The sequence below is a fragment of the Sphaerodactylus townsendi genome, linkage group LG15, assembly GCF_021028975.2.
Source record: "Sphaerodactylus townsendi isolate TG3544 linkage group LG15, MPM_Stown_v2.3, whole genome shotgun sequence".
Lineage (NCBI taxonomy): Eukaryota > Metazoa > Chordata > Lepidosauria > Squamata > Sphaerodactylidae > Sphaerodactylus > Sphaerodactylus townsendi.
The window spans coordinates 35,653,291-35,718,236 of NC_059439.1; the positions used below are offsets into that span (position 1 = coordinate 35,653,291).

A 64,946-nucleotide genomic window follows, 5' to 3' on the forward strand; every position below is an offset into this window, starting at 1 on the left:
TTATCGAATGAAATTCAGGATAACTGTAATATTAATAAGGGCTTCCACCGTGACTCCATCCCATCACCAATCATTTTTCTTGACCAGCTACCACCAGTCTGTTGACTATTTAAACCAACCAAATCAAGGCAAAGCTACAGTATTCTACCCCATAAAAAAATCAAGTTCACTACATCATTCTGTGCGTGTGTATAAACATACATGCATCAGATATATAATGTAAGATAGGAAAACAGGCTCCTGGTATGCCTGAACTCAACTGAATTCACAATATGGGTGCACAATTTAAGACATTAAAATAAGTCACTGATGTCATATGCACATATCTGCCATGGGACAAATGCAGAACAGGCCGACATAATTGCTCAGGGAAATACCTAAAGCATAAGCATAAGCATTTTATTGTCATTGTGCACGCACAACGAAATTTACAGCAGCATTCCTCGATGCACACAATTTCAGACTCATACCCCATCCTCACTTTCCCCTTCCTCCACCCATCCCTACACAGCCCCAAACACATCAACACGAAGCCGCGGAGTTTAGCATAGCCACAGCTCTAGAGTAGAAGCTGCTCTAAGCCTCTTTGTCCTAGCTTTGATAGACCCATATCATCTGCCGGATGGTAACAGTTCAAAAAGAGAGTGTGCTGGATGAGATGGGTCTCTCAGAATATTTTGGGCTTTCTTTAGGCTTCAGGAATTATAGAGTTCTTCCAAGGAGGGGAGAGGGCAGCCGATAATCCTTTGCGCAGTAGTGATCACCCTTTGGAGCGCCTTCCTATCTGCCACTGTGCAACTGGAGAACCATACACAGATGCAGTAGGTTAAGACACTCTCTATAGCACCGCGGTAAAAGGACACTGGGAGTTTTCCATCCAGTTGTTGTTTCCTTAGAAGTCTCAGATAGTACAGTCTTTGCTGGGCCTTCTTAGCCACCGCGGCAGTCTGTACGCCCCAGGCCAAGTCCTCTTTAATCATAACGCCCAGAAATTTAAAACTCGCCACCCGCTCTACTTGATCTCCATTTATAGTCAAGGGCTGAATTTCTGAGCTATTCCTTCTATAGTCCACTATAAGCTCCTTTGTCTTGTTAGCATTAAGAACCAGGTTATTTTCCCTGCACCATGAGAGCAATCGGTCCACCTCACTCCGATACATTACATAAATACATTAATGGCACACATTCAGAAATAAATAATAGCCCAACATTGTTAAATAGCTTTGCCTAATTAACATCAATACATACATACGTGCAAAACATCCTATCAGTACTAGTAAAATGGGGGGAACTCCCTCTTTCCGTATTTTCATTTTCCACAAAACCCCTAAATGTTGCTCTTTAAATTATAATGTGTGACATCAATCAACAGACCTTCCAGGGTAATGCTGCCAACTGACCACAGTAGGTTTTTACAGTCATCTTATAGATGACTTTAAACAGAGAATAAGATAAGTAGGTCTATAATCCAGTCCAATCCAAAAACCTTTATTAGGCATAAAAGGTCTATCACAGATAACTACACACAGCCATGATGTTCAGGTCCAATACCACATAATCCATTGGTGACGGACAAAAAAGACTAGGGAATGCGGTGTAGCCATGTCCTGATCATATTGTTCACAGAAAAATCTGGAGGACATTAGCATATAGTTGCTGCTATAGTTTTAAGGTTTTGTATTTTAACTGGGGTTATTCGATTTGTTTTATTATGTTTGTTGTTGTTTGCTGTACACCACTGGGGGGGTGGGGGGGGGGGGGGGTGGGGGGGGGGGGGGGTGGGGGGGGGGGGGGGTGGGGGGGGGGGGGGGTGGGGGGGGGGGGGGGTGGGGGGGGGGGGGGGTGGGGGGGGGGGGGGGTGGGGGGGGGGGGGGGTGGGGGGGGGGGGGGGTGGGGGGGGGGGGGGGTGGGGGGGGGGGGGGGTGGGGGGGGGGGGGGGTGGGGGGGGGGGGGGGTGGGGGGGGGGGGGGGTGGGGGGGGGGGGGGGTGGGGGGGGGGGGGGGTGGGGGGGGGGGGGGGTGGGGGGGGGGGGGGGTGGGGGGGGGGGGGGGTGGGGGGGGGGGGGGGTGGGGGGGGGGGGGGGTGGGGGGGGGGGGGGGTGGGGGGGGGGGGGGGTGGGGGGGGGGGGGGGTGGGGGGGGGGGGGGGTGGGGGGGGGGGGGGGTGGGGGGGGGGGGGGGTGGGGGGGGGGGGGGGTGGGGGGGGGGGGGGGTGGGGGGGGGGGGGGGTGGGGGGGGGGGGGGGTGGGGGGGGGGGGGGGTGGGGGGGGGGGGGGGTGGGGGGGGGGGGGGGTGGGGGGGGGGGGGGGTGGGGGGGGGGGGGGGTGGGGGGGGGGGGGGGTGGGGGGGGGGGGGGGTGGGGGGGGGGGGGGGTGGGGGGGGGGGGGGGTGGGGGGGGGGGGGGGTGGGGGGGGGGGGGGGTGGGGGGGGGGGGGGGTGGGGGGGGGGGGGGGTGGGGGGGGGGGGGGGTGGGGGGGGGGGGGGGTGGGGGGGGGGGGGGGTGGGGGGGGGGGGGGGTGGGGGGGGGGGGGGGTGGGGGGGGGGGGGGGTGGGGGGGGGGGGGGGTGGGGGGGGGGGGGGGTGGGGGGGGGGGGGGGTGGGGGGGGGGGGGGGTGGGGGGGGGGGGGGGTGGGGGGGGGGGGGGGTGGGGGGGGGGGGGGGTGGGGGGGGGGGGGGGTGGGGGGGGGGGGGGGTGGGGGGGGGGGGGGGTGGGGGGGGGGGGGGGTGGGGGGGGGGGGGGGTGGGGGGGGGGGGGGGTGGGGGGGGGGGGGGGTGGGGGGGGGGGGGGGTGGGGGGGGGGGGGGGTGGGGGGGGGGGGGGGTGGGGGGGGGGGGGGGTGGGGGGGGGGGGGGGTGGGGGGGGGGGGGGGTGGGGGGGGGGGGGGGTGGGGGGGGGGGGGGGTGGGGGGGGGGGGGGGTGGGGGGGGGGGGGGGTGGGGGGGGGGGGGGGTGGGGGGGGGGGGGGGTGGGGGGGGGGGGGGGTGGGGGGGGGGGGGGGTGGGGGGGGGGGGGGGTGGGGGGGGGGGGGGGTGGGGGGGGGGGGGGGTGGGGGGGGGGGGGGGTGGGGGGGGGGGGGGGTGGGGGGGGGGGGGGGTGGGGGGGGGGGGGGGTGGGGGGGGGGGGGGGTGGGGGGGGGGGGGGGTGGGGGGGGGGGGGGGTGGGGGGGGGGGGGGGTGGGGGGGGGGGGGGGTGGGGGGGGGGGGGGGTGGGGGGGGGGGGGGGTGGGGGGGGGGGGGGGTGGGGGGGGGGGGGGGTGGGGGGGGGGGGGGGTGGGGGGGGGGGGGGGTGGGGGGGGGGGGGGGTGGGGGGGGGGGGGGGTGGGGGGGGGGGGGGGTGGGGGGGGGGGGGGGTGGGGGGGGGGGGGGGTGGGGGGGGGGGGGGGTGGGGGGGGGGGGGGGTGGGGGGGGGGGGGGGTGGGGGGGGGGGGGGGTGGGGGGGGGGGGGGGTGGGGGGGGGGGGGGGTGGGGGGGGGGGGGGGTGGGGGGGGGGGGGGGTGGGGGGGGGGGGGGGTGGGGGGGGGGGGGGGTGGGGGGGGGGGGGGGTGGGGGGGGGGGGGGGTGGGGGGGGGGGGGGGTGGGGGGGGGGGGGGGTGGGGGGGGGGGGGGGTGGGGGGGGGGGGGGGTGGGGGGGGGGGGGGGTGGGGGGGGGGGGGGGTGGGGGGGGGGGGGGGTGGGGGGGGGGGGGGGTGGGGGGGGGGGGGGGTGGGGGGGGGGGGGGGTGGGGGGGGGGGGGGGTGGGGGGGGGGGGGGGTGGGGGGGGGGGGGGGTGGGGGGGGGGGGGGGTGGGGGGGGGGGGGGGTGGGGGGGGGGGGGGGTGGGGGGGGGGGGGGGTGGGGGGGGGGGGGGGTGGGGGGGGGGGGGGGTGGGGGGGGGGGGGGGTGGGGGGGGGGGGGGGTGGGGGGGGGGGGGGGTGGGGGGGGGGGGGGGTGGGGGGGGGGGGGGGTGGGGGGGGGGGGGGGTGGGGGGGGGGGGGGGTGGGGGGGGGGGGGGGTGGGGGGGGGGGGGGGTGGGGGGGGGGGGGGGTGGGGGGGGGGGGGGGTGGGGGGGGGGGGGGGTGGGGGGGGGGGGGGGTGGGGGGGGGGGGGGGTGGGGGGGGGGGGGGGTGGGGGGGGGGGGGGGTGGGGGGGGGGGGGGGTGGGGGGGGGGGGGGGTGGGGGGGGGGGGGGGTGGGGGGGGGGGGGGGTGGGGGGGGGGGGGGGTGGGGGGGGGGGGGGGTGGGGGGGGGGGGGGGTGGGGGGGGGGGGGGGTGGGGGGGGGGGGGGGTGGGGGGGGGGGGGGGTGGGGGGGGGGGGGGGTGGGGGGGGGGGGGGGTGGGGGGGGGGGGGGGTGGGGGGGGGGGGGGGTGGGGGGGGGGGGGGGTGGGGGGGGGGGGGGGTGGGGGGGGGGGGGGGTGGGGGGGGGGGGGGGTGGGGGGGGGGGGGGGTGGGGGGGGGGGGGGGTGGGGGGGGGGGGGGGTGGGGGGGGGGGGGGGTGGGGGGGGGGGGGGGTGGGGGGGGGGGGGGGTGGGGGGGGGGGGGGGTGGGGGGGGGGGGGGGTGGGGGGGGGGGGGGGTGGGGGGGGGGGGGGGTGGGGGGGGGGGGGGGTGGGGGGGGGGGGGGGTGGGGGGGGGGGGGGGTGGGGGGGGGGGGGGGTGGGGGGGGGGGGGGGTGGGGGGGGGGGGGGGTGGGGGGGGGGGGGGGTGGGGGGGGGGGGGGGTGGGGGGGGGGGGGGGTGGGGGGGGGGGGGGGTGGGGGGGGGGGGGGGTGGGGGGGGGGGGGGGTGGGGGGGGGGGGGGGTGGGGGGGGGGGGGGGTGGGGGGGGGGGGGGGTGGGGGGGGGGGGGGGTGGGGGGGGGGGGGGGTGGGGGGGGGGGGGGGTGGGGGGGGGGGGGGGTGGGGGGGGGGGGGGGTGGGGGGGGGGGGGGGTGGGGGGGGGGGGGGGTGGGGGGGGGGGGGGGTGGGGGGGGGGGGGGGTGGGGGGGGGGGGGGGTGGGGGGGGGGGGGGGTGGGGGGGGGGGGGGGTGGGGGGGGGGGGGGGTGGGGGGGGGGGGGGGTGGGGGGGGGGGGGGGTGGGGGGGGGGGGGGGTGGGGGGGGGGGGGGGTGGGGGGGGGGGGGGGTGGGGGGGGGGGGGGGTGGGGGGGGGGGGGGGTGGGGGGGGGGGGGGGTGGGGGGGGGGGGGGGTGGGGGGGGGGGGGGGTGGGGGGGGGGGGGGGTGGGGGGGGGGGGGGGTGGGGGGGGGGGGGGGTGGGGGGGGGGGGGGGTGGGGGGGGGGGGGGGTGGGGGGGGGGGGGGGTGGGGGGGGGGGGGGGTGGGGGGGGGGGGGGGTGGGGGGGGGGGGGGGTGGGGGGGGGGGGGGGTGGGGGGGGGGGGGGGTGGGGGGGGGGGGGGGTGGGGGGGGGGGGGGGTGGGGGGGGGGGGGGGTGGGGGGGGGGGGGGGTGGGGGGGGGGGGGGGTGGGGGGGGGGGGGGGTGGGGGGGGGGGGGGGTGGGGGGGGGGGGGGGTGGGGGGGGGGGGGGGTGGGGGGGGGGGGGGGTGGGGGGGGGGGGGGGTGGGGGGGGGGGGGGGTGGGGGGGGGGGGGGGTGGGGGGGGGGGGGGGTGGGGGGGGGGGGGGGTGGGGGGGGGGGGGGGTGGGGGGGGGGGGGGGTGGGGGGGGGGGGGGGTGGGGGGGGGGGGGGGTGGGGGGGGGGGGGGGTGGGGGGGGGGGGGGGTGGGGGGGGGGGGGGGTGGGGGGGGGGGGGGGTGGGGGGGGGGGGGGGTGGGGGGGGGGGGGGGTGGGGGGGGGGGGGGGTGGGGGGGGGGGGGGGTGGGGGGGGGGGGGGGTGGGGGGGGGGGGGGGTGGGGGGGGGGGGGGGTGGGGGGGGGGGGGGGTGGGGGGGGGGGGGGGTGGGGGGGGGGGGGGGTGGGGGGGGGGGGGGGTGGGGGGGGGGGGGGGTGGGGGGGGGGGGGGGTGGGGGGGGGGGGGGGTGGGGGGGGGGGGGGGTGGGGGGGGGGGGGGGTGGGGGGGGGGGGGGGTGGGGGGGGGGGGGGGTGGGGGGGGGGGGGGGTGGGGGGGGGGGGGGGTGGGGGGGGGGGGGGGTGGGGGGGGGGGGGGGTGGGGGGGGGGGGGGGTGGGGGGGGGGGGGGGTGGGGGGGGGGGGGGGTGGGGGGGGGGGGGGGTGGGGGGGGGGGGGGGTGGGGGGGGGGGGGGGTGGGGGGGGGGGGGGGTGGGGGGGGGGGGGGGTGGGGGGGGGGGGGGGTGGGGGGGGGGGGGGGTGGGGGGGGGGGGGGGTGGGGGGGGGGGGGGGTGGGGGGGGGGGGGGGTGGGGGGGGGGGGGGGTGGGGGGGGGGGGGGGTGGGGGGGGGGGGGGGTGGGGGGGGGGGGGGGTGGGGGGGGGGGGGGGTGGGGGGGGGGGGGGGTGGGGGGGGGGGGGGGTGGGGGGGGGGGGGGGTGGGGGGGGGGGGGGGTGGGGGGGGGGGGGGGTGGGGGGGGGGGGGGGTGGGGGGGGGGGGGGGTGGGGGGGGGGGGGGGTGGGGGGGGGGGGGGGTGGGGGGGGGGGGGGGTGGGGGGGGGGGGGGGTGGGGGGGGGGGGGGGTGGGGGGGGGGGGGGGTGGGGGGGGGGGGGGGTGGGGGGGGGGGGGGGTGGGGGGGGGGGGGGGTGGGGGGGGGGGGGGGTGGGGGGGGGGGGGGGTGGGGGGGGGGGGGGGTGGGGGGGGGGGGGGGTGGGGGGGGGGGGGGGTGGGGGGGGGGGGGGGTGGGGGGGGGGGGGGGTGGGGGGGGGGGGGGGTGGGGGGGGGGGGGGGTGGGGGGGGGGGGGGGTGGGGGGGGGGGGGGGTGGGGGGGGGGGGGGGTGGGGGGGGGGGGGGGTGGGGGGGGGGGGGGGTGGGGGGGGGGGGGGGTGGGGGGGGGGGGGGGTGGGGGGGGGGGGGGGTGGGGGGGGGGGGGGGTGGGGGGGGGGGGGGGTGGGGGGGGGGGGGGGTGGGGGGGGGGGGGGGTGGGGGGGGGGGGGGGTGGGGGGGGGGGGGGGTGGGGGGGGGGGGGGGTGGGGGGGGGGGGGGGTGGGGGGGGGGGGGGGTGGGGGGGGGGGGGGGTGGGGGGGGGGGGGGGTGGGGGGGGGGGGGGGTGGGGGGGGGGGGGGGTGGGGGGGGGGGGGGGTGGGGGGGGGGGGGGGTGGGGGGGGGGGGGGGTGGGGGGGGGGGGGGGTGGGGGGGGGGGGGGGTGGGGGGGGGGGGGGGTGGGGGGGGGGGGGGGTGGGGGGGGGGGGGGGTGGGGGGGGGGGGGGGTGGGGGGGGGGGGGGGTGGGGGGGGGGGGGGGTGGGGGGGGGGGGGGGTGGGGGGGGGGGGGGGTGGGGGGGGGGGGGGGTGGGGGGGGGGGGGGGTGGGGGGGGGGGGGGGTGGGGGGGGGGGGGGGTGGGGGGGGGGGGGGGTGGGGGGGGGGGGGGGTGGGGGGGGGGGGGGGTGGGGGGGGGGGGGGGTGGGGGGGGGGGGGGGTGGGGGGGGGGGGGGGTGGGGGGGGGGGGGGGTGGGGGGGGGGGGGGGTGGGGGGGGGGGGGGGTGGGGGGGGGGGGGGGTGGGGGGGGGGGGGGGTGGGGGGGGGGGGGGGTGGGGGGGGGGGGGGGTGGGGGGGGGGGGGGGTGGGGGGGGGGGGGGGTGGGGGGGGGGGGGGGTGGGGGGGGGGGGGGGTGGGGGGGGGGGGGGGTGGGGGGGGGGGGGGGTGGGGGGGGGGGGGGGTGGGGGGGGGGGGGGGTGGGGGGGGGGGGGGGTGGGGGGGGGGGGGGGTGGGGGGGGGGGGGGGTGGGGGGGGGGGGGGGTGGGGGGGGGGGGGGGTGGGGGGGGGGGGGGGTGGGGGGGGGGGGGGGTGGGGGGGGGGGGGGGTGGGGGGGGGGGGGGGTGGGGGGGGGGGGGGGTGGGGGGGGGGGGGGGTGGGGGGGGGGGGGGGTGGGGGGGGGGGGGGGTGGGGGGGGGGGGGGGTGGGGGGGGGGGGGGGTGGGGGGGGGGGGGGGTGGGGGGGGGGGGGGGTGGGGGGGGGGGGGGGTGGGGGGGGGGGGGGGTGGGGGGGGGGGGGGGTGGGGGGGGGGGGGGGTGGGGGGGGGGGGGGGTGGGGGGGGGGGGGGGTGGGGGGGGGGGGGGGTGGGGGGGGGGGGGGGTGGGGGGGGGGGGGGGTGGGGGGGGGGGGGGGTGGGGGGGGGGGGGGGTGGGGGGGGGGGGGGGTGGGGGGGGGGGGGGGTGGGGGGGGGGGGGGGTGGGGGGGGGGGGGGGTGGGGGGGGGGGGGGGTGGGGGGGGGGGGGGGTGGGGGGGGGGGGGGGTGGGGGGGGGGGGGGGTGGGGGGGGGGGGGGGTGGGGGGGGGGGGGGGTGGGGGGGGGGGGGGGTGGGGGGGGGGGGGGGTGGGGGGGGGGGGGGGTGGGGGGGGGGGGGGGTGGGGGGGGGGGGGGGTGGGGGGGGGGGGGGGTGGGGGGGGGGGGGGGTGGGGGGGGGGGGGGGTGGGGGGGGGGGGGGGTGGGGGGGGGGGGGGGTGGGGGGGGGGGGGGGTGGGGGGGGGGGGGGGTGGGGGGGGGGGGGGGTGGGGGGGGGGGGGGGTGGGGGGGGGGGGGGGTGGGGGGGGGGGGGGGTGGGGGGGGGGGGGGGTGGGGGGGGGGGGGGGTGGGGGGGGGGGGGGGTGGGGGGGGGGGGGGGTGGGGGGGGGGGGGGGTGGGGGGGGGGGGGGGTGGGGGGGGGGGGGGGTGGGGGGGGGGGGGGGTGGGGGGGGGGGGGGGTGGGGGGGGGGGGGGGTGGGGGGGGGGGGGGGTGGGGGGGGGGGGGGGTGGGGGGGGGGGGGGGTGGGGGGGGGGGGGGGTGGGGGGGGGGGGGGGTGGGGGGGGGGGGGGGTGGGGGGGGGGGGGGGTGGGGGGGGGGGGGGGTGGGGGGGGGGGGGGGTGGGGGGGGGGGGGGGTGGGGGGGGGGGGGGGTGGGGGGGGGGGGGGGTGGGGGGGGGGGGGGGTGGGGGGGGGGGGGGGTGGGGGGGGGGGGGGGTGGGGGGGGGGGGGGGTGGGGGGGGGGGGGGGTGGGGGGGGGGGGGGGTGGGGGGGGGGGGGGGTGGGGGGGGGGGGGGGTGGGGGGGGGGGGGGGTGGGGGGGGGGGGGGGTGGGGGGGGGGGGGGGTGGGGGGGGGGGGGGGTGGGGGGGGGGGGGGGTGGGGGGGGGGGGGGGTGGGGGGGGGGGGGGGTGGGGGGGGGGGGGGGTGGGGGGGGGGGGGGGTGGGGGGGGGGGGGGGTGGGGGGGGGGGGGGGTGGGGGGGGGGGGGGGTGGGGGGGGGGGGGGGTGGGGGGGGGGGGGGGTGGGGGGGGGGGGGGGTGGGGGGGGGGGGGGGTGGGGGGGGGGGGGGGTGGGGGGGGGGGGGGGTGGGGGGGGGGGGGGGTGGGGGGGGGGGGGGGTGGGGGGGGGGGGGGGTGGGGGGGGGGGGGGGTGGGGGGGGGGGGGGGTGGGGGGGGGGGGGGGTGGGGGGGGGGGGGGGTGGGGGGGGGGGGGGGTGGGGGGGGGGGGGGGTGGGGGGGGGGGGGGGTGGGGGGGGGGGGGGGTGGGGGGGGGGGGGGGTGGGGGGGGGGGGGGGTGGGGGGGGGGGGGGGTGGGGGGGGGGGGGGGTGGGGGGGGGGGGGGGTGGGGGGGGGGGGGGGTGGGGGGGGGGGGGGGTGGGGGGGGGGGGGGGTGGGGGGGGGGGGGGGTGGGGGGGGGGGGGGGTGGGGGGGGGGGGGGGTGGGGGGGGGGGGGGGTGGGGGGGGGGGGGGGTGGGGGGGGGGGGGGGTGGGGGGGGGGGGGGGTGGGGGGGGGGGGGGGTGGGGGGGGGGGGGGGTGGGGGGGGGGGGGGGTGGGGGGGGGGGGGGGTGGGGGGGGGGGGGGGTGGGGGGGGGGGGGGGTGGGGGGGGGGGGGGGTGGGGGGGGGGGGGGGTGGGGGGGGGGGGGGGTGGGGGGGGGGGGGGGTGGGGGGGGGGGGGGGTGGGGGGGGGGGGGGGTGGGGGGGGGGGGGGGTGGGGGGGGGGGGGGGTGGGGGGGGGGGGGGGTGGGGGGGGGGGGGGGTGGGGGGGGGGGGGGGTGGGGGGGGGGGGGGGTGGGGGGGGGGGGGGGTGGGGGGGGGGGGGGGTGGGGGGGGGGGGGGGTGGGGGGGGGGGGGGGTGGGGGGGGGGGGGGGTGGGGGGGGGGGGGGGTGGGGGGGGGGGGGGGTGGGGGGGGGGGGGGGTGGGGGGGGGGGGGGGTGGGGGGGGGGGGGGGTGGGGGGGGGGGGGGGTGGGGGGGGGGGGGGGTGGGGGGGGGGGGGGGTGGGGGGGGGGGGGGGTGGGGGGGGGGGGGGGTGGGGGGGGGGGGGGGTGGGGGGGGGGGGGGGTGGGGGGGGGGGGGGGTGGGGGGGGGGGGGGGTGGGGGGGGGGGGGGGTGGGGGGGGGGGGGGGTGGGGGGGGGGGGGGGTGGGGGGGGGGGGGGGTGGGGGGGGGGGGGGGTGGGGGGGGGGGGGGGTGGGGGGGGGGGGGGGTGGGGGGGGGGGGGGGTGGGGGGGGGGGGGGGTGGGGGGGGGGGGGGGTGGGGGGGGGGGGGGGTGGGGGGGGGGGGGGGTGGGGGGGGGGGGGGGTGGGGGGGGGGGGGGGTGGGGGGGGGGGGGGGTGGGGGGGGGGGGGGGTGGGGGGGGGGGGGGGTGGGGGGGGGGGGGGGTGGGGGGGGGGGGGGGTGGGGGGGGGGGGGGGTGGGGGGGGGGGGGGGTGGGGGGGGGGGGGGGTGGGGGGGGGGGGGGGTGGGGGGGGGGGGGGGTGGGGGGGGGGGGGGGTGGGGGGGGGGGGGGGTGGGGGGGGGGGGGGGTGGGGGGGGGGGGGGGTGGGGGGGGGGGGGGGTGGGGGGGGGGGGGGGTGGGGGGGGGGGGGGGTGGGGGGGGGGGGGGGTGGGGGGGGGGGGGGGTGGGGGGGGGGGGGGGTGGGGGGGGGGGGGGGTGGGGGGGGGGGGGGGTGGGGGGGGGGGGGGGTGGGGGGGGGGGGGGGTGGGGGGGGGGGGGGGTGGGGGGGGGGGGGGGTGGGGGGGGGGGGGGGTGGGGGGGGGGGGGGGTGGGGGGGGGGGGGGGTGGGGGGGGGGGGGGGTGGGGGGGGGGGGGGGTGGGGGGGGGGGGGGGTGGGGGGGGGGGGGGGTGGGGGGGGGGGGGGGTGGGGGGGGGGGGGGGTGGGGGGGGGGGGGGGTGGGGGGGGGGGGGGGTGGGGGGGGGGGGGGGTGGGGGGGGGGGGGGGTGGGGGGGGGGGGGGGTGGGGGGGGGGGGGGGTGGGGGGGGGGGGGGGTGGGGGGGGGGGGGGGTGGGGGGGGGGGGGGGTGGGGGGGGGGGGGGGTGGGGGGGGGGGGGGGTGGGGGGGGGGGGGGGTGGGGGGGGGGGGGGGTGGGGGGGGGGGGGGGTGGGGGGGGGGGGGGGTGGGGGGGGGGGGGGGTGGGGGGGGGGGGGGGTGGGGGGGGGGGGGGGTGGGGGGGGGGGGGGGTGGGGGGGGGGGGGGGTGGGGGGGGGGGGGGGTGGGGGGGGGGGGGGGTGGGGGGGGGGGGGGGTGGGGGGGGGGGGGGGTGGGGGGGGGGGGGGGTGGGGGGGGGGGGGGGTGGGGGGGGGGGGGGGTGGGGGGGGGGGGGGGTGGGGGGGGGGGGGGGTGGGGGGGGGGGGGGGTGGGGGGGGGGGGGGGTGGGGGGGGGGGGGGGTGGGGGGGGGGGGGGGTGGGGGGGGGGGGGGGTGGGGGGGGGGGGGGGTGGGGGGGGGGGGGGGTGGGGGGGGGGGGGGGTGGGGGGGGGGGGGGGTGGGGGGGGGGGGGGGTGGGGGGGGGGGGGGGTGGGGGGGGGGGGGGGTGGGGGGGGGGGGGGGTGGGGGGGGGGGGGGGTGGGGGGGGGGGGGGGTGGGGGGGGGGGGGGGTGGGGGGGGGGGGGGGTGGGGGGGGGGGGGGGTGGGGGGGGGGGGGGGTGGGGGGGGGGGGGGGTGGGGGGGGGGGGGGGTGGGGGGGGGGGGGGGTGGGGGGGGGGGGGGGTGGGGGGGGGGGGGGGTGGGGGGGGGGGGGGGTGGGGGGGGGGGGGGGTGGGGGGGGGGGGGGGTGGGGGGGGGGGGGGGTGGGGGGGGGGGGGGGTGGGGGGGGGGGGGGGTGGGGGGGGGGGGGGGTGGGGGGGGGGGGGGGTGGGGGGGGGGGGGGGTGGGGGGGGGGGGGGGTGGGGGGGGGGGGGGGTGGGGGGGGGGGGGGGTGGGGGGGGGGGGGGGTGGGGGGGGGGGGGGGTGGGGGGGGGGGGGGGTGGGGGGGGGGGGGGGTGGGGGGGGGGGGGGGTGGGGGGGGGGGGGGGTGGGGGGGGGGGGGGGTGGGGGGGGGGGGGGGTGGGGGGGGGGGGGGGTGGGGGGGGGGGGGGGTGGGGGGGGGGGGGGGTGGGGGGGGGGGGGGGTGGGGGGGGGGGGGGGTGGGGGGGGGGGGGGGTGGGGGGGGGGGGGGGTGGGGGGGGGGGGGGGTGGGGGGGGGGGGGGGTGGGGGGGGGGGGGGGTGGGGGGGGGGGGGGGTGGGGGGGGGGGGGGGTGGGGGGGGGGGGGGGTGGGGGGGGGGGGGGGTGGGGGGGGGGGGGGGTGGGGGGGGGGGGGGGTGGGGGGGGGGGGGGGTGGGGGGGGGGGGGGGTGGGGGGGGGGGGGGGTGGGGGGGGGGGGGGGTGGGGGGGGGGGGGGGTGGGGGGGGGGGGGGGTGGGGGGGGGGGGGGGTGGGGGGGGGGGGGGGTGGGGGGGGGGGGGGGTGGGGGGGGGGGGGGGTGGGGGGGGGGGGGGGTGGGGGGGGGGGGGGGTGGGGGGGGGGGGGGGTGGGGGGGGGGGGGGGTGGGGGGGGGGGGGGGTGGGGGGGGGGGGGGGTGGGGGGGGGGGGGGGTGGGGGGGGGGGGGGGTGGGGGGGGGGGGGGGTGGGGGGGGGGGGGGGTGGGGGGGGGGGGGGGTGGGGGGGGGGGGGGGTGGGGGGGGGGGGGGGTGGGGGGGGGGGGGGGTGGGGGGGGGGGGGGGTGGGGGGGGGGGGGGGTGGGGGGGGGGGGGGGTGGGGGGGGGGGGGGGTGGGGGGGGGGGGGGGTGGGGGGGGGGGGGGGTGGGGGGGGGGGGGGGTGGGGGGGGGGGGGGGTGGGGGGGGGGGGGGGTGGGGGGGGGGGGGGGTGGGGGGGGGGGGGGGTGGGGGGGGGGGGGGGTGGGGGGGGGGGGGGGTGGGGGGGGGGGGGGGTGGGGGGGGGGGGGGGTGGGGGGGGGGGGGGGTGGGGGGGGGGGGGGGTGGGGGGGGGGGGGGGTGGGGGGGGGGGGGGGTGGGGGGGGGGGGGGGTGGGGGGGGGGGGGGGTGGGGGGGGGGGGGGGTGGGGGGGGGGGGGGGTGGGGGGGGGGGGGGGTGGGGGGGGGGGGGGGTGGGGGGGGGGGGGGGTGGGGGGGGGGGGGGGTGGGGGGGGGGGGGGGTGGGGGGGGGGGGGGGTGGGGGGGGGGGGGGGTGGGGGGGGGGGGGGGTGGGGGGGGGGGGGGGTGGGGGGGGGGGGGGGTGGGGGGGGGGGGGGGTGGGGGGGGGGGGGGGTGGGGGGGGGGGGGGGTGGGGGGGGGGGGGGGTGGGGGGGGGGGGGGGTGGGGGGGGGGGGGGGTGGGGGGGGGGGGGGGTGGGGGGGGGGGGGGGTGGGGGGGGGGGGGGGTGGGGGGGGGGGGGGGTGGGGGGGGGGGGGGGTGGGGGGGGGGGGGGGTGGGGGGGGGGGGGGGTGGGGGGGGGGGGGGGTGGGGGGGGGGGGGGGTGGGGGGGGGGGGGGGTGGGGGGGGGGGGGGGTGGGGGGGGGGGGGGGTGGGGGGGGGGGGGGGTGGGGGGGGGGGGGGGTGGGGGGGGGGGGGGGTGGGGGGGGGGGGGGGTGGGGGGGGGGGGGGGTGGGGGGGGGGGGGGGTGGGGGGGGGGGGGGGTGGGGGGGGGGGGGGGTGGGGGGGGGGGGGGGTGGGGGGGGGGGGGGGTGGGGGGGGGGGGGGGTGGGGGGGGGGGGGGGTGGGGGGGGGGGGGGGTGGGGGGGGGGGGGGGTGGGGGGGGGGGGGGGTGGGGGGGGGGGGGGGTGGGGGGGGGGGGGGGTGGGGGGGGGGGGGGGTGGGGGGGGGGGGGGGTGGGGGGGGGGGGGGGTGGGGGGGGGGGGGGGTGGGGGGGGGGGGGGGTGGGGGGGGGGGGGGGTGGGGGGGGGGGGGGGTGGGGGGGGGGGGGGGTGGGGGGGGGGGGGGGTGGGGGGGGGGGGGGGTGGGGGGGGGGGGGGGTGGGGGGGGGGGGGGGTGGGGGGGGGGGGGGGTGGGGGGGGGGGGGGGTGGGGGGGGGGGGGGGTGGGGGGGGGGGGGGGTGGGGGGGGGGGGGGGTGGGGGGGGGGGGGGGTGGGGGGGGGGGGGGGTGGGGGGGGGGGGGGGTGGGGGGGGGGGGGGGTGGGGGGGGGGGGGGGTGGGGGGGGGGGGGGGTGGGGGGGGGGGGGGGTGGGGGGGGGGGGGGGTGGGGGGGGGGGGGGGTGGGGGGGGGGGGGGGTGGGGGGGGGGGGGGGTGGGGGGGGGGGGGGGTGGGGGGGGGGGGGGGTGGGGGGGGGGGGGGGTGGGGGGGGGGGGGGGTGGGGGGGGGGGGGGGTGGGGGGGGGGGGGGGTGGGGGGGGGGGGGGGTGGGGGGGGGGGGGGGTGGGGGGGGGGGGGGGTGGGGGGGGGGGGGGGTGGGGGGGGGGGGGGGTGGGGGGGGGGGGGGGTGGGGGGGGGGGGGGGTGGGGGGGGGGGGGGGTGGGGGGGGGGGGGGGTGGGGGGGGGGGGGGGTGGGGGGGGGGGGGGGTGGGGGGGGGGGGGGGTGGGGGGGGGGGGGGGTGGGGGGGGGGGGGGGTGGGGGGGGGGGGGGGTGGGGGGGGGGGGGGGTGGGGGGGGGGGGGGGTGGGGGGGGGGGGGGGTGGGGGGGGGGGGGGGTGGGGGGGGGGGGGGGTGGGGGGGGGGGGGGGTGGGGGGGGGGGGGGGTGGGGGGGGGGGGGGGTGGGGGGGGGGGGGGGTGGGGGGGGGGGGGGGTGGGGGGGGGGGGGGGTGGGGGGGGGGGGGGGTGGGGGGGGGGGGGGGTGGGGGGGGGGGGGGGTGGGGGGGGGGGGGGGTGGGGGGGGGGGGGGGTGGGGGGGGGGGGGGGTGGGGGGGGGGGGGGGTGGGGGGGGGGGGGGGTGGGGGGGGGGGGGGGTGGGGGGGGGGGGGGGTGGGGGGGGGGGGGGGTGGGGGGGGGGGGGGGTGGGGGGGGGGGGGGGTGGGGGGGGGGGGGGGTGGGGGGGGGGGGGGGTGGGGGGGGGGGGGGGTGGGGGGGGGGGGGGGTGGGGGGGGGGGGGGGTGGGGGGGGGGGGGGGTGGGGGGGGGGGGGGGTGGGGGGGGGGGGGGGTGGGGGGGGGGGGGGGTGGGGGGGGGGGGGGGTGGGGGGGGGGGGGGGTGGGGGGGGGGGGGGGTGGGGGGGGGGGGGGGTGGGGGGGGGGGGGGGTGGGGGGGGGGGGGGGTGGGGGGGGGGGGGGGTGGGGGGGGGGGGGGGTGGGGGGGGGGGGGGGTGGGGGGGGGGGGGGGTGGGGGGGGGGGGGGGTGGGGGGGGGGGGGGGTGGGGGGGGGGGGGGGTGGGGGGGGGGGGGGGTGGGGGGGGGGGGGGGTGGGGGGGGGGGGGGGTGGGGGGGGGGGGGGGTGGGGGGGGGGGGGGGTGGGGGGGGGGGGGGGTGGGGGGGGGGGGGGGTGGGGGGGGGGGGGGGTGGGGGGGGGGGGGGGTGGGGGGGGGGGGGGGTGGGGGGGGGGGGGGGTGGGGGGGGGGGGGGGTGGGGGGGGGGGGGGGTGGGGGGGGGGGGGGGTGGGGGGGGGGGGGGGTGGGGGGGGGGGGGGGTGGGGGGGGGGGGGGGTGGGGGGGGGGGGGGGTGGGGGGGGGGGGGGGTGGGGGGGGGGGGGGGTGGGGGGGGGGGGGGGTGGGGGGGGGGGGGGGTGGGGGGGGGGGGGGGTGGGGGGGGGGGGGGGTGGGGGGGGGGGGGGGTGGGGGGGGGGGGGGGTGGGGGGGGGGGGGGGTGGGGGGGGGGGGGGGTGGGGGGGGGGGGGGGTGGGGGGGGGGGGGGGTGGGGGGGGGGGGGGGTGGGGGGGGGGGGGGGTGGGGGGGGGGGGGGGTGGGGGGGGGGGGGGGTGGGGGGGGGGGGGGGTGGGGGGGGGGGGGGGTGGGGGGGGGGGGGGGTGGGGGGGGGGGGGGGTGGGGGGGGGGGGGGGTGGGGGGGGGGGGGGGTGGGGGGGGGGGGGGGTGGGGGGGGGGGGGGGTGGGGGGGGGGGGGGGTGGGGGGGGGGGGGGGTGGGGGGGGGGGGGGGTGGGGGGGGGGGGGGGTGGGGGGGGGGGGGGGTGGGGGGGGGGGGGGGTGGGGGGGGGGGGGGGTGGGGGGGGGGGGGGGTGGGGGGGGGGGGGGGTGGGGGGGGGGGGGGGTGGGGGGGGGGGGGGGTGGGGGGGGGGGGGGGTGGGGGGGGGGGGGGGTGGGGGGGGGGGGGGGTGGGGGGGGGGGGGGGTGGGGGGGGGGGGGGGTGGGGGGGGGGGGGGGTGGGGGGGGGGGGGGGTGGGGGGGGGGGGGGGTGGGGGGGGGGGGGGGTGGGGGGGGGGGGGGGTGGGGGGGGGGGGGGGTGGGGGGGGGGGGGGGTGGGGGGGGGGGGGGGTGGGGGGGGGGGGGGGTGGGGGGGGGGGGGGGTGGGGGGGGGGGGGGGTGGGGGGGGGGGGGGGTGGGGGGGGGGGGGGGTGGGGGGGGGGGGGGGTGGGGGGGGGGGGGGGTGGGGGGGGGGGGGGGTGGGGGGGGGGGGGGGTGGGGGGGGGGGGGGGTGGGGGGGGGGGGGGGTGGGGGGGGGGGGGGGTGGGGGGGGGGGGGGGTGGGGGGGGGGGGGGGTGGGGGGGGGGGGGGGTGGGGGGGGGGGGGGGTGGGGGGGGGGGGGGGTGGGGGGGGGGGGGGGTGGGGGGGGGGGGGGGTGGGGGGGGGGGGGGGTGGGGGGGGGGGGGGGTGGGGGGGGGGGGGGGTGGGGGGGGGGGGGGGTGGGGGGGGGGGGGGGTGGGGGGGGGGGGGGGTGGGGGGGGGGGGGGGTGGGGGGGGGGGGGGGTGGGGGGGGGGGGGGGTGGGGGGGGGGGGGGGTGGGGGGGGGGGGGGGTGGGGGGGGGGGGGGGTGGGGGGGGGGGGGGGTGGGGGGGGGGGGGGGTGGGGGGGGGGGGGGGTGGGGGGGGGGGGGGGTGGGGGGGGGGGGGGGTGGGGGGGGGGGGGGGTGGGGGGGGGGGGGGGTGGGGGGGGGGGGGGGTGGGGGGGGGGGGGGGTGGGGGGGGGGGGGGGTGGGGGGGGGGGGGGGTGGGGGGGGGGGGGGGTGGGGGGGGGGGGGGGTGGGGGGGGGGGGGGGTGGGGGGGGGGGGGGGTGGGGGGGGGGGGGGGTGGGGGGGGGGGGGGGTGGGGGGGGGGGGGGGTGGGGGGGGGGGGGGGTGGGGGGGGGGGGGGGTGGGGGGGGGGGGGGGTGGGGGGGGGGGGGGGTGGGGGGGGGGGGGGGTGGGGGGGGGGGGGGGTGGGGGGGGGGGGGGGTGGGGGGGGGGGGGGGTGGGGGGGGGGGGGGGTGGGGGGGGGGGGGGGTGGGGGGGGGGGGGGGTGGGGGGGGGGGGGGGTGGGGGGGGGGGGGGGTGGGGGGGGGGGGGGGTGGGGGGGGGGGGGGGTGGGGGGGGGGGGGGGTGGGGGGGGGGGGGGGTGGGGGGGGGGGGGGGTGGGGGGGGGGGGGGGTGGGGGGGGGGGGGGGTGGGGGGGGGGGGGGGTGGGGGGGGGGGGGGGTGGGGGGGGGGGGGGGTGGGGGGGGGGGGGGGTGGGGGGGGGGGGGGGTGGGGGGGGGGGGGGGTGGGGGGGGGGGGGGGTGGGGGGGGGGGGGGGTGGGGGGGGGGGGGGGTGGGGGGGGGGGGGGGTGGGGGGGGGGGGGGGTGGGGGGGGGGGGGGGTGGGGGGGGGGGGGGGTGGGGGGGGGGGGGGGTGGGGGGGGGGGGGGGTGGGGGGGGGGGGGGGTGGGGGGGGGGGGGGGTGGGGGGGGGGGGGGGTGGGGGGGGGGGGGGGTGGGGGGGGGGGGGGGTGGGGGGGGGGGGGGGTGGGGGGGGGGGGGGGTGGGGGGGGGGGGGGGTGGGGGGGGGGGGGGGTGGGGGGGGGGGGGGGTGGGGGGGGGGGGGGGTGGGGGGGGGGGGGGGTGGGGGGGGGGGGGGGTGGGGGGGGGGGGGGGTGGGGGGGGGGGGGGGTGGGGGGGGGGGGGGGTGGGGGGGGGGGGGGGTGGGGGGGGGGGGGGGTGGGGGGGGGGGGGGGTGGGGGGGGGGGGGGGTGGGGGGGGGGGGGGGTGGGGGGGGGGGGGGGTGGGGGGGGGGGGGGGTGGGGGGGGGGGGGGGTGGGGGGGGGGGGGGGTGGGGGGGGGGGGGGGTGGGGGGGGGGGGGGGTGGGGGGGGGGGGGGGTGGGGGGGGGGGGGGGTGGGGGGGGGGGGGGGTGGGGGGGGGGGGGGGTGGGGGGGGGGGGGGGTGGGGGGGGGGGGGGGTGGGGGGGGGGGGGGGTGGGGGGGGGGGGGGGTGGGGGGGGGGGGGGGTGGGGGGGGGGGGGGGTGGGGGGGGGGGGGGGTGGGGGGGGGGGGGGGTGGGGGGGGGGGGGGGTGGGGGGGGGGGGGGGTGGGGGGGGGGGGGGGTGGGGGGGGGGGGGGGTGGGGGGGGGGGGGGGTGGGGGGGGGGGGGGGTGGGGGGGGGGGGGGGTGGGGGGGGGGGGGGGTGGGGGGGGGGGGGGGTGGGGGGGGGGGGGGGTGGGGGGGGGGGGGGGTGGGGGGGGGGGGGGGTGGGGGGGGGGGGGGGTGGGGGGGGGGGGGGGTGGGGGGGGGGGGGGGTGGGGGGGGGGGGGGGTGGGGGGGGGGGGGGGTGGGGGGGGGGGGGGGTGGGGGGGGGGGGGGGTGGGGGGGGGGGGGGGTGGGGGGGGGGGGGGGTGGGGGGGGGGGGGGGTGGGGGGGGGGGGGGGTGGGGGGGGGGGGGGGTGGGGGGGGGGGGGGGTGGGGGGGGGGGGGGGTGGGGGGGGGGGGGGGTGGGGGGGGGGGGGGGTGGGGGGGGGGGGGGGTGGGGGGGGGGGGGGGTGGGGGGGGGGGGGGGTGGGGGGGGGGGGGGGTGGGGGGGGGGGGGGGTGGGGGGGGGGGGGGGTGGGGGGGGGGGGGGGTGGGGGGGGGGGGGGGTGGGGGGGGGGGGGGGTGGGGGGGGGGGGGGGTGGGGGGGGGGGGGGGTGGGGGGGGGGGGGGGTGGGGGGGGGGGGGGGTGGGGGGGGGGGGGGGTGGGGGGGGGGGGGGGTGGGGGGGGGGGGGGGTGGGGGGGGGGGGGGGTGGGGGGGGGGGGGGGTGGGGGGGGGGGGGGGTGGGGGGGGGGGGGGGTGGGGGGGGGGGGGGGTGGGGGGGGGGGGGGGTGGGGGGGGGGGGGGGTGGGGGGGGGGGGGGGTGGGGGGGGGGGGGGGTGGGGGGGGGGGGGGGTGGGGGGGGGGGGGGGTGGGGGGGGGGGGGGGTGGGGGGGGGGGGGGGTGGGGGGGGGGGGGGGTGGGGGGGGGGGGGGGTGGGGGGGGGGGGGGGTGGGGGGGGGGGGGGGTGGGGGGGGGGGGGGGTGGGGGGGGGGGGGGGTGGGGGGGGGGGGGGGTGGGGGGGGGGGGGGGTGGGGGGGGGGGGGGGTGGGGGGGGGGGGGGGTGGGGGGGGGGGGGGGTGGGGGGGGGGGGGGGTGGGGGGGGGGGGGGGTGGGGGGGGGGGGGGGTGGGGGGGGGGGGGGGTGGGGGGGGGGGGGGGTGGGGGGGGGGGGGGGTGGGGGGGGGGGGGGGTGGGGGGGGGGGGGGGTGGGGGGGGGGGGGGGTGGGGGGGGGGGGGGGTGGGGGGGGGGGGGGGTGGGGGGGGGGGGGGGTGGGGGGGGGGGGGGGTGGGGGGGGGGGGGGGTGGGGGGGGGGGGGGGTGGGGGGGGGGGGGGGTGGGGGGGGGGGGGGGTGGGGGGGGGGGGGGGTGGGGGGGGGGGGGGGTGGGGGGGGGGGGGGGTGGGGGGGGGGGGGGGTGGGGGGGGGGGGGGGTGGGGGGGGGGGGGGGTGGGGGGGGGGGGGGGTGGGGGGGGGGGGGGGTGGGGGGGGGGGGGGGTGGGGGGGGGGGGGGGTGGGGGGGGGGGGGGGTGGGGGGGGGGGGGGGTGGGGGGGGGGGGGGGTGGGGGGGGGGGGGGGTGGGGGGGGGGGGGGGTGGGGGGGGGGGGGGGTGGGGGGGGGGGGGGGTGGGGGGGGGGGGGGGTGGGGGGGGGGGGGGGTGGGGGGGGGGGGGGGTGGGGGGGGGGGGGGGTGGGGGGGGGGGGGGGTGGGGGGGGGGGGGGGTGGGGGGGGGGGGGGGTGGGGGGGGGGGGGGGTGGGGGGGGGGGGGGGTGGGGGGGGGGGGGGGTGGGGGGGGGGGGGGGTGGGGGGGGGGGGGGGTGGGGGGGGGGGGGGGTGGGGGGGGGGGGGGGTGGGGGGGGGGGGGGGTGGGGGGGGGGGGGGGTGGGGGGGGGGGGGGGTGGGGGGGGGGGGGGGTGGGGGGGGGGGGGGGTGGGGGGGGGGGGGGGTGGGGGGGGGGGGGGGTGGGGGGGGGGGGGGGTGGGGGGGGGGGGGGGTGGGGGGGGGGGGGGGTGGGGGGGGGGGGGGGTGGGGGGGGGGGGGGGTGGGGGGGGGGGGGGGTGGGGGGGGGGGGGGGTGGGGGGGGGGGGGGGTGGGGGGGGGGGGGGGTGGGGGGGGGGGGGGGTGGGGGGGGGGGGGGGTGGGGGGGGGGGGGGGTGGGGGGGGGGGGGGGTGGGGGGGGGGGGGGGTGGGGGGGGGGGGGGGTGGGGGGGGGGGGGGGTGGGGGGGGGGGGGGGTGGGGGGGGGGGGGGGTGGGGGGGGGGGGGGGTGGGGGGGGGGGGGGGTGGGGGGGGGGGGGGGTGGGGGGGGGGGGGGGTGGGGGGGGGGGGGGGTGGGGGGGGGGGGGGGTGGGGGGGGGGGGGGGTGGGGGGGGGGGGGGGTGGGGGGGGGGGGGGGTGGGGGGGGGGGGGGGTGGGGGGGGGGGGGGGTGGGGGGGGGGGGGGGTGGGGGGGGGGGGGGGTGGGGGGGGGGGGGGGTGGGGGGGGGGGGGGGTGGGGGGGGGGGGGGGTGGGGGGGGGGGGGGGTGGGGGGGGGGGGGGGTGGGGGGGGGGGGGGGTGGGGGGGGGGGGGGGTGGGGGGGGGGGGGGGTGGGGGGGGGGGGGGGTGGGGGGGGGGGGGGGTGGGGGGGGGGGGGGGTGGGGGGGGGGGGGGGTGGGGGGGGGGGGGGGTGGGGGGGGGGGGGGGTGGGGGGGGGGGGGGGTGGGGGGGGGGGGGGGTGGGGGGGGGGGGGGGTGGGGGGGGGGGGGGGTGGGGGGGGGGGGGGGTGGGGGGGGGGGGGGGTGGGGGGGGGGGGGGGTGGGGGGGGGGGGGGGTGGGGGGGGGGGGGGGTGGGGGGGGGGGGGGGTGGGGGGGGGGGGGGGTGGGGGGGGGGGGGGGTGGGGGGGGGGGGGGGTGGGGGGGGGGGGGGGTGGGGGGGGGGGGGGGTGGGGGGGGGGGGGGGTGGGGGGGGGGGGGGGTGGGGGGGGGGGGGGGTGGGGGGGGGGGGGGGTGGGGGGGGGGGGGGGTGGGGGGGGGGGGGGGTGGGGGGGGGGGGGGGTGGGGGGGGGGGGGGGTGGGGGGGGGGGGGGGTGGGGGGGGGGGGGGGTGGGGGGGGGGGGGGGTGGGGGGGGGGGGGGGTGGGGGGGGGGGGGGGTGGGGGGGGGGGGGGGTGGGGGGGGGGGGGGGTGGGGGGGGGGGGGGGTGGGGGGGGGGGGGGGTGGGGGGGGGGGGGGGTGGGGGGGGGGGGGGGTGGGGGGGGGGGGGGGTGGGGGGGGGGGGGGGTGGGGGGGGGGGGGGGTGGGGGGGGGGGGGGGTGGGGGGGGGGGGGGGTGGGGGGGGGGGGGGGTGGGGGGGGGGGGGGGTGGGGGGGGGGGGGGGTGGGGGGGGGGGGGGGTGGGGGGGGGGGGGGGTGGGGGGGGGGGGGGGTGGGGGGGGGGGGGGGTGGGGGGGGGGGGGGGTGGGGGGGGGGGGGGGTGGGGGGGGGGGGGGGTGGGGGGGGGGGGGGGTGGGGGGGGGGGGGGGTGGGGGGGGGGGGGGGTGGGGGGGGGGGGGGGTGGGGGGGGGGGGGGGTGGGGGGGGGGGGGGGTGGGGGGGGGGGGGGGTGGGGGGGGGGGGGGGTGGGGGGGGGGGGGGGTGGGGGGGGGGGGGGGTGGGGGGGGGGGGGGGTGGGGGGGGGGGGGGGTGGGGGGGGGGGGGGGTGGGGGGGGGGGGGGGTGGGGGGGGGGGGGGGTGGGGGGGGGGGGGGGTGGGGGGGGGGGGGGGTGGGGGGGGGGGGGGGTGGGGGGGGGGGGGGGTGGGGGGGGGGGGGGGTGGGGGGGGGGGGGGGTGGGGGGGGGGGGGGGTGGGGGGGGGGGGGGGTGGGGGGGGGGGGGGGTGGGGGGGGGGGGGGGTGGGGGGGGGGGGGGGTGGGGGGGGGGGGGGGTGGGGGGGGGGGGGGGTGGGGGGGGGGGGGGGTGGGGGGGGGGGGGGGTGGGGGGGGGGGGGGGTGGGGGGGGGGGGGGGTGGGGGGGGGGGGGGGTGGGGGGGGGGGGGGGTGGGGGGGGGGGGGGGTGGGGGGGGGGGGGGGTGGGGGGGGGGGGGGGTGGGGGGGGGGGGGGGTGGGGGGGGGGGGGGGTGGGGGGGGGGGGGGGTGGGGGGGGGGGGGGGTGGGGGGGGGGGGGGGTGGGGGGGGGGGGGGGTGGGGGGGGGGGGGGGTGGGGGGGGGGGGGGGTGGGGGGGGGGGGGGGTGGGGGGGGGGGGGGGTGGGGGGGGGGGGGGGTGGGGGGGGGGGGGGGTGGGGGGGGGGGGGGGTGGGGGGGGGGGGGGGTGGGGGGGGGGGGGGGTGGGGGGGGGGGGGGGTGGGGGGGGGGGGGGGTGGGGGGGGGGGGGGGTGGGGGGGGGGGGGGGTGGGGGGGGGGGGGGGTGGGGGGGGGGGGGGGTGGGGGGGGGGGGGGGTGGGGGGGGGGGGGGGTGGGGGGGGGGGGGGGTGGGGGGGGGGGGGGGTGGGGGGGGGGGGGGGTGGGGGGGGGGGGGGGTGGGGGGGGGGGGGGGTGGGGGGGGGGGGGGGTGGGGGGGGGGGGGGGTGGGGGGGGGGGGGGGTGGGGGGGGGGGGGGGTGGGGGGGGGGGGGGGTGGGGGGGGGGGGGGGTGGGGGGGGGGGGGGGTGGGGGGGGGGGGGGGTGGGGGGGGGGGGGGGTGGGGGGGGGGGGGGGTGGGGGGGGGGGGGGGTGGGGGGGGGGGGGGGTGGGGGGGGGGGGGGGTGGGGGGGGGGGGGGGTGGGGGGGGGGGGGGGTGGGGGGGGGGGGGGGTGGGGGGGGGGGGGGGTGGGGGGGGGGGGGGGTGGGGGGGGGGGGGGGTGGGGGGGGGGGGGGGTGGGGGGGGGGGGGGGTGGGGGGGGGGGGGGGTGGGGGGGGGGGGGGGTGGGGGGGGGGGGGGGTGGGGGGGGGGGGGGGTGGGGGGGGGGGGGGGTGGGGGGGGGGGGGGGTGGGGGGGGGGGGGGGTGGGGGGGGGGGGGGGTGGGGGGGGGGGGGGGTGGGGGGGGGGGGGGGTGGGGGGGGGGGGGGGTGGGGGGGGGGGGGGGTGGGGGGGGGGGGGGGTGGGGGGGGGGGGGGGTGGGGGGGGGGGGGGGTGGGGGGGGGGGGGGGTGGGGGGGGGGGGGGGTGGGGGGGGGGGGGGGTGGGGGGGGGGGGGGGTGGGGGGGGGGGGGGGTGGGGGGGGGGGGGGGTGGGGGGGGGGGGGGGTGGGGGGGGGGGGGGGTGGGGGGGGGGGGGGGTGGGGGGGGGGGGGGGTGGGGGGGGGGGGGGGTGGGGGGGGGGGGGGGTGGGGGGGGGGGGGGGTGGGGGGGGGGGGGGGTGGGGGGGGGGGGGGGTGGGGGGGGGGGGGGGTGGGGGGGGGGGGGGGTGGGGGGGGGGGGGGGTGGGGGGGGGGGGGGGTGGGGGGGGGGGGGGGTGGGGGGGGGGGGGGGTGGGGGGGGGGGGGGGTGGGGGGGGGGGGGGGTGGGGGGGGGGGGGGGTGGGGGGGGGGGGGGGTGGGGGGGGGGGGGGGTGGGGGGGGGGGGGGGTGGGGGGGGGGGGGGGTGGGGGGGGGGGGGGGTGGGGGGGGGGGGGGGTGGGGGGGGGGGGGGGTGGGGGGGGGGGGGGGTGGGGGGGGGGGGGGGTGGGGGGGGGGGGGGGTGGGGGGGGGGGGGGGTGGGGGGGGGGGGGGGTGGGGGGGGGGGGGGGTGGGGGGGGGGGGGGGTGGGGGGGGGGGGGGGTGGGGGGGGGGGGGGGTGGGGGGGGGGGGGGGTGGGGGGGGGGGGGGGTGGGGGGGGGGGGGGGTGGGGGGGGGGGGGGGTGGGGGGGGGGGGGGGTGGGGGGGGGGGGGGGTGGGGGGGGGGGGGGGTGGGGGGGGGGGGGGGTGGGGGGGGGGGGGGGTGGGGGGGGGGGGGGGTGGGGGGGGGGGGGGGTGGGGGGGGGGGGGGGTGGGGGGGGGGGGGGGTGGGGGGGGGGGGGGGTGGGGGGGGGGGGGGGTGGGGGGGGGGGGGGGTGGGGGGGGGGGGGGGTGGGGGGGGGGGGGGGTGGGGGGGGGGGGGGGTGGGGGGGGGGGGGGGTGGGGGGGGGGGGGGGTGGGGGGGGGGGGGGGTGGGGGGGGGGGGGGGTGGGGGGGGGGGGGGGTGGGGGGGGGGGGGGGTGGGGGGGGGGGGGGGTGGGGGGGGGGGGGGGTGGGGGGGGGGGGGGGTGGGGGGGGGGGGGGGTGGGGGGGGGGGGGGGTGGGGGGGGGGGGGGGTGGGGGGGGGGGGGGGTGGGGGGGGGGGGGGGTGGGGGGGGGGGGGGGTGGGGGGGGGGGGGGGTGGGGGGGGGGGGGGGTGGGGGGGGGGGGGGGTGGGGGGGGGGGGGGGTGGGGGGGGGGGGGGGTGGGGGGGGGGGGGGGTGGGGGGGGGGGGGGGTGGGGGGGGGGGGGGGTGGGGGGGGGGGGGGGTGGGGGGGGGGGGGGGTGGGGGGGGGGGGGGGTGGGGGGGGGGGGGGGTGGGGGGGGGGGGGGGTGGGGGGGGGGGGGGGTGGGGGGGGGGGGGGGTGGGGGGGGGGGGGGGTGGGGGGGGGGGGGGGTGGGGGGGGGGGGGGGTGGGGGGGGGGGGGGGTGGGGGGGGGGGGGGGTGGGGGGGGGGGGGGGTGGGGGGGGGGGGGGGTGGGGGGGGGGGGGGGTGGGGGGGGGGGGGGGTGGGGGGGGGGGGGGGTGGGGGGGGGGGGGGGTGGGGGGGGGGGGGGGTGGGGGGGGGGGGGGGTGGGGGGGGGGGGGGGTGGGGGGGGGGGGGGGTGGGGGGGGGGGGGGGTGGGGGGGGGGGGGGGTGGGGGGGGGGGGGGGTGGGGGGGGGGGGGGGTGGGGGGGGGGGGGGGTGGGGGGGGGGGGGGGTGGGGGGGGGGGGGGGTGGGGGGGGGGGGGGGTGGGGGGGGGGGGGGGTGGGGGGGGGGGGGGGTGGGGGGGGGGGGGGGTGGGGGGGGGGGGGGGTGGGGGGGGGGGGGGGTGGGGGGGGGGGGGGGTGGGGGGGGGGGGGGGTGGGGGGGGGGGGGGGTGGGGGGGGGGGGGGGTGGGGGGGGGGGGGGGTGGGGGGGGGGGGGGGTGGGGGGGGGGGGGGGTGGGGGGGGGGGGGGGTGGGGGGGGGGGGGGGTGGGGGGGGGGGGGGGTGGGGGGGGGGGGGGGTGGGGGGGGGGGGGGGTGGGGGGGGGGGGGGGTGGGGGGGGGGGGGGGTGGGGGGGGGGGGGGGTGGGGGGGGGGGGGGGTGGGGGGGGGGGGGGGTGGGGGGGGGGGGGGGTGGGGGGGGGGGGGGGTGGGGGGGGGGGGGGGTGGGGGGGGGGGGGGGTGGGGGGGGGGGGGGGTGGGGGGGGGGGGGGGTGGGGGGGGGGGGGGGTGGGGGGGGGGGGGGGTGGGGGGGGGGGGGGGTGGGGGGGGGGGGGGGTGGGGGGGGGGGGGGGTGGGGGGGGGGGGGGGTGGGGGGGGGGGGGGGTGGGGGGGGGGGGGGGTGGGGGGGGGGGGGGGTGGGGGGGGGGGGGGGTGGGGGGGGGGGGGGGTGGGGGGGGGGGGGGGTGGGGGGGGGGGGGGGTGGGGGGGGGGGGGGGTGGGGGGGGGGGGGGGTGGGGGGGGGGGGGGGTGGGGGGGGGGGGGGGTGGGGGGGGGGGGGGGTGGGGGGGGGGGGGGGTGGGGGGGGGGGGGGGTGGGGGGGGGGGGGGGTGGGGGGGGGGGGGGGTGGGGGGGGGGGGGGGTGGGGGGGGGGGGGGGTGGGGGGGGGGGGGGGTGGGGGGGGGGGGGGGTGGGGGGGGGGGGGGGTGGGGGGGGGGGGGGGTGGGGGGGGGGGGGGGTGGGGGGGGGGGGGGGTGGGGGGGGGGGGGGGTGGGGGGGGGGGGGGGTGGGGGGGGGGGGGGGTGGGGGGGGGGGGGGGTGGGGGGGGGGGGGGGTGGGGGGGGGGGGGGGTGGGGGGGGGGGGGGGTGGGGGGGGGGGGGGGTGGGGGGGGGGGGGGGTGGGGGGGGGGGGGGGTGGGGGGGGGGGGGGGTGGGGGGGGGGGGGGGTGGGGGGGGGGGGGGGTGGGGGGGGGGGGGGGTGGGGGGGGGGGGGGGTGGGGGGGGGGGGGGGTGGGGGGGGGGGGGGGTGGGGGGGGGGGGGGGTGGGGGGGGGGGGGGGTGGGGGGGGGGGGGGGTGGGGGGGGGGGGGGGTGGGGGGGGGGGGGGGTGGGGGGGGGGGGGGGTGGGGGGGGGGGGGGGTGGGGGGGGGGGGGGGTGGGGGGGGGGGGGGGTGGGGGGGGGGGGGGGTGGGGGGGGGGGGGGGTGGGGGGGGGGGGGGGTGGGGGGGGGGGGGGGTGGGGGGGGGGGGGGGTGGGGGGGGGGGGGGGTGGGGGGGGGGGGGGGTGGGGGGGGGGGGGGGTGGGGGGGGGGGGGGGTGGGGGGGGGGGGGGGTGGGGGGGGGGGGGGGTGGGGGGGGGGGGGGGTGGGGGGGGGGGGGGGTGGGGGGGGGGGGGGGTGGGGGGGGGGGGGGGTGGGGGGGGGGGGGGGTGGGGGGGGGGGGGGGTGGGGGGGGGGGGGGGTGGGGGGGGGGGGGGGTGGGGGGGGGGGGGGGTGGGGGGGGGGGGGGGTGGGGGGGGGGGGGGGTGGGGGGGGGGGGGGGTGGGGGGGGGGGGGGGTGGGGGGGGGGGGGGGTGGGGGGGGGGGGGGGTGGGGGGGGGGGGGGGTGGGGGGGGGGGGGGGTGGGGGGGGGGGGGGGTGGGGGGGGGGGGGGGTGGGGGGGGGGGGGGGTGGGGGGGGGGGGGGGTGGGGGGGGGGGGGGGTGGGGGGGGGGGGGGGTGGGGGGGGGGGGGGGTGGGGGGGGGGGGGGGTGGGGGGGGGGGGGGGTGGGGGGGGGGGGGGGTGGGGGGGGGGGGGGGTGGGGGGGGGGGGGGGTGGGGGGGGGGGGGGGTGGGGGGGGGGGGGGGTGGGGGGGGGGGGGGGTGGGGGGGGGGGGGGGTGGGGGGGGGGGGGGGTGGGGGGGGGGGGGGGTGGGGGGGGGGGGGGGTGGGGGGGGGGGGGGGTGGGGGGGGGGGGGGGTGGGGGGGGGGGGGGGTGGGGGGGGGGGGGGGTGGGGGGGGGGGGGGGTGGGGGGGGGGGGGGGTGGGGGGGGGGGGGGGTGGGGGGGGGGGGGGGTGGGGGGGGGGGGGGGTGGGGGGGGGGGGGGGTGGGGGGGGGGGGGGGTGGGGGGGGGGGGGGGTGGGGGGGGGGGGGGGTGGGGGGGGGGGGGGGTGGGGGGGGGGGGGGGTGGGGGGGGGGGGGGGTGGGGGGGGGGGGGGGTGGGGGGGGGGGGGGGTGGGGGGGGGGGGGGGTGGGGGGGGGGGGGGGTGGGGGGGGGGGGGGGTGGGGGGGGGGGGGGGTGGGGGGGGGGGGGGGTGGGGGGGGGGGGGGGTGGGGGGGGGGGGGGGTGGGGGGGGGGGGGGGTGGGGGGGGGGGGGGGTGGGGGGGGGGGGGGGTGGGGGGGGGGGGGGGTGGGGGGGGGGGGGGGTGGGGGGGGGGGGGGGTGGGGGGGGGGGGGGGTGGGGGGGGGGGGGGGTGGGGGGGGGGGGGGGTGGGGGGGGGGGGGGGTGGGGGGGGGGGGGGGTGGGGGGGGGGGGGGGTGGGGGGGGGGGGGGGTGGGGGGGGGGGGGGGTGGGGGGGGGGGGGGGTGGGGGGGGGGGGGGGTGGGGGGGGGGGGGGGTGGGGGGGGGGGGGGGTGGGGGGGGGGGGGGGTGGGGGGGGGGGGGGGTGGGGGGGGGGGGGGGTGGGGGGGGGGGGGGGTGGGGGGGGGGGGGGGTGGGGGGGGGGGGGGGTGGGGGGGGGGGGGGGTGGGGGGGGGGGGGGGTGGGGGGGGGGGGGGGTGGGGGGGGGGGGGGGTGGGGGGGGGGGGGGGTGGGGGGGGGGGGGGGTGGGGGGGGGGGGGGGTGGGGGGGGGGGGGGGTGGGGGGGGGGGGGGGTGGGGGGGGGGGGGGGTGGGGGGGGGGGGGGGTGGGGGGGGGGGGGGGTGGGGGGGGGGGGGGGTGGGGGGGGGGGGGGGTGGGGGGGGGGGGGGGTGGGGGGGGGGGGGGGTGGGGGGGGGGGGGGGTGGGGGGGGGGGGGGGTGGGGGGGGGGGGGGGTGGGGGGGGGGGGGGGTGGGGGGGGGGGGGGGTGGGGGGGGGGGGGGGTGGGGGGGGGGGGGGGTGGGGGGGGGGGGGGGTGGGGGGGGGGGGGGGTGGGGGGGGGGGGGGGTGGGGGGGGGGGGGGGTGGGGGGGGGGGGGGGTGGGGGGGGGGGGGGGTGGGGGGGGGGGGGGGTGGGGGGGGGGGGGGGTGGGGGGGGGGGGGGGTGGGGGGGGGGGGGGGTGGGGGGGGGGGGGGGTGGGGGGGGGGGGGGGTGGGGGGGGGGGGGGGTGGGGGGGGGGGGGGGTGGGGGGGGGGGGGGGTGGGGGGGGGGGGGGGTGGGGGGGGGGGGGGGTGGGGGGGGGGGGGGGTGGGGGGGGGGGGGGGTGGGGGGGGGGGGGGGTGGGGGGGGGGGGGGGTGGGGGGGGGGGGGGGTGGGGGGGGGGGGGGGTGGGGGGGGGGGGGGGTGGGGGGGGGGGGGGGTGGGGGGGGGGGGGGGTGGGGGGGGGGGGGGGTGGGGGGGGGGGGGGGTGGGGGGGGGGGGGGGTGGGGGGGGGGGGGGGTGGGGGGGGGGGGGGGTGGGGGGGGGGGGGGGTGGGGGGGGGGGGGGGTGGGGGGGGGGGGGGGTGGGGGGGGGGGGGGGTGGGGGGGGGGGGGGGTGGGGGGGGGGGGGGGTGGGGGGGGGGGGGGGTGGGGGGGGGGGGGGGTGGGGGGGGGGGGGGGTGGGGGGGGGGGGGGGTGGGGGGGGGGGGGGGTGGGGGGGGGGGGGGGTGGGGGGGGGGGGGGGTGGGGGGGGGGGGGGGTGGGGGGGGGGGGGGGTGGGGGGGGGGGGGGGTGGGGGGGGGGGGGGGTGGGGGGGGGGGGGGGTGGGGGGGGGGGGGGGTGGGGGGGGGGGGGGGTGGGGGGGGGGGGGGGTGGGGGGGGGGGGGGGTGGGGGGGGGGGGGGGTGGGGGGGGGGGGGGGTGGGGGGGGGGGGGGGTGGGGGGGGGGGGGGGTGGGGGGGGGGGGGGGTGGGGGGGGGGGGGGGTGGGGGGGGGGGGGGGTGGGGGGGGGGGGGGGTGGGGGGGGGGGGGGGTGGGGGGGGGGGGGGGTGGGGGGGGGGGGGGGTGGGGGGGGGGGGGGGTGGGGGGGGGGGGGGGTGGGGGGGGGGGGGGGTGGGGGGGGGGGGGGGTGGGGGGGGGGGGGGGTGGGGGGGGGGGGGGGTGGGGGGGGGGGGGGGTGGGGGGGGGGGGGGGTGGGGGGGGGGGGGGGTGGGGGGGGGGGGGGGTGGGGGGGGGGGGGGGTGGGGGGGGGGGGGGGTGGGGGGGGGGGGGGGTGGGGGGGGGGGGGGGTGGGGGGGGGGGGGGGTGGGGGGGGGGGGGGGTGGGGGGGGGGGGGGGTGGGGGGGGGGGGGGGTGGGGGGGGGGGGGGGTGGGGGGGGGGGGGGGTGGGGGGGGGGGGGGGTGGGGGGGGGGGGGGGTGGGGGGGGGGGGGGGTGGGGGGGGGGGGGGGTGGGGGGGGGGGGGGGTGGGGGGGGGGGGGGGTGGGGGGGGGGGGGGGTGGGGGGGGGGGGGGGTGGGGGGGGGGGGGGGTGGGGGGGGGGGGGGGTGGGGGGGGGGGGGGGTGGGGGGGGGGGGGGGTGGGGGGGGGGGGGGGTGGGGGGGGGGGGGGGTGGGGGGGGGGGGGGGTGGGGGGGGGGGGGGGTGGGGGGGGGGGGGGGTGGGGGGGGGGGGGGGTGGGGGGGGGGGGGGGTGGGGGGGGGGGGGGGTGGGGGGGGGGGGGGGTGGGGGGGGGGGGGGGTGGGGGGGGGGGGGGGTGGGGGGGGGGGGGGGTGGGGGGGGGGGGGGGTGGGGGGGGGGGGGGGTGGGGGGGGGGGGGGGTGGGGGGGGGGGGGGGTGGGGGGGGGGGGGGGTGGGGGGGGGGGGGGGTGGGGGGGGGGGGGGGTGGGGGGGGGGGGGGGTGGGGGGGGGGGGGGGTGGGGGGGGGGGGGGGTGGGGGGGGGGGGGGGTGGGGGGGGGGGGGGGTGGGGGGGGGGGGGGGTGGGGGGGGGGGGGGGTGGGGGGGGGGGGGGGTGGGGGGGGGGGGGGGTGGGGGGGGGGGGGGGTGGGGGGGGGGGGGGGTGGGGGGGGGGGGGGGTGGGGGGGGGGGGGGGTGGGGGGGGGGGGGGGTGGGGGGGGGGGGGGGTGGGGGGGGGGGGGGGTGGGGGGGGGGGGGGGTGGGGGGGGGGGGGGGTGGGGGGGGGGGGGGGTGGGGGGGGGGGGGGGTGGGGGGGGGGGGGGGTGGGGGGGGGGGGGGGTGGGGGGGGGGGGGGGTGGGGGGGGGGGGGGGTGGGGGGGGGGGGGGGTGGGGGGGGGGGGGGGTGGGGGGGGGGGGGGGTGGGGGGGGGGGGGGGTGGGGGGGGGGGGGGGTGGGGGGGGGGGGGGGTGGGGGGGGGGGGGGGTGGGGGGGGGGGGGGGTGGGGGGGGGGGGGGGTGGGGGGGGGGGGGGGTGGGGGGGGGGGGGGGTGGGGGGGGGGGGGGGTGGGGGGGGGGGGGGGTGGGGGGGGGGGGGGGTGGGGGGGGGGGGGGGTGGGGGGGGGGGGGGGTGGGGGGGGGGGGGGGTGGGGGGGGGGGGGGGTGGGGGGGGGGGGGGGTGGGGGGGGGGGGGGGTGGGGGGGGGGGGGGGTGGGGGGGGGGGGGGGTGGGGGGGGGGGGGGGTGGGGGGGGGGGGGGGTGGGGGGGGGGGGGGGTGGGGGGGGGGGGGGGTGGGGGGGGGGGGGGGTGGGGGGGGGGGGGGGTGGGGGGGGGGGGGGGTGGGGGGGGGGGGGGGTGGGGGGGGGGGGGGGTGGGGGGGGGGGGGGGTGGGGGGGGGGGGGGGTGGGGGGGGGGGGGGGTGGGGGGGGGGGGGGGTGGGGGGGGGGGGGGGTGGGGGGGGGGGGGGGTGGGGGGGGGGGGGGGTGGGGGGGGGGGGGGGTGGGGGGGGGGGGGGGTGGGGGGGGGGGGGGGTGGGGGGGGGGGGGGGTGGGGGGGGGGGGGGGTGGGGGGGGGGGGGGGTGGGGGGGGGGGGGGGTGGGGGGGGGGGGGGGTGGGGGGGGGGGGGGGTGGGGGGGGGGGGGGGTGGGGGGGGGGGGGGGTGGGGGGGGGGGGGGGTGGGGGGGGGGGGGGGTGGGGGGGGGGGGGGGTGGGGGGGGGGGGGGGTGGGGGGGGGGGGGGGTGGGGGGGGGGGGGGGTGGGGGGGGGGGGGGGTGGGGGGGGGGGGGGGTGGGGGGGGGGGGGGGTGGGGGGGGGGGGGGGTGGGGGGGGGGGGGGGTGGGGGGGGGGGGGGGTGGGGGGGGGGGGGGGTGGGGGGGGGGGGGGGTGGGGGGGGGGGGGGGTGGGGGGGGGGGGGGGTGGGGGGGGGGGGGGGTGGGGGGGGGGGGGGGTGGGGGGGGGGGGGGGTGGGGGGGGGGGGGGGTGGGGGGGGGGGGGGGTGGGGGGGGGGGGGGGTGGGGGGGGGGGGGGGTGGGGGGGGGGGGGGGTGGGGGGGGGGGGGGGTGGGGGGGGGGGGGGGTGGGGGGGGGGGGGGGTGGGGGGGGGGGGGGGTGGGGGGGGGGGGGGGTGGGGGGGGGGGGGGGTGGGGGGGGGGGGGGGTGGGGGGGGGGGGGGGTGGGGGGGGGGGGGGGTGGGGGGGGGGGGGGGTGGGGGGGGGGGGGGGTGGGGGGGGGGGGGGGTGGGGGGGGGGGGGGGTGGGGGGGGGGGGGGGTGGGGGGGGGGGGGGGTGGGGGGGGGGGGGGGTGGGGGGGGGGGGGGGTGGGGGGGGGGGGGGGTGGGGGGGGGGGGGGGTGGGGGGGGGGGGGGGTGGGGGGGGGGGGGGGTGGGGGGGGGGGGGGGTGGGGGGGGGGGGGGGTGGGGGGGGGGGGGGGTGGGGGGGGGGGGGGGTGGGGGGGGGGGGGGGTGGGGGGGGGGGGGGGTGGGGGGGGGGGGGGGTGGGGGGGGGGGGGGGTGGGGGGGGGGGGGGGTGGGGGGGGGGGGGGGTGGGGGGGGGGGGGGGTGGGGGGGGGGGGGGGTGGGGGGGGGGGGGGGTGGGGGGGGGGGGGGGTGGGGGGGGGGGGGGGTGGGGGGGGGGGGGGGTGGGGGGGGGGGGGGGTGGGGGGGGGGGGGGGTGGGGGGGGGGGGGGGTGGGGGGGGGGGGGGGTGGGGGGGGGGGGGGGTGGGGGGGGGGGGGGGTGGGGGGGGGGGGGGGTGGGGGGGGGGGGGGGTGGGGGGGGGGGGGGGTGGGGGGGGGGGGGGGTGGGGGGGGGGGGGGGTGGGGGGGGGGGGGGGTGGGGGGGGGGGGGGGTGGGGGGGGGGGGGGGTGGGGGGGGGGGGGGGTGGGGGGGGGGGGGGGTGGGGGGGGGGGGGGGTGGGGGGGGGGGGGGGTGGGGGGGGGGGGGGGTGGGGGGGGGGGGGGGTGGGGGGGGGGGGGGGTGGGGGGGGGGGGGGGTGGGGGGGGGGGGGGGTGGGGGGGGGGGGGGGTGGGGGGGGGGGGGGGTGGGGGGGGGGGGGGGTGGGGGGGGGGGGGGGTGGGGGGGGGGGGGGGTGGGGGGGGGGGGGGGTGGGGGGGGGGGGGGGTGGGGGGGGGGGGGGGTGGGGGGGGGGGGGGGTGGGGGGGGGGGGGGGTGGGGGGGGGGGGGGGTGGGGGGGGGGGGGGGTGGGGGGGGGGGGGGGTGGGGGGGGGGGGGGGTGGGGGGGGGGGGGGGTGGGGGGGGGGGGGGGTGGGGGGGGGGGGGGGTGGGGGGGGGGGGGGGTGGGGGGGGGGGGGGGTGGGGGGGGGGGGGGGTGGGGGGGGGGGGGGGTGGGGGGGGGGGGGGGTGGGGGGGGGGGGGGGTGGGGGGGGGGGGGGGTGGGGGGGGGGGGGGGTGGGGGGGGGGGGGGGTGGGGGGGGGGGGGGGTGGGGGGGGGGGGGGGTGGGGGGGGGGGGGGGTGGGGGGGGGGGGGGGTGGGGGGGGGGGGGGGTGGGGGGGGGGGGGGGTGGGGGGGGGGGGGGGTGGGGGGGGGGGGGGGTGGGGGGGGGGGGGGGTGGGGGGGGGGGGGGGTGGGGGGGGGGGGGGGTGGGGGGGGGGGGGGGTGGGGGGGGGGGGGGGTGGGGGGGGGGGGGGGTGGGGGGGGGGGGGGGTGGGGGGGGGGGGGGGTGGGGGGGGGGGGGGGTGGGGGGGGGGGGGGGTGGGGGGGGGGGGGGGTGGGGGGGGGGGGGGGTGGGGGGGGGGGGGGGTGGGGGGGGGGGGGGGTGGGGGGGGGGGGGGGTGGGGGGGGGGGGGGGTGGGGGGGGGGGGGGGTGGGGGGGGGGGGGGGTGGGGGGGGGGGGGGGTGGGGGGGGGGGGGGGTGGGGGGGGGGGGGGGTGGGGGGGGGGGGGGGTGGGGGGGGGGGGGGGTGGGGGGGGGGGGGGGTGGGGGGGGGGGGGGGTGGGGGGGGGGGGGGGTGGGGGGGGGGGGGGGTGGGGGGGGGGGGGGGTGGGGGGGGGGGGGGGTGGGGGGGGGGGGGGGTGGGGGGGGGGGGGGGTGGGGGGGGGGGGGGGTGGGGGGGGGGGGGGGTGGGGGGGGGGGGGGGTGGGGGGGGGGGGGGGTGGGGGGGGGGGGGGGTGGGGGGGGGGGGGGGTGGGGGGGGGGGGGGGTGGGGGGGGGGGGGGGTGGGGGGGGGGGGGGGTGGGGGGGGGGGGGGGTGGGGGGGGGGGGGGGTGGGGGGGGGGGGGGGTGGGGGGGGGGGGGGGTGGGGGGGGGGGGGGGTGGGGGGGGGGGGGGGTGGGGGGGGGGGGGGGTGGGGGGGGGGGGGGGTGGGGGGGGGGGGGGGTGGGGGGGGGGGGGGGTGGGGGGGGGGGGGGGTGGGGGGGGGGGGGGGTGGGGGGGGGGGGGGGTGGGGGGGGGGGGGGGTGGGGGGGGGGGGGGGTGGGGGGGGGGGGGGGTGGGGGGGGGGGGGGGTGGGGGGGGGGGGGGGTGGGGGGGGGGGGGGGTGGGGGGGGGGGGGGGTGGGGGGGGGGGGGGGTGGGGGGGGGGGGGGGTGGGGGGGGGGGGGGGTGGGGGGGGGGGGGGGTGGGGGGGGGGGGGGGTGGGGGGGGGGGGGGGTGGGGGGGGGGGGGGGTGGGGGGGGGGGGGGGTGGGGGGGGGGGGGGGTGGGGGGGGGGGGGGGTGGGGGGGGGGGGGGGTGGGGGGGGGGGGGGGTGGGGGGGGGGGGGGGTGGGGGGGGGGGGGGGTGGGGGGGGGGGGGGGTGGGGGGGGGGGGGGGTGGGGGGGGGGGGGGGTGGGGGGGGGGGGGGGTGGGGGGGGGGGGGGGTGGGGGGGGGGGGGGGTGGGGGGGGGGGGGGGTGGGGGGGGGGGGGGGTGGGGGGGGGGGGGGGTGGGGGGGGGGGGGGGTGGGGGGGGGGGGGGGTGGGGGGGGGGGGGGGTGGGGGGGGGGGGGGGTGGGGGGGGGGGGGGGTGGGGGGGGGGGGGGGTGGGGGGGGGGGGGGGTGGGGGGGGGGGGGGGTGGGGGGGGGGGGGGGTGGGGGGGGGGGGGGGTGGGGGGGGGGGGGGGTGGGGGGGGGGGGGGGTGGGGGGGGGGGGGGGTGGGGGGGGGGGGGGGTGGGGGGGGGGGGGGGTGGGGGGGGGGGGGGGTGGGGGGGGGGGGGGGTGGGGGGGGGGGGGGGTGGGGGGGGGGGGGGGTGGGGGGGGGGGGGGGTGGGGGGGGGGGGGGGTGGGGGGGGGGGGGGGTGGGGGGGGGGGGGGGTGGGGGGGGGGGGGGGTGGGGGGGGGGGGGGGTGGGGGGGGGGGGGGGTGGGGGGGGGGGGGGGTGGGGGGGGGGGGGGGTGGGGGGGGGGGGGGGTGGGGGGGGGGGGGGGTGGGGGGGGGGGGGGGTGGGGGGGGGGGGGGGTGGGGGGGGGGGGGGGTGGGGGGGGGGGGGGGTGGGGGGGGGGGGGGGTGGGGGGGGGGGGGGGTGGGGGGGGGGGGGGGTGGGGGGGGGGGGGGGTGGGGGGGGGGGGGGGTGGGGGGGGGGGGGGGTGGGGGGGGGGGGGGGTGGGGGGGGGGGGGGGTGGGGGGGGGGGGGGGTGGGGGGGGGGGGGGGTGGGGGGGGGGGGGGGTGGGGGGGGGGGGGGGTGGGGGGGGGGGGGGGTGGGGGGGGGGGGGGGTGGGGGGGGGGGGGGGTGGGGGGGGGGGGGGGTGGGGGGGGGGGGGGGTGGGGGGGGGGGGGGGTGGGGGGGGGGGGGGGTGGGGGGGGGGGGGGGTGGGGGGGGGGGGGGGTGGGGGGGGGGGGGGGTGGGGGGGGGGGGGGGTGGGGGGGGGGGGGGGTGGGGGGGGGGGGGGGTGGGGGGGGGGGGGGGTGGGGGGGGGGGGGGGTGGGGGGGGGGGGGGGTGGGGGGGGGGGGGGGTGGGGGGGGGGGGGGGTGGGGGGGGGGGGGGGTGGGGGGGGGGGGGGGTGGGGGGGGGGGGGGGTGGGGGGGGGGGGGGGTGGGGGGGGGGGGGGGTGGGGGGGGGGGGGGGTGGGGGGGGGGGGGGGTGGGGGGGGGGGGGGGTGGGGGGGGGGGGGGGTGGGGGGGGGGGGGGGTGGGGGGGGGGGGGGGTGGGGGGGGGGGGGGGTGGGGGGGGGGGGGGGTGGGGGGGGGGGGGGGTGGGGGGGGGGGGGGGTGGGGGGGGGGGGGGGTGGGGGGGGGGGGGGGTGGGGGGGGGGGGGGGTGGGGGGGGGGGGGGGTGGGGGGGGGGGGGGGTGGGGGGGGGGGGGGGTGGGGGGGGGGGGGGGTGGGGGGGGGGGGGGGTGGGGGGGGGGGGGGGTGGGGGGGGGGGGGGGTGGGGGGGGGGGGGGGTGGGGGGGGGGGGGGGTGGGGGGGGGGGGGGGTGGGGGGGGGGGGGGGTGGGGGGGGGGGGGGGTGGGGGGGGGGGGGGGTGGGGGGGGGGGGGGGTGGGGGGGGGGGGGGGTGGGGGGGGGGGGGGGTGGGGGGGGGGGGGGGTGGGGGGGGGGGGGGGTGGGGGGGGGGGGGGGTGGGGGGGGGGGGGGGTGGGGGGGGGGGGGGGTGGGGGGGGGGGGGGGTGGGGGGGGGGGGGGGTGGGGGGGGGGGGGGGTGGGGGGGGGGGGGGGTGGGGGGGGGGGGGGGTGGGGGGGGGGGGGGGTGGGGGGGGGGGGGGGTGGGGGGGGGGGGGGGTGGGGGGGGGGGGGGGTGGGGGGGGGGGGGGGTGGGGGGGGGGGGGGGTCAGACACCTTGTGAGGGAGGAGGGGCTGGGAGAGTCCAGAGAGAACTGTGACTGGCAGGCTTCATGTGTAGGAGCAGGGAAACAAATCCAGTTCGCCAGATCAGAGTCCACCACTCGAGTAGAGGTTAAGAGCAGATGCACTCAAATCTGGAGGACCGGGTTTCATTCCCCACTCTGCAACTTGTAAGCCCCTTTGAGTCTTCTTACAGGAGAGAATCCAAACTCTTATTCTTCTTCTTTATAAGTCTCCTTTATCAGCAGGCTTATAAACCACATGCTTGCGCATCACGCGTAGGAAGAATTTTGTCGTTTGTTCTCAAGCGACGGAACAGGTACTGTCCTGTAGGTGCTTGAAGCCACATTCTGCATAGCATCGCTGGAGAAACGAATCATATTTTCCTAGCAACGCGACGTCGCAATTTTAACGCTGACCTTTCAGGGTTCTTGATTTCTTCGGTGACGAAATTGAGGGTGTCCCATCCAGAGTAGGAGAAGAGGGCCGAGTATAAGGCCAAAGCGATGTTCCCCACTTGCCAAGAGGAGCCGTCGAAAGAGTCGGCAAAATTCTCAGAGCGTCCTGCGGCAGGAGAGAAAATTTCAATTCACACAAGCCTGCCAATCTCTTGATTTCTCGTTAATAATAGCAGGATGAAGGAAAATTCGCCCCACTGGAAGCCAATATAGTGAAAAGGTGAGTGTCTAACTAGGATCAGAAAGACCCAGGTTGAAATCCCCACTGCCGCCACAGAAACTTGCCCTGAGTTTGAATTTCACTTCTTCTTTGAGTTTACTAAGTTACTCGAGGCAAGCTCTTGGGCTCAGCCTCCTTTCCATAGAAGCAATGCAAGGCCTACCTCACAGGGCTATTGTGAGGCCTAAATGCAACATGGGATTCAGCAATGTATCGATTAAAGGTGACATGATAGCCATGTTTAGATATTTGAAGGGATGTCATGTTGTTGAGAGAGCAAGCTTGTTTTCTGCTGCTCCAGAGACTGGGACCCGGAGTCATGGGTTCAAGATGAAGGAAAAGAGATTCCACCTAAACATCAGGAAAAACGTCCTGACAGTCAGGGCTGTTCGACAGTGGAATGCACTACCTTGGAGTGTGGTGGACAAATTTTTGGAGGAGTGGTCTAACTATGTCTCTTGACTGCAATAGCTAAATGGAGCCTCCAGGTTTAGATGCACTGTATCTCTAAATAGTAGTTACCAGGAGGCAAACAACACAGAAGTCTCCTTTGGAGGTTTTCAAAGAGAGGCTGGATGGCCATCTGTCAGGAGCGCTTTGATCGTGTGTTCCTACATTGCAGGGGGTTGGACTTGTTGGCCCTCGGGGGTCTCTTCCAACTCTATGATTCTATGGTTCTAAACCTCCTACACAATCAAGAGCTGAAGAAAACCAGGGCGAGTTCATCGTACCTTGTCCGATGCAAATGATTCCCGCGATGATCACGGCGATAAGAGCGAGCACTTTGGCATAGGTGGACAGATCCTGCACCCGGGTGCCCCACTTCACGTAAGCGCAGTTCACGAAAGTGAGTAGGCCTGAAAAAGAGAACTCACCCGGTCACCCAAGACGAGGGCCCTCCAGACGGTCCCTCCCCATCAGATCCCAACCTTTGGGTGAAAACGTGCACAAGCCGGTGTGGTGTAGCGGTTAAGAGGGGCAGACTCTAATCTGGAGAAACATGTTTGATTCCTCATCTCCGCCTGAGCGAGTCTGGGGAACAGGATTTGCTTCTCCACTCTTGCACATGAAGCCTGCTGTGTGTCCTTGAGCCAGACACAGTTCTCTCCAAACTCTCTCAGCCATACAGAGGAGGAGGAAGAAGACAAAGACAAAAGAGGGGGAGGGGGTCTGGATTTTTACCCCGCTTTTCTCTCCTGTAAGGAGACTCAAGGTGGCCTACAAGCTCCTTTCCCTTCCTCTCCCCACAACAGACACCTGGTGAGCCAGGTGGGGCTGAGAGAGTTCTGAGAGAACTGTGACTGGCCCAACCTCACCCAGCAGGAGTGCAGAAACACATCTGGTTCACCAGATAAGCCTCTGCCACTCAGGCGGGGAAGTGGGGGAATCAAACCTGGTTCTCCAGATTAGAATCCACCTGCTCTTAACCGCTACACCACGCTGGCAATGGCAAAGCACCTCCAAACTTCTCTTGCCTTGGAAATCCTACCGGGGTCACCGGAAAGCAGGTGTGACACACAGGAGGAAGTGCAAAACCTGGTGCTGCCCCTTGGCCCCCTGAGAACTGCCTCCTTCTAGGCAGGTTGGTTTTATGTGTGGCAGTGGCATAGGAGGTTAAGAGCTCATGTATCTAATCTGGAGGAACCGGGTTTGATTCCCAGCTCTGCCACGTGAGTTGTGAAGGCTTATCTGGGGAATTCAGATTAGCCTGTGCACTCCCACACACGCCAGGTGGGTGACCTTAGGCTAGTCACAGCTTCTCGGAGCTCTCTCAGCCACACCTACTTCACAGGGTGTTTGTTGTGAGCGGGGAAGGGCAAGGAGATTGTCAGCCCCTTTGAGTCTCCCGCAGGAGAGAAAGGGGGGATATAAATCCAAACTCTTCTTCTTCTTCTTTCATGTGAACCATTTGTTGCATGTTATTTATATTGTAAGCTGCCTGGAGCTCTAGAAAGGAGGAAGGCGACTAATAACTATTTTAAATGGCTCTCAAGCGGTCTGAGCTCATCAGTGCGTCCTAAATCTTGCATCGTATAATGTCTCAGGAGTCGGCGTGGGCACGTTCGCCTGCAAAGGGCCACGAATCTTGTGATGGACACGTGAGCTCGTGTCTGGGATCCAAACAGGAGGGTGGGAACGAGGGGAAAGTCTTCTTGGCTTCCGTCTTGATTCCAAGAACAGCACGAAGTTCACTGTTTTCCCCAGCTGGCAGGTCCCTGCTTTTATATCCTTTTAACCTTGATCTTTATTCCACGGACAAGCTCAAGGGTCCAAGCAAGATTTAATTTTTTGCCATTCATCAAACTTGGGGCAGGGAGGGGGGGGGCAGACAGGGAATGGGGCAGACTGCCAAGGTCAGAGCCCCCCCCCCCCTTCCTGGTTCTCGGTACAGGAGGTTGCTTTTGTCCTGGGAGGGAGAAATTGGGGACAACTGAAAAACAACGCTTGCTTCTTTATAAACAAGGCAATAAATTCTTTCCTCTTATCAGGGATGGAACATGCCCAGGAGAGAGAAACCACAGACAATTGGAGCTGTTTGCATTTCTACTGGGCTCCAGAAGTGGCCCAGCAAGGGACGGGCCCCCTCTCCTCCTCGGCTCCTCCTCAGGGATTGGGATCTCCCAGCGCCTGCCACCAGTCCGTTCCTCTCCTTGCCCCCCAAATCCTGTCTCTTCCCAAACATGGAATGGCAAGATCCCAGTGCCATTTGGAAACAGGTCACACGAGTCCTGGATGCCACCGGGTTTGAAAAACCAAAGAACCCCAAGTGCACCTCTGACCATGAACAGAGTGATTCTTGCTCATTCTGAAGAAGAAGAAGAAGAAGAAGAAGAAGAAGAAGAAGAAGAAGAAGAAGAAGAAGAAGAAGAAGAAGAAGAAGAAGAAGAAGAAGAAGAAGAAGAAGAAGAAGAAGAAGAAGAAGAAGAAGAAGAAGAAGAAGAAGAACAGGAGCAGGAGCAGGAGCAGGAGCAGGAGCAGGAGCAGGAGCAGGAGCAGGAGCAGGAGCAGGAGCAGGAGCAGGAGGAGTTTGGATTCATATCCCCCCTTTCTCTCCTGTACAGGACTCAAAGGGGCTGACAATCTCCTTGCCCTTCCCCCCTCACAACAAACACCCTGTGAGGTGGGTGGGGCTGAGAGAGCTCCAAGAAGCTGTGACTAACCCAAGGTCACCCAGCTGGTGTTTATGGGAGTGCACAGGCTAATCTGAATTCCCCAGATAAGCCTCCACAGCTCAGGCGGCAGAGCTGGGAATCAAACCCGGTTCCTCCAGATTAGATACACGAGCTCTTAACCTCCTACGCCACTGCTGCTGCTCCTGATCACAAGAGACTCGAGAGCACGGGTTTTGGCGACCTGCCACGAGGAGGAAAGTCTGCCACAGAGCAGTAGAAATCTTCCTAGAAGAAAGGCAACGTTACTCCCAAGAGAGTTTTGTGCCAGAAACCGTAATTGTGACCTAAGAAAGTAGGGTTGCCAAACTGCAGGTTGACAAATTCTGGGAGTGCAACCAGGGGACAGCGGAGTTTAGGCAAGGGAGTTGTGATGCCACTCTAGGACTTCTGTTTCTCCTAAGCGGGTTGGTAACAACACAGGAGAGACCCCTGGACCACCTGTTTGAGGATGTGGACTATGTGAGGGTGGGTAGTTAGGCTGTACTAGGTTCCCCTGCTCTGATATTTATTCGTTTAGATCCGGGGTCTGCAACCTGCAGCTCTCCAGATGTTCTTGAACTACAATTCCCATCAGCCCCTGCCAGCATGGCCAATTGAACATCTGGAGAGCCATAGGTTGCAGACAGTGGTGGGATCCAAAAATTTTAGTAACAGGTTCCCATGGTGATGGGATTCAAACTGTGGCGTAGCGCCAATGGGGCTGGGTGGGGCACGACGGGGCCGTGGCTGGGCATTCCGGGGGCGGGGCATTCCTGGGCGGAGCTGTGACAAGGACGTAGCCACTGCACCTGTCGGGCGGGAAACGAATGCACGCAGGTGCAGGCTGCCATGCACGCCGGTGCACCTCCTGCTAGACTGCTTCAAGTTCTGCGCACTACTGCTGAGAGGAGGGGCATAACTAAGGCAAAAATCACATGGCAAAATCACCAACTAGTAGCCCCCTCTCGGCACACACAAATAATTAGTAACCTACTCTTGGGAACCTGTGAGAACCTGCTGGATCCCACCTCTGGTTGCAGACCCCTGGTTTAGGTAGTACATGACTCTGTACTGTGAAAAATTGTCTGTGCTGGTGTTAGGTATAGTTAGGTTGTTTACAGTTAGCTTAGTGATAGGATACTGTATTTTAGATTATTCACTAGGTTATGCTTTTTATACTAACAAAGCGTTAGCTCTTAGGCCGTTGTGTTCTCTGTAGTTTATGCTACAGAAGGGGCAAGTCGCCATCTATGTTTATTATGGTCTATCTGTGTTGCTTATGCATGTTGTGAATACTGTTGCTTATGGTTTACGAAGTTTTAACTCTTGATGTTTGTTATTTAGAAGGTTATGTTGTTGCAATTTGTTGATTATTGCTCACAATGTTATGTTCATACTACTACGTTTATTGTTGTTATACTGTTTTGTTTATGATGCCTATTCATGATGTTTTGATGTATGAGGCTATGTTTTGACCCTATGTTTATTGTTTATTATGTTTATTGATGCCCTGTTTTGATGGTTTTTGTATTTATTTATTTATTTATTTATTTATTTCCTTTTTAAACCGCCCTCCCCCGAAGGGCTCACATGATGTTATGATTACTGATGCTGCTATTGTATGACTGGGCACCGCCCTGAGCCTTTCAGGGGAGGGCGGCGTATAAATTAAATATACAATACAATAAACTCTGTGGTGTATCATACAGTTGGCCCTCTGCAGCTGCCATATGCTCCAAGGAAACTGATCCCTGTTGTCTGGAGATCCATCATAATTCCAGGAGATCTCCCAGCCCTATCTGAAGGATGGTAATGCTATAAGAGACATTGGCTCTGGCCTCAGCTCAGCTGATACAGCCTGCAGGGGTGGCCAACCTATGGCGCTCCAGGTAGCTTTAAAAAGCTTTAAAATAAAGCTGGATAGCTTTATTTAAAAGGGGCTTGGGCAGATTCATGGAGGAGAAGTCGATCTATGGCTACCAATCTTGATCCTCCTTGATCTGAGATGGAAAATGCCTTAGCAGACCAGGTGCTCAGGAGCAGCAGCGGCGGCAGAAGGCCATTGCTTTCACATTCTGCATGTGAGCTCCCAAAGGCCACTGCAAGTAGCCACTGGGCCACTGCGAGTAGCAGAGTGTTGTACTAGATGGACTCTGGTCTGATCCAGCAGGCTCTTTCTTATGTTCTTAAGGCCATTGCTTTCACGTCCCACATGTGAGCTCCCAAAGGCACCTGGTGGGCCACTGCGAGTAGCAGAGTGTTGGACTAGATGGACTCTGGTCTGATCCAGCAGGCTCTTTCTTATGTTCTTAAGGACATTGCTTTCACATCCTGCAGGTGAGCTCCCAAAGGCATCTGGTGGGCCACTGCAAGTAGCAGAGTGCTGGACTAGATGGACTCTGGTCTGATCCAGCAGGCTCTTTCTTGTTGTAGGCCATTGCTTTCACCTCCTGCAGGTGAGCTCCCAAAGGCACCTGGTGGGCCACTAGCGGTAAGGGCTGGACTAGATGGACTCTGGTCTGATCCAACAGGCTCTTTCTTATGTTCTTAAGGCCATTGCTTTCACCTCCTGCAGGTGAGCTCCCAAAGGCACCTGGTGGGCCACTGCGAGTAGCAGAGCGCTGGACTAGATGGACTCTGGTCTGATCCAGCAGGCTCTTTCTTATGTTCTTAAGGCCATTGCTTTCACCTCCTGCAGGTGAGCTCCCAAAGGCACCTGGTGGGCCACTGCGAGTAGCAGAGTGCTGGACTAGATGGACTCTGGTCTGATCCAGCAGGCTCTTTCTTATGTTCTTAAGGCCATTGCTTTCACATCCTGCATGTGAGCTCCCAAAGGCATCTGGTGGGCCACTGTGAGTAGAAAGTGCTGGACTAGATGGACTCTGGTCTGATCCAGCAGGCTCTTTCTTATGTTCTTATTTTCAGATGTTCATGGACTAGAAGTCCCATCAGCCCCAATTGGCATTGCTGGCAGTGGCTGATGGGAATTGTAGTTCATGAACATCTGGAGCGCCATAGGTTGGCCACCACTGGAGGAAAGCCTTTCTCTCAGCTCCTCCATCCAGGATACGGTGGAGTGGAGGGGTAATAACTCCAATTCGCCTTTCAGGGCTGCCAGGCGAGCGGCAAAGAAGAATTTCAAAGAGGAAAAACCCTTGGAACTGCATCTTATCCTAGACTTTAAGCCAATGGTCCCCTCCACCCATCGCGCACGTAAACACCAGCCGCAGTGGACTCCGAGGAGGCCCGTTGCTTCCTCAGACGGCACATTCCTGTGTTGCAACAGGAGTGGTTTTGGGGAGCCTGACGCAGCGCTTCTCGCCAGCGGGAGCCAGACGACAGCTGCCGACTCAGCACTGCCGGGAGGCTCAGCTGATGTCACCGGTTTCCTGAGCAAGACCCAGAAATACCCACAGGTTAGGAGGAAGAGAGACACAGAGCCAGAGGCGGCCAGAAAGCCGAGGAGAAGCAGGCACGGAACATCACTGGGGCTCGCCGGAGCCTGTCTTCCGCGCCAAAGAAACACAGATGGCTTTGAGCATGTGCAGAGGTTCTTGGCCCCATTGCTCCGTCTCCGCTCACACCCCCGATCATAGCCTAGCAACAGAGACTCACATCCCAGCAGGCATCAAGCAGGAAGCATGCTCAGGCTTGTCTGTACACAAACCGCTTAGCTTTCTAATCTCTCTTCCATCACAACAAGGGGACCTAAAGAGGAGGATTCCTGGGTTCTCTCTGCTTGCTTTGCCAAGGGCAATGAAGCCTAGTAGTTAATAAGGCCTAGTAGGTCAACCTAGTAGGTTTCAGGAGGTCTTTGTCCTTTGGCAGAACTGCAGTAATTTTAATAACTGTGCAGCGGGCAGAAATTCAACAGGTGAAGCATTTCTCCAGTTCGGAGGAACAGCCTTACCTGGTTAATTTCTAATGGGCCAAAGAAATGGATGTCCTAGAAATCTTTCTATGCTTCAGTCAGTCAGGGGAATGAGGTTTCTAAGTGGACCAGAAAGCCAGGACTGCGTCCAATCAGGGAAAACAGGGATGTCAACAAGGAAGCCGCACAACTTGAGATGGGTCCCCGAATTTGCAGAAGTGGTGCCCAGGATATCCAGAGGTGGGTTTAACTATAAGACAGCCTGTGCAATTTCCCAGGGCCTCGTATGGTTAGGGCCCCTATGATCTGTGGCGATGCTAGAACGTAGCGGTGAAAAACGTAGCACGTTCAGAATCCATTGATGGGGCATGCCTTGTAATTGTTGGGAAGGGATGTAAGGGGTTTGTGGGGGCCTTTTTGGTCTTTTGCCCAGGGCTGCAGAATCCCTAAGATCGCCCCAAAGGACACCTGGGTCCTTTACCTGATTCAGAAAAATAAAGTGGGCTCTTTGTGGACACAGACAGTGCTGAACGTTTTTTCCCTGTAACATCAAGATTTAGGAGCGGTGCCAAGGAAGTAGGAAGTCACACTGGATGGAATGGGAAGGTCACAGCCTCGCGAGGGACATAAGAACATAAGAACAAGCCAGCTGGATCAGACCAGAGTCCATCTAGTCCAGCTCTCTGCTACTCGCAGTGGCCCACCAGGTGCCATTGGGAGCTCACATGCAGGATGTGAAAGCAATGGCCTTCTGTGGCTGTTGCTCCCGAACACCTGGACTGTTAAGGCATTTGCAATCTCAGATCAAAAAGGATCAAGATTGGTAGCCATAAATCAACTTCATAAATCTGTCCAAGCCCCTTTTAAAGCTATCCAGGTGAGTGGCCATCACCACCTCCTGTGGCAGCATATTCCAAGCACCAATCACACGTTGCGTGAAGAAGTGTTTCCTTTTATTAGTCCTAATTCTTCCCCCCAGCATTTTCCATGGATGCCCCCTGGTTCTAGTATTGTGAGAAAGAGAGCAAAAATTTCTCTCTGTCAACATTTTCTACCCCATGCACAATTTGAGACTGTTTGAAAGAGATCAGATGATAGGGCCCCTCAACCCACCAGCAGCCTTGGCCATCCCCCCTCCCCCAGTTACAGCTTTGGAATAGCCCCCTCATCCCTTCCAGGCAGTGGTGGGATCCAAAAATTTTAAGAACAGGTTCCGATGGTGGTGGGATTCAAACAGTGGCGCCGCCGCACACACGCACCTCCAGTCCCCATTGGGCAGGGAGGTTGCTTTAGTAACCCGTTCTCGGCACTCAGAAAAAATTAGTAACTACTTCTAGAGAAGTGGTGAGAACTGGTTGGGTCCCACCTCTGCTTCCAGGCCCACCCAAGGTTCCATTTGCATGGTCTCACTCACAGATACAGACGGCAGCCAAGAGGCGGCCGGCCAGGTACGGTGCCTCGCAGGACGGGAAGATGGGCTGCACCAGGTAGTTGGCGAAGGTGATGGCGATGACCGCTTGGCTGGTCGGCTCAATGATGAGGAGGGAGGTCCAGAGGCGAACGAAGGCCAACAGTGGCCCGAAGGCCTCCAAGATGTAGGCGTAGCTGGCCCCGGACTTTTTGATGGTGGTGCCCAGTTCGGCATAGCAGAGGGCCCCGAAGACGGAGAAGAGGCCCCCGACGGCCCAGATGACGAGGGAGAGGCCGTAGGAGTTGCTGTACATCAAGACGCCCTTGGGCGAGACGAAGATGCCCGAGCCAATCATGTTGCCCACGATCAAGCAGACGCCGTTCAACAGGGAGATCTCCTTCTTCAGTTGCATGGAGTCCTCGGCAGGTTGAGGGGTGGAGGCCGGGGTCCCGTTGGGTACCGCCTTGGCGGGAGGGTCTGCCTGGGGGGCGGCTGCGTAGCGGCTGGTCTTGGCCATGGCTCGGGTCAAAAAAAGAGGCAGTGTGGTTACAAACTTTTATCTGCAGGACCCAAAAGATGGCTTTCTCAAAGGGTTATCTCCTCTGGGTCAGCTTTGAGGGGAAACGAATGGGACTTGGGCGGGTGGGTGGTTGGCAAGCTGGTGAAGACAGTCTTTCCCTTCCTAGGGTGTCGTCCACTACTCCAGGAGGGAGGGAGGTATTAGGAAAGGAAGGGTCAGGGAACAGTTGCTCTCCCTTCCAGGACTGGGAATGAAGTTCTAGTTCTCCTGGGGAAAAAAACCAGACTCTGCGGAGTTTCATGAGAGACCGGGTGGGAGCCTGAAGCTCAGTTTGACTCAACCCAGGAAACTTCGGACCAGGAAAGGATTGACAGATTGATAGCTCTTTCTTCGGTGGTGCGTGGCAGTTCCTACTCAGAGGAACGATTTGTCTGGTTAATTCTGATAACGAATGAACTCTGGCATGCTGAGATCTTTATGCGTAGAAGAGTCTAACCAGCAGTGCTGGGAGTTCGGGTTGCCTTGACACCAACTCGAAAGCTGAGAGGCCAAAGGAGCACGGTCCGGTGGTGGAAGAGGCTGGGAGTCATGGGGTTGTCTGTCCTGTGAGGGGAGTGATGTCTAATGGTCAGAACACAGCATGGGAGTGGTGGGAATCAGGGTACGACGGGGAGAGATATTTGGTGGGGGGGGGGAGCAAAAGGCTCAAGACTCACCGTTCCAGGTTTTGTTTCCCACTCTTCGTCCGGCAGCCTACACCCACGCCAGCTTCGTAATAAAGAGAAAGAAGTCCTTGGGACAGCACTTTTAACTTGAGGAACTAAGCCGGGTGGCGGGGGTGGGGTGAGAAGGGGTAAAGGAGGGTGAGCCATTGACTGAGTCCAAGGTCCATTGGATGCCAGGTGGGGGCAGGGGCAGCTACCTCAGCACTACCAAAGATAAGGGGCTGGCAGAGGCGGAAAAGCTCCTTACGGTAATGCCCCGGGGAACAATGCAGGCTTCTCTGCCAAAGTGCTACTCACAGAGACGCAAAAGGCAGAAGTCCATTACTGCAGGACGTTTCCGGGCTGCACAGAGCTCCTGTTCAGAGGGGAAGAAGCCACAAAACGCTCACGATCCCAAACTGCAGCGTCGGTTTTAAGTTAAAAAGCATCGTCCGAAGATGGCCAAGCTAGCAAACGCTGGGACATTCCTACCTCCTGTGTCCTGTTGAGGTATTCAGAGGATCCTAGAGGAGATTAATCTCTGAAAATAGACTTTGTTGTTACTCATACTTCTATTCAGATGCCCTCAACTATTGACCTGGTTGCCTTCTTTGTTACTCACAGACAATGTTTCTTCACCCACCCTGGACACTCCAACAGATATATATACTCCACTTGCTTTCCCAACATCAGATCCTCTGAAGGTGCCAGCCACAGATGCAGGCGAAACGTCAGGAGAGAATGCTGCTAGAACACGGCCATACAGCCAGGAAACCACACAGCACCCAAGTGATTCCGGCCGTGAAAGCCTTCGACAATACATTAATCTCTGAAAACCTTGGCAAACAAAAGGGAGCCGGGGATCCACTGCGTGGCTAATAAACAGCTCGCTCTGTTGTGTCAAGGGGCTGCGAGAGCAAACTTCCGACTCTCAGGGAATTCTTCTTTAGCGCCACTGAAATGCTTGAACCGGTTCAAACTATCACTTGGCATGCACGCACATGCTCACACACCCCTTCCATTGTGGACGAGTTTCTTTGGGAAATGTTTGGACAACAGATAATGAAAGAGACAGGAGTTCACACCGATAGACCTGAGGCAGAGGGCAGATATCCCTTTATCCACAACTTATCTCCCCATGAGCAACATGTCGAACTCAGGATTGTTAGATTTGGCATTGCAGGGCCTTTGTGTGTCGTCCCCCCCACTCCCATTTCAAATATCGAAACTTTTAACCACAGTGGCATTCCAGACAGAAATTCAACCGATGCTGTTCCTTTTTTTCCTGGAATAGAGACAAACTATTATTATTATTATTATTATTATTATTATTATTATTATTATTATTATTATTATTATATTTATAAATTATATAAATTATATTTATAAAATTATTAATTATATTTATACATTAATATTTATAAATTAGATAAATTAGATAAATTATATTTATAAAATTATTGATTATATTTATAAATTAATATTTATAAATTATATAAATTATTATAAAATTATTAATTATATTTAAAAATTATATTTAAAAACCAGGGCGGTGAACAGAACATATAGATAGAGCACAAAATAAAATCAATAATATTAAAATTAATTAAATAAATCATTAAGTAGTGGCTCTATACATGTTAAAAACCAAACCCCAATGGGGTTTGCAGCGTCCTAAAATCAGATATACAGATGGCGTCCTACTAAGAAATCCCCTAAGAAAAGGGGGGGGGGATGGCAGGATCCACAGATGTTATAAAAAGGGGGGGCCATCAGCAGCCGGTCTCCCCAAAGGCCCGGTGGAACAGCTCAGTCTTGCAGGCCCTGCGAAATTCATTATTGGAGAAAGGCTGGCCTCTTCTATATGATGATGATTATTACTATCATTATCATTATTTATTCCCCACCCTTTATGACACTCTTAGGGCGGGTGACAATAAAGGCCATAATAAAATCCTAAAACCATAAAACATGGTAGACTAAAACTTCCGCCCCAACCAGCCCTAAAAGTGGGAGGAACATACAGGACACCTCCAGCCCCCTCCCTTCCCAGGGGCCAATGTTGAGAAATCCCTGCAGGTTGCTGCAGTCCAAATAGTTCATATTGTTAGCTTTAAATAAACTTGTTTGGAACCACTATGGTTGTCATGCCATCCATCCCTACTATTATATATGAAAAGTAGTGAGCCACCGGGAGCCTGAAAGGGGAGGAGCGGCATACTAAATGTAATAACAATAGCTTCATTGCAAACAAGAGTGTGTAGCCCACATGTGGTCGTGTGAACACGTGCTCTCCAGATGTATCAGACACTCAGTTGTCCCCTAGTTATTCCTCTATTTCTTTTCTCTTAAAGGAAAGCCCTTTTACTATAGTGCCTGAGTCCTTGGGTCCTGGGTTCCAGTTATCGTGCTAGAAGGTGTTTGTTTTATATTTGCATACATTAGCATAATTGCATATATGAACATGTATTAATACATTGCTAAACGTAAATTGCATTGTAAGAATAAAAAACAAACGCCCTCAAATGGGGAGGGTTTCACAACTCCAAAGGAACCCAGGAGTCGGCGCTCTTCTGCCTCGTGACTCGCGGGCTGTTTCTGTCGTTACCCCTAGCGACCGCTTCCTTAGCAACCAGCGTCCAAGATGGCGCCAGCCACCATCCTGCCCATTTCAAAGATGGCAGATATTGCATTTCCGCCCTCACGAAATGACGGAAATGAAAAAAAATCCCACTCTCGCTTCTCTAGTTCTACGAATGTGGTTGAGTGAGTTAATCAGAAAAGAAAGAAGCGCAGCATCGTCCGTGGAGACGCTGGAGAACGCTCTCCTTACTCAACATGGCGAGGGAAAGCGACTTCCGGTCTCGCAAGAAAATGGCGTTTGCTATACTTCCGGTGGCTTCATTGGCAAGCGCCAACATGGCGATTCCCTTAAATGTGCGAACACGAGTGTGGCTCTCAACTCAGAAAATTAATCGGTTTGGGGAGCGTAAAGCCAACTCGAGCCTCTCTTTGTAGCCTTTAGCTGTTCCCTTCCCCCTTTCCCGATTGTCCTTTTTACAGGACTGCAACTGTCCGTACAAGATGGCGGCGCCCAGCATGCTAACCTTTGCTCCTCAGCCATTCCAAAATGGCGGCGCCCGTTGTGTTCCTGCGAGAAATGGTGGCTCCCGGCGTTAATTGAATGCACGCTTCTTTTGCTCGGGTGTTCTCGTCAGAATGGCAAATCCCGCCATGCAAAAACTGGGTATGGAGGTCTGAAATGCGGGGGGAAGAGTTATTGGGTAAGGGGGGGGGGGGATTTCACTGCAATTTACTTTGGGGAGGTCGGCTGAAATGGATGCTGCACCGTTCATGCTCATAATGCCTGAATTTGCCTCTGTACCTTGGAAACTAGCTTTTCTGCCTTGGAAACCAGCTTTTGCAGTTTTCCTAGCATTGTGCAGTGAAGCTCTGAGGGCAACTGAATAGTGCTCTGGCGCTTTCTGAACCATTTGCTTTATCAATTGCCAGCAAATATAACCCACTGAGCTTATACGTCTAGTGCATTTGTATCCCAGCCTTCATCCACGGAACTGAAGGTGATCCACCCTCCTCTCCCTTCCTCTGTTTTATTCTTGACATAGATCAGGAGGAGAGAATAACTGGCCCAAGGAGATTCGAACCTGTATCTCCCAAGATCTCAGTCTGCACCAGTGGTTCCCAAAGTGGGCAGTACTGCCCTCTGGGGAGCAGTGGGATTACCTAGGGGGGGCAAGAGAGTGCTGGAAGTGGGCCCCTCCGATTGTGTTGTTCATTTATTTGCAGTAGATCAAGCTATGGAACCATGCAATCAAATCTGGTTTCAAGGCAGAGATTGGAACCCTGATCTAACCAGTGCTGGCAAAGCACTCGCACCATTATGTCATACTGCCTCTTAATTTTATGGCAATTGCCTGTTTTGGGGGGTGCAGGAATTGCTGAATCTTATATTCTCTTGTCCTGCTTTTGCTCCGTAGGAACCCAGCTGACGAAATTTGCTTTGGTGTCTCGGAGCTTTCACAGCAGTTCTACGAACCAGGCTGGCAAGCTGTGGAGATTGAAGTAAGTGCCAAAAGATACAAAGTTAGAACTGATGGGGGATTCAGAGAATGGTGGGCGGGGAGGTTTGTAAGGTCATCGGAGCAGTGGAACTGCAGGGGATTTTGTGGTGGCCACTGGCAAGGGATGGAGGTGAAGGAAAGATGGGGTTCTGATGGTAAGAACTGAGCCGTGTCGTTTGAAATGTATGTGAAAACCCAGCTGGGATTATTCGAGGACAAAGGTTCCCCATAAGTGTGTCTTCCTGTTCTCTTCTGCGTAACATCTGCAGCTTCATGAACCATTTCGTTTTCCTTGTTCCTTTCCAGACACGCTTTGCCTGAGAATGGTTCGGATTATGGGCCCATGACGGACCTGCCAGATTGGTCATTTGCCGGTAAGAAGTGTGGGAGAAGTGCAGCATCCTTCCTTTGCCCCTGCGCAAAATCGTTATCTCCTGTTCCCCACCCCAAATTTGTTAATCTGGAAGAGAGCTGCCGCTTCTCATGCAGGATTATCGCCACCGCTGCTTTCCACTTCAAGATTTCCAGGCTTTCGAGCCGGATCCTCTTTGACTTGAGGACGTCAGAAAACCTTCAAAACGTTCCATGTCACTGACATTAAGCAATCTTAATTCCCTAGAGCAGTGATGGCGAACCTTTTCGAGACCGAGTGCCCAAATTGCAACCCCAAACCCCAGTTATTTATCGCAAAGTGCCAACACGGCAATTTAACCTGATCACTGAGGTTTTAGTTTAGAAAAAATGATGGGCTCCGAGGCGTGTGTTACTCGGGAGTAAGCTTGGGGGTAGTCGGTGGCTTTGCTTTGAAACAACCATGCAACTCTTCCAACGGGTGAATCACGACCCTAGGAGGGTTTACTCAGAAGCAAGCCCCATTGCCAGCAACCGAGCTTACTCCCAGGTAAAGGATCACACTTTAGTTCTTTGCATGAAAATCAGTGGGGTTTAACAGCACTTAACAGGGTTACCTACACTGCTTCCCCAAAACTAGGTCTTAGGTTTAATGCTAATAATTGAGCCCAGTGGCCCAGGCCAGTCTAGATATATGTGTGGGGAGGGCACTCTGTTTGCGTGTGCCCACAGAGAGGGCTCTGAGTGCCACCTCTGGCACCCGTGCCATAGGTTCGCCACCACTGCCCTAGTGACAAGTTCATAGGATCGTGTGCAAAAGAGGGCAGCTCAGGTATTTTCTGAAACCCTTTGTCCCTTCTTCCTAGATGGGCGCCCTGCCCCGCCGATGAAAGGTTACCTCCGTCGACAGGAAAAGAACAGAGAATTTGCAGTAAGTGGTGTATCAGTTGTGCCTTGTGGGATTTATTATTATTATTATTATTATTATTATTATTATTATTATTATTATTATTATTATTATTATTATTATTAATTAAACTTGCTATACCGCCCTATCCCCGAAGGGCTCAGGGCGGTGAACAACACAAAATCATACAAAAACATAAAAATCTTAAAACAGGTACATTCTAAAATAGGGCCCACAAGACCCATATACCACCCTCTTCCACAAAATGAGGAGGGGTCCCAGTGATGTTAGGGGACCCTACTAGCAAGGGGGGGCGGGGCTGGGCTCTCCAAAGGCCCAGTGGAATAATTCGGTTTTACAGGCCCTGCGGAACTCTCCAAGGTCCCGCAGGGCCCGAGTAGCTGATGGTAATGTGTTCCACCAGGCCGGTGCCAGGGTTGTAAAGGCCCTGGCCCGTGTGGAGGCCAGCCGCGTCATCGAGGGGCCAGGGATCTCCAGTAGATTCGCCTCTGCTGATCGCAGAGGAAGAGCTGGGACATATGGGGTAATGCTGTCCCGAAGGTACGAGGGTCCCGGGCCGCATAAGGCCTTAAAGGTCAACACCCACACCTTGAACATGATTCGGAATTCGATTTTTTTAAAGCACAGAAATTTGACAGGTGGTAGGGGAATTTTTTTCCTGGTGCAAGAGTTAACCCGCGAACCTGTGAATTAAGTTCCACTGAACATTTCAGATATCTCTGTATTTTTCTGCTCTGTGAACAAAGGTTTGTGGGGGTGGACCTTTTCAGGCATGGCTAACCCTGCTCCTCATCTTCTCCCTCAGCGTCGTATAGCCATGATCTCCTCAGAGATTGACCGTGGAATGGAGAAGTGGGAGACCAACCAGAGGGAACAACGTCAACAGGCTGAGGAGAAGCGACAAAACAGACTCCTGCCGAAAGGAGGGAGCCTCCCACCACTCCCAAAATAAATATTAATATAAATAAATATTTTTGTCCTAATTTGAGACTTTTGTGCATAAGGCTTCTTGTGGGGGGTAGGGTTTTTTTTTTCAGTTTCCCAACCTCATCCTTGCCCTGACCCTCATTTTCCACACCTCTGTGACGTGGCAGCCATTTTGTTTATGTGGGATGGATGTAGCGTCGTAAATCAACAGGGCAATTGAGAAGGACCAAAAGAGGCGAGACAGTTGCTCTGGCGTGTTCTTTTCTGTTGGCTTGTCAACTGAGGGACAACACAACAGCGTGGGATTTCTGAATTGTTAAAAGATCCATGGGGAAGAATTAGGACTAATAAAAGAAGAAGAAGAAGAAGAGTTTGGATTTATATCCCCTCTTTCTCTCCTGCAGGAGACTCAAAGGGGCTTACAATCTCCTCGCCCTTCCCCACTCACAACAAACACCCTGTGAGGTAGGTGGGGCTGAGAGAGCTCCGAGAAGCTGTGACTAGCCCAAGGTCACCCAGCTGGTGTGTATGGGAGTGCACAGGCTAATCTGAATTCCCCAGATAAGCCCCCACAGCTCAGGCGGCAGAGTGGAGAATCAAACCCAGTTCCTCCAGATTAGATACACGAGCTCTTAACCTCCTACACCACTGCGTAGGAAACATTTCTTCACCCAACGTGTGATTGGTGTTTGGAATATGCTGCCACAGGAGGTGGTGGTGGCCGCTAACCTGGATAGCTTTAAAAAGGGCTTGGGCAGATTTATGGGAGGAAGTCGATCTATGGCTCCCAATCTTGATCCTCCTTGATCTGAGATTGCAGATGCCTTAGCAGACCAGGTGCTCGGGAGCAGCAGCAGCAGCAGAAGGCCCTTGCTTTCACCTCCTGCCTGTGAGCTCCCAAAGGCACCTGGTGGGCCACTGCGAGTAGCAGAGAGCTGGACTAGATGGACTCTAGTCTGATCCAGCAGGCTCTTTCTTATGTTCTTAAAGCCATTGCTTTCACATCCTGCAGGTGAGCTCCCAAAGGCACCTGGTGGGCCACTGCGAGTAGCAGAATGCTGGACTAGATGGACTCTGGTCTGATCCAGCAGGCTTATTCTTATGTTCTTATAGGCAGGAAATACCATAGAAATTGAAGCCCGCAACAATATAGTCAAACAACCAACCAGAGCAACATTCAAACGACTTCCAGCAGCTCACTTATATAATCCAGCCTTATCAAAGAAGACAATTCCTTTGCTTCTCTAAGAACCAGAGTGGAGCTAAGCTAAGAGGGATCGTAGGATGCTAAAGGCCGTGGCTTCCTTCGCAGCAGCTCTTGAGACTGCAGAGGAACAGCTGCAGTGGCTAATTATGCACACCCCGACCTTGATAGCCCAAAGTAGTCTGATCTTGTCAGATCTCACAAGCTAAGTAAGATCAGCCCTGGTTGGATGGGAGACCACCAAGAAATACCAGAGTAAGGCAATGTCAAGCCACCCTGGGAAACCTAATGCCGTTGCCATAAGTTGGCTACAACTTGACGGCACTTTAAGAAAAAGAAGAGTTTGGATTTACACCACACCTTTCTCTCCTGTAAGGAAACTCAAGGTGCCTTACAAACTCCTTTCCCTTCCTCTCCCCACAAAAGACACCTTGTGAGGCAGGTGGGGCTGAGAGAGTTCAGAGAGAACTGTGACGAGCCCAGAGGTGGGATCCAGCAGGTTCTCGCCAGTTCCCGAGAGTGGGTTACTAATTATTTGTGTGTGCCGAGAGCGGGTTACTAGTTGGGTCTGCTTTTCCGTTAGAAATTCCATTAAGTATTTGAAAGTATTAAGTATTTGAAAGGCAGTCAATTAGAGGAGAAGTAGTTGTTTCTGTTGGCAGTAGACGATAGGACTTGCTATAATGAGTTTAAATTATGGACAGAAAGATACTAGCTGGAAATTAGGAACTTTTTTTTTTACAGTAACAGAAATTATTAATGCCCCGCCCCCGGAATGCCCGGCCACGCCCCTGTTGTGCCCCGCCCAGCCCCTTTGGCGCTACGCCACTGTTTGAATCCCACCACCAAGGGAACCTGCTACTAAAATTTTTGGATCCCACCACTGGACTAGCCCAAGGTCACCCAGCAGGAATGTAGGAGTGCAGGAACACATCTGGTTCACCAGATAAGCCTCCGCTGCTCAGGTGGAGGAGTCAACCCCGGTTCTCCAGTTTAGAATCTACCTGATCTTAACCACTACGCCACAAAGAGTGTTCCTGGCTGCATGTACTGATGGATTTGATTTATTCAATCTCCCTGCCAAAGTGGCTCAGAGCAGTTTCTAATACATATAAATACATGGGTGCTGTGTGGTTTCCGGGCTGTATGGCCGTGTTCTAGCAGCATTCTCTCCTGACGTTTCGCCTGCATCTGTGGCTTGGGGGGGGGGGGGGGCGGGCGGGGGGGGGGGTGGGGGGGGGGGGGGGGGGGGGGGGGGGGGGGGGGGGGGGGGGGGGGATGGGGGGGGGGGGGGGGCGGGGGGGGGAGGGGTGGGGTGGGGGGGGGGGGGGGGGGGGGGGGGGGGGGGGGGGGGAGGGGGGGGGGGGTAGGTGGGGGTGGGGGGGGGGGGGGGTGGAGGGGGGTGGGGGGGTGGGGGGGTGGGGGGGGGGGGGGGTGGGGGGGGGGGGGGGTGGGGGGGGGGGGGGGTGGGGGGGGGGGGGGGTGGGGGGGGGGGGGGGTGGGGGGGGGGGGGGGTGGGGGGGGGGGGGGGTGGGGGGGGGGGGGGGTGGGGGGGGGGGGGGGTGGGGGGGGGGGGGGGTGGGGGGGGGGGGGGGTGGGGGGGGGGGGGGGTGGGGGGGGGGGGGGGTGGGGGGGGGGGGGGGTGGGGGGGGGGGGGGGTGGGGGGGGGGGGGGGTGGGGGGGGGGGGGGGTGGGGGGGGGGGGGGGTGGGGGGGGGGGGGGGTGGGGGGGGGGGGGGGTGGGGGGGGGGGGGGGTGGGGGGGGGGGGGGGTGGGGGGGGGGGGGGGTGGGGGGGGGGGGGGGTGGGGGGGGGGGGGGGTGGGGGGGGGGGGGGGTGGGGGGGGGGGGGGGTGGGGGGGGGGGGGGGTGGGGGGGGGGGGGGGTGGGGGGGGGGGGGGGTGGGGGGGGGGGGGGGTGGGGGGGGGGGGGGGTGGGGGGGGGGGGGGGTGGGGGGGGGGGGGGGTGGGGGGGGGGGGGGGTGGGGGGGGGGGGGGGTGGGGGGGGGGGGGGGTGGGGGGGGGGGGGGGTGGGGGGGGGGGGGGGTGGGGGGGGGGGGGGGTGGGGGGGGGGGGGGGTGGGGGGGGGGGGGGGTGGGGGGGGGGGGGGGTGGGGGGGGGGGGGGGTGGGGGGGGGGGGGGGTGGGGGGGGGGGGGGGTGGGGGGGGGGGGGGGTGGGGGGGGGGGGGGGTGGGGGGGGGGGGGGGTGGGGGGGGGGGGGGGTGGGGGGGGGGGGGGGTGGGGGGGGGGGGGGGTGGGGGGGGGGGGGGGTGGGGGGGGGGGGGGGTGGGGGGGGGGGGGGGTGGGGGGGGGGGGGGGTGGGGGGGGGGGGGGGTGGGGGGGGGGGGGGGTGGGGGGGGGGGGGGGTGGGGGGGGGGGGGGGTGGGGGGGGGGGGGGGTGGGGGGGGGGGGGGGTGGGGGGGGGGGGGGGTGGGGGGGGGGGGGGGTGGGGGGGGGGGGGGGTGGGGGGGGGGGGGGGTGGGGGGGGGGGGGGGTGGGGGGGGGGGGGGGTGGGGGGGGGGGGGGGTGGGGGGGGGGGGGGGTGGGGGGGGGGGGGGGTGGGGGGGGGGGGGGGTGGGGGGGGGGGGGGGTGGGGGGGGGGGGGGGTGGGGGGGGGGGGGGGTGGGGGGGGGGGGGGGTGGGGGGGGGGGGGGGTGGGGGGGGGGGGGGGTGGGGGGGGGGGGGGGTGGGGGGGGGGGGGGGTGGGGGGGGGGGGGGGTGGGGGGGGGGGGGGGTGGGGGGGGGGGGGGGTGGGGGGGGGGGGGGGTGGGGGGGGGGGGGGGTGGGGGGGGGGGGGGGTGGGGGGGGGGGGGGGTGGGGGGGGGGGGGGGTGGGGGGGGGGGGGGGTGGGGGGGGGGGGGGGTGGGGGGGGGGGGGGGTGGGGGGGGGGGGGGGTGGGGGGGGGGGGGGGTGGGGGGGGGGGGGGGTGGGGGGGGGGGGGGGTGGGGGGGGGGGGGGGTGGGGGGGGGGGGGGGTGGGGGGGGGGGGGGGTGGGGGGGGGGGGGGGTGGGGGGGGGGGGGGGTGGGGGGGGGGGGGGGTGGGGGGGGGGGGGGGTGGGGGGGGGGGGGGGTGGGGGGGGGGGGGGGTGGGGGGGGGGGGGGGTGGGGGGGGGGGGGGGTGGGGGGGGGGGGGGGTGGGGGGGGGGGGGGGTGGGGGGGGGGGGGGGTGGGGGGGGGGGGGGGTGGGGGGGGGGGGGGGTGGGGGGGGGGGGGGGTGGGGGGGGGGGGGGGTGGGGGGGGGGGGGGGTGGGGGGGGGGGGGGGTGGGGGGGGGGGGGGGTGGGGGGGGGGGGGGGTGGGGGGGGGGGGGGGTGGGGGGGGGGGGGGGTGGGGGGGGGGGGGGGTGGGGGGGGGGGGGGGTGGGGGGGGGGGGGGGTGGGGGGGGGGGGGGGTGGGGGGGGGGGGGGGTGGGGGGGGGGGGGGGTGGGGGGGGGGGGGGGTGGGGGGGGGGGGGGGTGGGGGGGGGGGGGGGTGGGGGGGGGGGGGGGTGGGGGGGGGGGGGGGTGGGGGGGGGGGGGGGTGGGGGGGGGGGGGGGTGGGGGGGGGGGGGGGTGGGGGGGGGGGGGGGTGGGGGGGGGGGGGGGTGGGGGGGGGGGGGGGTGGGGGGGGGGGGGGGTGGGGGGGGGGGGGGGTGGGGGGGGGGGGGGGTGGGGGGGGGGGGGGGTGGGGGGGGGGGGGGGTGGGGGGGGGGGGGGGTGGGGGGGGGGGGGGGTGGGGGGGGGGGGGGGTGGGGGGGGGGGGGGGTGGGGGGGGGGGGGGGTGGGGGGGGGGGGGGGTGGGGGGGGGGGGGGGTGGGGGGGGGGGGGGGTGGGGGGGGGGGGGGGTGGGGGGGGGGGGGGGTGGGGGGGGGGGGGGGTGGGGGGGGGGGGGGGTGGGGGGGGGGGGGGGTGGGGGGGGGGGGGGGTGGGGGGGGGGGGGGGTGGGGGGGGGGGGGGGTGGGGGGGGGGGGGGGTGGGGGGGGGGGGGGGTGGGGGGGGGGGGGGGTGGGGGGGGGGGGGGGTGGGGGGGGGGGGGGGTGGGGGGGGGGGGGGGTGGGGGGGGGGGGGGGTGGGGGGGGGGGGGGGTGGGGGGGGGGGGGGGTGGGGGGGGGGGGGGGTGGGGGGGGGGGGGGGTGGGGGGGGGGGGGGGTGGGGGGGGGGGGGGGTGGGGGGGGGGGGGGGTGGGGGGGGGGGGGGGTGGGGGGGGGGGGGGGTGGGGGGGGGGGGGGGTGGGGGGGGGGGGGGGTGGGGGGGGGGGGGGGTGGGGGGGGGGGGGGGTGGGGGGGGGGGGGGGTGGGGGGGGGGGGGGGTGGGGGGGGGGGGGGGTGGGGGGGGGGGGGGGTGGGGGGGGGGGGGGGTGGGGGGGGGGGGGGGTGGGGGGGGGGGGGGGTGGGGGGGGGGGGGGGTGGGGGGGGGGGGGGGTGGGGGGGGGGGGGGGTGGGGGGGGGGGGGGGTGGGGGGGGGGGGGGGTGGGGGGGGGGGGGGGTGGGGGGGGGGGGGGGTGGGGGGGGGGGGGGGTGGGGGGGGGGGGGGGTGGGGGGGGGGGGGGGTGGGGGGGGGGGGGGGTGGGGGGGGGGGGGGGTGGGGGGGGGGGGGGGTGGGGGGGGGGGGGGGTGGGGGGGGGGGGGGGTGGGGGGGGGGGGGGGTGGGGGGGGGGGGGGGTGGGGGGGGGGGGGGGTGGGGGGGGGGGGGGGTGGGGGGGGGGGGGGGTGGGGGGGGGGGGGGGTGGGGGGGGGGGGGGGTGGGGGGGGGGGGGGGTGGGGGGGGGGGGGGGTGGGGGGGGGGGGGGGTGGGGGGGGGGGGGGGTGGGGGGGGGGGGGGGTGGGGGGGGGGGGGGGTGGGGGGGGGGGGGGGTGGGGGGGGGGGGGGGTGGGGGGGGGGGGGGGTGGGGGGGGGGGGGGGTGGGGGGGGGGGGGGGTGGGGGGGGGGGGGGGTGGGGGGGGGGGGGGGTGGGGGGGGGGGGGGGTGGGGGGGGGGGGGGGTGGGGGGGGGGGGGGGTGGGGGGGGGGGGGGGTGGGGGGGGGGGGGGGTGGGGGGGGGGGGGGGTGGGGGGGGGGGGGGGTGGGGGGGGGGGGGGGTGGGGGGGGGGGGGGGTGGGGGGGGGGGGGGGTGGGGGGGGGGGGGGGTGGGGGGGGGGGGGGGTGGGGGGGGGGGGGGGTGGGGGGGGGGGGGGGTGGGGGGGGGGGGGGGTGGGGGGGGGGGGGGGTGGGGGGGGGGGGGGGTGGGGGGGGGGGGGGGTGGGGGGGGGGGGGGGTGGGGGGGGGGGGGGGTGGGGGGGGGGGGGGGTGGGGGGGGGGGGGGGTGGGGGGGGGGGGGGGTGGGGGGGGGGGGGGGTGGGGGGGGGGGGGGGTGGGGGGGGGGGGGGGTGGGGGGGGGGGGGGGTGGGGGGGGGGGGGGGTGGGGGGGGGGGGGGGTGGGGGGGGGGGGGGGTGGGGGGGGGGGGGGGTGGGGGGGGGGGGGGGTGGGGGGGGGGGGGGGTGGGGGGGGGGGGGGGTGGGGGGGGGGGGGGGTGGGGGGGGGGGGGGGTGGGGGGGGGGGGGGGTGGGGGGGGGGGGGGGTGGGGGGGGGGGGGGGTGGGGGGGGGGGGGGGTGGGGGGGGGGGGGGGTGGGGGGGGGGGGGGGTGGGGGGGGGGGGGGGTGGGGGGGGGGGGGGGTGGGGGGGGGGGGGGGTGGGGGGGGGGGGGGGTGGGGGGGGGGGGGGGTGGGGGGGGGGGGGGGTGGGGGGGGGGGGGGGTGGGGGGGGGGGGGGGTGGGGGGGGGGGGGGGTGGGGGGGGGGGGGGGTGGGGGGGGGGGGGGGTGGGGGGGGGGGGGGGTGGGGGGGGGGGGGGGTGGGGGGGGGGGGGGGTGGGGGGGGGGGGGGGTGGGGGGGGGGGGGGGTGGGGGGGGGGGGGGGTGGGGGGGGGGGGGGGTGGGGGGGGGGGGGGGTGGGGGGGGGGGGGGGTGGGGGGGGGGGGGGGTGGGGGGGGGGGGGGGTGGGGGGGGGGGGGGGTGGGGGGGGGGGGGGGTGGGGGGGGGGGGGGGTGGGGGGGGGGGGGGGTGGGGGGGGGGGGGGGTGGGGGGGGGGGGGGGTGGGGGGGGGGGGGGGTGGGGGGGGGGGGGGGTGGGGGGGGGGGGGGGTGGGGGGGGGGGGGGGTGGGGGGGGGGGGGGGTGGGGGGGGGGGGGGGTGGGGGGGGGGGGGGGTGGGGGGGGGGGGGGGTGGGGGGGGGGGGGGGTGGGGGGGGGGGGGGGTGGGGGGGGGGGGGGGTGGGGGGGGGGGGGGGTGGGGGGGGGGGGGGGTGGGGGGGGGGGGGGGTGGGGGGGGGGGGGGGTGGGGGGGGGGGGGGGTGGGGGGGGGGGGGGGTGGGGGGGGGGGGGGGTGGGGGGGGGGGGGGGTGGGGGGGGGGGGGGGTGGGGGGGGGGGGGGGTGGGGGGGGGGGGGGGTGGGGGGGGGGGGGGGTGGGGGGGGGGGGGGGTGGGGGGGGGGGGGGGTGGGGGGGGGGGGGGGTGGGGGGGGGGGGGGGTGGGGGGGGGGGGGGGTGGGGGGGGGGGGGGGTGGGGGGGGGGGGGGGTGGGGGGGGGGGGGGGTGGGGGGGGGGGGGGGTGGGGGGGGGGGGGGGTGGGGGGGGGGGGGGGTGGGGGGGGGGGGGGGTGGGGGGGGGGGGGGGTGGGGGGGGGGGGGGGTGGGGGGGGGGGGGGGTGGGGGGGGGGGGGGGTGGGGGGGGGGGGGGGTGGGGGGGGGGGGGGGTGGGGGGGGGGGGGGGTGGGGGGGGGGGGGGGTGGGGGGGGGGGGGGGTGGGGGGGGGGGGGGGTGGGGGGGGGGGGGGGTGGGGGGGGGGGGGGGTGGGGGGGGGGGGGGGTGGGGGGGGGGGGGGGTGGGGGGGGGGGGGGGTGGGGGGGGGGGGGGGTGGGGGGGGGGGGGGGTGGGGGGGGGGGGGGGTGGGGGGGGGGGGGGGTGGGGGGGGGGGGGGGTGGGGGGGGGGGGGGGTGGGGGGGGGGGGGGGTGGGGGGGGGGGGGGGTGGGGGGGGGGGGGGGTGGGGGGGGGGGGGGGTGGGGGGGGGGGGGGGTGGGGGGGGGGGGGGGTGGGGGGGGGGGGGGGTGGGGGGGGGGGGGGGTGGGGGGGGGGGGGGGTGGGGGGGGGGGGGGGTGGGGGGGGGGGGGGGTGGGGGGGGGGGGGGGTGGGGGGGGGGGGGGGTGGGGGGGGGGGGGGGTGGGGGGGGGGGGGGGTGGGGGGGGGGGGGGGTGGGGGGGGGGGGGGGTGGGGGGGGGGGGGGGTGGGGGGGGGGGGGGGTGGGGGGGGGGGGGGGTGGGGGGGGGGGGGGGTGGGGGGGGGGGGGGGTGGGGGGGGGGGGGGGTGGGGGGGGGGGGGGGTGGGGGGGGGGGGGGGTGGGGGGGGGGGGGGGTGGGGGGGGGGGGGGGTGGGGGGGGGGGGGGGTGGGGGGGGGGGGGGGTGGGGGGGGGGGGGGGTGGGGGGGGGGGGGGGTGGGGGGGGGGGGGGGTGGGGGGGGGGGGGGGTGGGGGGGGGGGGGGGTGGGGGGGGGGGGGGGTGGGGGGGGGGGGGGGTGGGGGGGGGGGGGGGTGGGGGGGGGGGGGGGTGGGGGGGGGGGGGGGTGGGGGGGGGGGGGGGTGGGGGGGGGGGGGGGTGGGGGGGGGGGGGGGTGGGGGGGGGGGGGGGTGGGGGGGGGGGGGGGTGGGGGGGGGGGGGGGTGGGGGGGGGGGGGGGTGGGGGGGGGGGGGGGTGGGGGGGGGGGGGGGTGGGGGGGGGGGGGGGTGGGGGGGGGGGGGGGTGGGGGGGGGGGGGGGTGGGGGGGGGGGGGGGTGGGGGGGGGGGGGGGTGGGGGGGGGGGGGGGTGGGGGGGGGGGGGGGTGGGGGGGGGGGGGGGTGGGGGGGGGGGGGGGTGGGGGGGGGGGGGGGTGGGGGGGGGGGGGGGTGGGGGGGGGGGGGGGTGGGGGGGGGGGGGGGTGGGGGGGGGGGGGGGTGGGGGGGGGGGGGGGTGGGGGGGGGGGGGGGTGGGGGGGGGGGGGGGTGGGGGGGGGGGGGGGTGGGGGGGGGGGGGGGTGGGGGGGGGGGGGGGTGGGGGGGGGGGGGGGTGGGGGGGGGGGGGGGTGGGGGGGGGGGGGGGTGGGGGGGGGGGGGGGTGGGGGGGGGGGGGGGTGGGGGGGGGGGGGGGTGGGGGGGGGGGGGGGTGGGGGGGGGGGGGGGTGGGGGGGGGGGGGGGTGGGGGGGGGGGGGGGTGGGGGGGGGGGGGGGTGGGGGGGGGGGGGGGTGGGGGGGGGGGGGGGTGGGGGGGGGGGGGGGTGGGGGGGGGGGGGGGTGGGGGGGGGGGGGGGTGGGGGGGGGGGGGGGTGGGGGGGGGGGGGGGTGGGGGGGGGGGGGGGTGGGGGGGGGGGGGGGTGGGGGGGGGGGGGGGTGGGGGGGGGGGGGGGTGGGGGGGGGGGGGGGTGGGGGGGGGGGGGGGTGGGGGGGGGGGGGGGTGGGGGGGGGGGGGGGTGGGGGGGGGGGGGGGTGGGGGGGGGGGGGGGTGGGGGGGGGGGGGGGTGGGGGGGGGGGGGGGTGGGGGGGGGGGGGGGTGGGGGGGGGGGGGGGTGGGGGGGGGGGGGGGTGGGGGGGGGGGGGGGTGGGGGGGGGGGGGGGTGGGGGGGGGGGGGGGTGGGGGGGGGGGGGGGTGGGGGGGGGGGGGGGTGGGGGGGGGGGGGGGTGGGGGGGGGGGGGGGTGGGGGGGGGGGGGGGTGGGGGGGGGGGGGGGTGGGGGGGGGGGGGGGTGGGGGGGGGGGGGGGTGGGGGGGGGGGGGGGTGGGGGGGGGGGGGGGTGGGGGGGGGGGGGGGTGGGGGGGGGGGGGGGTGGGGGGGGGGGGGGGTGGGGGGGGGGGGGGGTGGGGGGGGGGGGGGGTGGGGGGGGGGGGGGGTGGGGGGGGGGGGGGGTGGGGGGGGGGGGGGGTGGGGGGGGGGGGGGGTGGGGGGGGGGGGGGGTGGGGGGGGGGGGGGGTGGGGGGGGGGGGGGGTGGGGGGGGGGGGGGGTGGGGGGGGGGGGGGGTGGGGGGGGGGGGGGGTGGGGGGGGGGGGGGGTGGGGGGGGGGGGGGGTGGGGGGGGGGGGGGGTGGGGGGGGGGGGGGGTGGGGGGGGGGGGGGGTGGGGGGGGGGGGGGGTGGGGGGGGGGGGGGGTGGGGGGGGGGGGGGGTGGGGGGGGGGGGGGGTGGGGGGGGGGGGGGGTGGGGGGGGGGGGGGGTGGGGGGGGGGGGGGGTGGGGGGGGGGGGGGGTGGGGGGGGGGGGGGGTGGGGGGGGGGGGGGGTGGGGGGGGGGGGGGGTGGGGGGGGGGGGGGGTGGGGGGGGGGGGGGGTGGGGGGGGGGGGGGGTGGGGGGGGGGGGGGGTGGGGGGGGGGGGGGGTGGGGGGGGGGGGGGGTGGGGGGGGGGGGGGGTGGGGGGGGGGGGGGGTGGGGGGGGGGGGGGGTGGGGGGGGGGGGGGGTGGGGGGGGGGGGGGGTGGGGGGGGGGGGGGGTGGGGGGGGGGGGGGGTGGGGGGGGGGGGGGGTGGGGGGGGGGGGGGGTGGGGGGGGGGGGGGGTGGGGGGGGGGGGGGGTGGGGGGGGGGGGGGGTGGGGGGGGGGGGGGGTGGGGGGGGGGGGGGGTGGGGGGGGGGGGGGGTGGGGGGGGGGGGGGGTGGGGGGGGGGGGGGGTGGGGGGGGGGGGGGGTGGGGGGGGGGGGGGGTGGGGGGGGGGGGGGGTGGGGGGGGGGGGGGGTGGGGGGGGGGGGGGGTGGGGGGGGGGGGGGGTGGGGGGGGGGGGGGGTGGGGGGGGGGGGGGGTGGGGGGGGGGGGGGGTGGGGGGGGGGGGGGGTGGGGGGGGGGGGGGGTGGGGGGGGGGGGGGGTGGGGGGGGGGGGGGGTGGGGGGGGGGGGGGGTGGGGGGGGGGGGGGGTGGGGGGGGGGGGGGGTGGGGGGGGGGGGGGGTGGGGGGGGGGGGGGGTGGGGGGGGGGGGGGGTGGGGGGGGGGGGGGGTGGGGGGGGGGGGGGGTGGGGGGGGGGGGGGGTGGGGGGGGGGGGGGGTGGGGGGGGGGGGGGGTGGGGGGGGGGGGGGGTGGGGGGGGGGGGGGGTGGGGGGGGGGGGGGGTGGGGGGGGGGGGGGGTGGGGGGGGGGGGGGGTGGGGGGGGGGGGGGGTGGGGGGGGGGGGGGGTGGGGGGGGGGGGGGGTGGGGGGGGGGGGGGGTGGGGGGGGGGGGGGGTGGGGGGGGGGGGGGGTGGGGGGGGGGGGGGGTGGGGGGGGGGGGGGGTGGGGGGGGGGGGGGGTGGGGGGGGGGGGGGGTGGGGGGGGGGGGGGGTGGGGGGGGGGGGGGGTGGGGGGGGGGGGGGGTGGGGGGGGGGGGGGGTGGGGGGGGGGGGGGGTGGGGGGGGGGGGGGGTGGGGGGGGGGGGGGGTG

The 64,946-nt window shown here is 79.2% G+C and overlaps 2 protein-coding genes across 2 annotated transcripts; one reads left to right on the plus strand and one right to left on the minus strand.

Moving 5' to 3' along the window:
• Nucleotides 1-37,129: 37,129 nt before the first annotated feature.
• LOC125444414 (Y+L amino acid transporter 1-like) lies at nt 37,130-46,440 on the minus strand. The gene is made up of 3 exons (XM_048516822.1): nt 45,869-46,440; nt 38,163-38,288; nt 37,130-37,317 (listed from the first exon to the last, which is right to left on the minus strand). The coding sequence occupies exons 1-3, from the start codon at nt 46,380-46,382 to the stop codon at nt 37,130-37,132; spliced, it is 828 nt and encodes a 275-aa protein (XP_048372779.1). The 5' UTR covers nt 46,383-46,440.
• A 3,575-nt stretch (nt 46,441-50,015) lies between these two features.
• On the plus strand, nt 50,016-53,438 carry MRPL52 (mitochondrial ribosomal protein L52). Its single transcript, XM_048517599.1, has 5 exons — nt 50,016-50,336; nt 51,088-51,172; nt 51,478-51,545; nt 52,389-52,453; nt 53,256-53,438. Exons 1-5 carry the CDS (start codon nt 50,309-50,311, stop codon nt 53,400-53,402), a joined length of 393 nt encoding a protein of 130 aa, XP_048373556.1. The 5' UTR covers nt 50,016-50,308; the 3' UTR covers nt 53,403-53,438.
• The last annotated feature ends 11,508 nt before the right edge of the window (nt 53,439-64,946 follow it).

Coding starts and splice junctions, on each gene's coding strand:
- LOC125444414 (XM_048516822.1), bottom strand. CDS start 46,382: ATGGCCAAGACCAGCCGCTACGCAGCCGCCCCCCAGGCAGACCCTCCC. Junction 38,289..45,868: donor CTTGGCTGCCGTCTGTATCT/GTGAGTGAGACC, acceptor TCTCTTTTTCAG/GCCTACTCACTTTCGTGAAC. Junction 37,318..38,162: donor AATCATTTGCATCGGACAAG/GTACGATGAACT, acceptor CTCCTGCCGCAG/GACGCTCTGAGAATTTTGCC.
- MRPL52 (XM_048517599.1), top strand. CDS start 50,309: ATGGCAAATCCCGCCATGCAAAAACTGG. Junction 50,337..51,087: donor TCCCGCCATGCAAAAACTGG/GTATGGAGGTCT, acceptor TTTGCTCCGTAG/GAACCCAGCTGACGAAATTT. Junction 51,173..51,477: donor GGCAAGCTGTGGAGATTGAA/GTAAGTGCCAAA, acceptor GTTCCTTTCCAG/ACACGCTTTGCCTGAGAATG.